Source organism: Castanea sativa, chromosome 5, assembly GCF_040712315.1.
Source record: "Castanea sativa cultivar Marrone di Chiusa Pesio chromosome 5, ASM4071231v1".
NCBI classification, from domain to species: Eukaryota; Viridiplantae; Streptophyta; class Magnoliopsida; order Fagales; family Fagaceae; genus Castanea; species Castanea sativa.
In genome coordinates, this window is record NC_134017.1 from 13,044,060 (window position 1) to 13,104,361 (window position 60,302).

The window sequence follows — 60,302 nt, forward strand, 5'->3', positions numbered from 1 at the left end:
ATCATCAGCAATTTTGAAAGGGGAGGCTTTCACCTCAGTGCTTTCTTTATCATTTTTTAGAGTAATCAAAACAGTTTCAAGGGGTGGATGACTGGATTTAACAATAGTTTTATCATGTTTAACAAAAATAGATTTTTTTATTACGTTCAAGTAATTGGTATGAACCTCATTTCTTGAAACATAATAATTCTCAAGATAGTCAAAAAACAAAATATGTTTTTTTAACAAATTCATTTTTTCTCTCTATTTCCTTTTGATTCTGTCTTTTTCAGACTAAGCAAAAGTACTTTAGTAATACTTTCTTTTGTCACGGTTTGCTTTAAAAAAGAATTCATTACTTAAAGCAACCATATAAATTTGAAAAGCAGGGGTTTCAAAATCCATATCCATCAAATTTATCACATGCAGATGTTTGAAAGGAGGAGGAGGTTCAATAGGTGGAAAATCAGATCCAGAAGAAGCCTCAGATTTTGCATCTTCTTCTTCTTCTTGATCATTTTGAGAGAAGCGCAGCTCTAGGCTCTGATACCATAAAGGGGGAAGGACGGCAGCACAGAAGGTAGAAGCACAACAGATAACAAATATATGGAATAATTCAAAGTAAATGATAATTGAAAGTAAGGCAGTAGAACCAGCCAAGCAGTTGTATATCAAAATAATTCAAAGTATTGAAAACAGAAGTGTTTATTGAATGTACATCAAACACTTACAGTAGTAGTAGTAGTAGCAACAAGATTATAGTGATCAACAGGTTGGTTAAACAGTACAAGGCTTGAAAGCTAGTCCTGGTTCCTAGTTACAAGCTTTGTGTATCAGTGAGATATCTTAATCTAAGGAAGTCTTAGAGAGAGTTCTAAGGGAAATCCTAGGAAAGATTATGAGTTTTACAATAAGGGACAACCCCCCTTATATAAGTGAATAAAGCAGTAAATAGTACAAAGTGAATAGCGACATTTTACTATTCATATCAGGACCCGTGAGGGGCATTAGGAGCGCAATATCCGGAAGGAATCAAATTGGCTTTTGCGACCGAAAGTAGTTTGGCATGTTGTGTCCAAAGTATCAGCAATTATGAAAGTAGCAGGTAAATAGCTTTATCTTTGGAAAAAGCTTCATCTTGGAAAGTCAATAATAGAAGAAAGCTATAGCAATGTTGGAATGTAGTAGTGGTACCAAAATGTGGTCAACAAAGGAATCATGGAAGCAGCAGTAAAATGCTTTTACTCTTGAGTGAATATTATAGGCCAGAGGTGAATTAGGTAGAGTATTCTTCATCAGGTTCCCATTCAGGATAGGGGTCCCATTGTGGATTGTTATTGCATTCATGTTCATGATAAGTTGAATATTGGTTACAGAAACCACAATACATCAATGGTTTGTGAACAAGATCTCTTGTGAGAAATATTCTTGGATCATCATGTTTTGCCCATTGTAAATGTCGGACCGCAGAAGCATAAGGTTTATTAACAAAAACAGAAATTATGTCTGTACAACCAAAGAAATGGTAGTCTTTCCATAACTCTTCGGAGACATCAAGAATTCTATTATTAAAGTAACTTCTCCAGCATTCAGCAAGAGTATAAGGATGTCTATATGAAACATAAGCATTTCCTTCATACTACTGTCCTTGGTGAGTATATCCATTAATGAGAACAAGATGCTTGGAATGGTGAACATTCATCCAATTATTCTTTTCCCATTTGGGCAAAGTACTCCAACATCGGATGGAAACATAAGGAGTTATTGCAACATCCGCAACAGCTCTTTGGATTATATCAGGAAATTGGTTAATTTGATCATAACTCGTTAATTTGATGAGTCTTACAAAACCAAATTCGAACAATTGAGAAAGCTAGAAAGGATCATTATTAGAACCATCTTCATAATTAATCAAAAGGCCAGGGAAAGAATGGGTTTTTTCATGTACTTTGAGACTGCTCCTAAAGTATTTTCCCCATTTCTTTTTCATGTAGCCTTTATTGGGGCCATCAGGTTCAACAATGATAGGAGCAATTGAAACAAGGGCTTTGAAATGTTTTAACCAAAGATCAAGATCTTTAGTCATAACCTTGCTTTCAAAAATACAAGATTGTACTTCTGGAGGCAAGTTGGCAACAGCACTTTTAAGCAAAGATTGGTTTTTTAGACTTAATCTAGCAAAATTAGTACCAATTATAGTCTTTCTATCCATTGAATGGATTTCCTCTTTGCCAAAGAGTTGACTAATCAGGTTTGATTCATCATGATGGTTTTGAACGTTAACAAGGCAATTAAAAAGTTGGTCTGCAAAGGCTGTATTTTCAGTAGTAGGGTCAACAATTTGGGTAGTAAGGTTAACAAGGTGAATTTCAAGTGCTCTCATGGTTTCGTCGAATAGTTTGTGGTGGTTTGAAGAATGGGAATCTTGAAGGTTGTCAAGAATGAATTTAATGGAATCTGGTAATTCACTATAGACTCCATTATGGAATTGCAAATCTTTGTTCAATACTTCTTGTAAGGTTAATATGATATCACTACTGGAATATGTCACCTCTGCCGGGACAAATTCCTGAAGGGATGTTGCATTACTGGATTTTACTCCAGAAGATGCGCCTTCATGCATTACAAAAGGGTGTCCCACTGGGAACCTTTCGTCTTGAGGAAAGTCCTGTGTAGGTGCTTTCCCCTTGTCCCTCTTCTCTGCCGAAGAAGTCATAATATTCCACTTAGTAGTGGTAGTATTAAATCTTACTTTGTCCTGCCAAGTAAGGGAGAGGATGTTAAGCTAGTTGGTTATCGCTAATAGTATAATGATAGAATGTTTTTTGAAAAAATGGGAGTAAATAATATCAATAAAATTCTTTTGAAAAGTACGTTTCAAAAGCCAAAGTATAATAGTAATATATATTAGTTGTGCAGGACAATAAGTTCTAGGATGACAATGATTAGTTTTGGGAATATTGGGGTAGGAGGAAGACATGTTACGGACAAATTTGGACCAAAGCAAAGACTTGGTCAAAAGCCTAGTGCAAAGAATCCTTTTTTGAATTTTAGCATCCAAAGGACATTCTTTTGTGAAGATATGCTTTTCACTAGAGTTTTTGTCATCATGCAAGTCAACAAGAAAGATATTAATATTGTCGGTGAAGATATGCTTTTCACTAAAGTTTTTGTCATCATGCAAGTCAACAAGAAAGATATCAATATTGTCGGTGGAGAAATGCTTTTCACTAGAGTTTTTGTCATCATGCAAGTCAAAAAAAAAAGATATCAATATTGTCGGGGTAACTATCATTCATCAAGACTACTTTGTGACAAGTAGCAATTGTTGTTGGCAACAAATGAGCAGAGAGTTGTCTACCAGTCTTCGTAGAGCTATCTTTTTGTTTAATGAATCTAAGATGTTTATTAGCATTATCAATATGAGTTTCACACTTTGAACAAAATTTGAATTTTACTTTCTGTCCAAAAGGATCAGTAGTAATTCCATCATCTTCACTAAGAAAAGGATACAAAGAATTAATAAAAGGCAAACCAATAATCACTTTATCAGTCATGTTTTCAACAAGTACAAAGCGGATCTTAAAGCAAACATTATCATGGCAAACATGAGTATTGTTTAATTCATACTTGATTTTCATTTTCGTTCCATTAGCAGAAACTAATCTTTTAGTAGATTTTTCAAAATATTTAGAAGAAATCAGTCCTTCTTGAATACAATTAACATCAGCACCAGAATCAATCATAACAACAACATTAAAAGCATAATCATGAGCAACAACTATTTTGACTTTAATGTACCATTTGGGCATCATATGTTTAACAAGAGACAATTGATTATCAATCAAATTAATCAAGGTACAATCAGAAATATTACCAGAAGGAGAAGCTTGTTAATCGGATTCATCTCCGTCTTTTTGCTCATTATCATCAGATTGGTGTTTATCCATAGTTTTATCAATATTTAGAATTAACAATTCTTGTTTAAGATGATCATTATAATGTTTAATAGTTTTAACATCATTTTTTAATTGGATTATTTCTTGTTTAATAGTTTTTATTTCATGTTGAAGATCATTAACAGTTACTTCTTTTGATTTATTTTTTATTTTTAAATCTTTTTAGAGTTTCTTCAAAACTTATCGTAGAATTAGGTCTTTTAACCTTATCTTTTTTTGTTAAGTTTTTCAAAAACTTATCAAGATAATCTTTCTGTAAATTAGGGTCTTCAATTTTACTTATCATTATTAAAAGTAGGTCCTCTTTCTCTTTACTTTTGGTTAACATTTTCACAGATTTAATCACATTACAACAAGAATCTCTACAGCCAAGTTTAATATTAGGAGATTTAGAAACATCACTATGGGAGTGATAATCAGAATTAGATGAGGAGGAAAAATCCTCTTCAAAGGAATCAGTTGAAGCAGCAAACTCAAGAATCTGAAATAACTCATGTTGATCATTATTATTAATGTTTAACATGTGTAGAGAGGGAAAATTCCCGACCTATCACAAGCTGACACATCATACTACCAAAGTCCACAAAATACAACCAATTACAAAGCGCCACGTACTGCTGCTAGGTTTTGCCATCGCTATTCAGAAACCAATAGAAATTTGCCAAGTGTCATTGAAATAAAGGCATGAAACTGCATCAGCAGGTGTAAGCAATGACACAAGCAGCTCCGCACATGTAAGCGATGACACAGGCAGCCTCGCACGTGTAAGCAGTGACACAAGCACTCAGCACATGTAAGCGATGACACAGGCAGCCTCGCACGTGTAAGTAGTGACACAGGCACTCAGCACGTGTAAGCGATGACATAAGCGGACCAATCAAACTCCGCCACGTGTCGCTCACCTACCCCTAAACTCCTATAAATAGAAGCCTTCCTAAAACATTTAGGAGGACATAGAACAGAGAGAAGGAAGAAGATAGCTTGAGTTCAGAAACCCAGAAGCTCTGCCAGGATCAAACCTCAAAGCCTCCAAGAAATTCAAGAACTTCAACCTCGAATACAAACAACATTCGAAGCAAAATCATCCAAACTACTCGTCCAGATCTCAAAGTTCACTGGAATCAAGCTCAAAAGCCTCCAGAAATCTCAACAAACCATAAATCAACGGAGCTCTACGGAATCAAGCCTCTAAAGCACCGAAGAACTTCCACCACAAACCTTCAAACACGAAGAACACACGAAGAACACGAAGAACACGAAGAACAAAGAATTTCTAACGAGCTCATAGCCAGAGATTCATTGTAATTCCGTTGCAAAGATCTTCGATCCATTCCTCAGCCAAATTGAAGAATATCAAAATCACATTACCACAATTCCAATCAATAAATCTTTCAAGGAGATCGAATCAGAGGATCACTCTTTTGTAATTACAGAGAATTGTACCACACATTTATCAATACAAATTCGTATTTGTGAAACTATTTTACTTGTTTGATTTATTTCGAACTAAGAAATTTAGTCGTCTACAAATTCTGGCACGCCCAGTGGGACATCTCTGCCTCTCATCTCTTTCTCCTTCAAAAGAAAAGAAATTCGATCTGCTACTAGCTTCGATGGCTTCTAATAAAAATGCTCAAAAATCGGTGATGGATGCTTCCGTTGCGGATGATTATGTCGGCCCAATCACTCGTAGTCGATCCAAAGCTCTTGATCAACCGCAACCCCAATCAACCAAGGAAAGCAAGCTTCATAATATCATCTCTCTAGACTTTCTTGCAAAAAGGAAAGCCACCGCTAAGGATTCATCTGTCTCGAAGGATTTTGAGATCAATGATGAATCATCCTCAACAAAGACCTTTTCTATCAACTCTTCGCCTGTGATGAGAAGCCTAAGGAACAAAATGCCTTTGACTCATCCTGTCTCATCGTTTTCTCCATCATATCTAGAGGTCATGCCAGTAATGATGACCAACACCTCTACTGTGGAAGAAAAGATGGCTGAAATGGAACAAAGGGTCACCCTTCTCACAAAAGCACTTGAAGATAAGGACGTCCAAATTGCAACTCTGATGAACAAACTGGAAGTACAAGATTCGGGTGAATCAAATCCAGACCTTGAGCACCCTCCTGGCTTTACCTTGAAGGGAGAAAACGCTAAGGGTGATAAGGGAAAAGGAGGTGAAGGCACTTCTCAACAAGGACATTCCACCTCAATGGCCTCGATATCTGTCCAACAACTGCAGGACATGATAACAAACACCATACGAGCACAATATGGAGGTTCTTCTACACATTCTCTCATATATTCAAAACCTTATACGAAGCGCATTGACGATATGAGAATGCCAAATGGGTATCAACCCCCTAAGTTCTTGCAATTCGATGGCAAGGGAAACCCTAAGCAACACGTTGCGCACTTTGTAGAAATCTGTGAGAACGCAGGGACTCAAGGAGGCCTATTTGTAAAGCAGTTTGTTCGTTCTCTGAAAGGGAATGCCTTTGATTGGTATACAGATTTGGAACCTGAGTCAATTGATAGTTGGGATCAGTTGGAAAGGGAGTTCCTTAACCGGTTTTACAGCACGCGCCGTACGGTAAGCATGATGGATCTTACCAATACTAAGCAGTGGAAAGACGAACCCGTTGTTGACTACATCAGTCGGTGGCGTTCTTTGAGTTTAGATTGTAAGGATAGACTGTCTGAAATATCTGCTATAGAAATGTGCATCCAAGGCATGCATTGGGGACTTCTGTACATCCTACAAGGGGTAAAGCCCCAAACATTCGAAGAATTGGCAACTCGTGCGCATGACATGGAATTAAGTATCTCTTGCCATGAAAATATGAAACCTCCCATACCTGAAGAAAAGAAAGAAAGGCGAGAAATAAGGAGAAATGACAGGAATACAAAAAGTAATGTCAAACACTCCATGAATGTCAACCCTGCCCCAGTCAAAATTTCAACAGGAAATGTAAAGGCTAACGAGAAGAGGCCTGAGGGAAGCCAACGACGCGAGACGCGTCGCTCATCACTCAAGGAATGGGAGCAAAAGGTGTATCCTTTCCTTGACACTGATATACCCGAAATGCTAGAACAACTGCTCAACTTGAAATTAATTGAATTGCCAGAATGCAAACGACCGGAAGAAGCAGGAAAGGTTGATGACCCGAACTATTGTAAGTATCATCGCATCATAAGTCATCCGATCCAAAAATGCTTTGTTCTTAAAGAACTCATCATGAAGCTAGCCAAGGAAAGGAAAATCGACTTAGATGTTGGTGATGTTGCTCAGTCAAACCTTGTAACATTTGCTTGCGAGTCGCCTAGTTGCATGTCTCCAACTCTAAGCAGAGGGTGAATACCATGTTCATCCGATTTGGTTCTTTGGAACCTGTTCAAGTTCAACTCTCACAAAAAGCATCTGATTATAATTCAAATGATGATAAAAAGTCAACAATGGATGAGGAAGAGGGTTGGACGTTGGTTACTCGTAAGAGATGGAAGAAGAGACGAGTATTCCCTCTTCATTTGATCACCCAAGAGTCCAGAAGAGCACAAAATCAAATTCAGCCGCAGTCAAGAAGAAAGAATGATAAAAGGAAAGAAAGACTAAGAACGGAAATGTGCGATGATTCGGCACAAACCCAAAAATTTCGAAGTCTTGTCACATTGGAAGAATTTTTCCCCATAAAATTCTTTCAAAACAAGTCAGCGGAGGCTGTTCACACGGTCTCTCGTTGTGAGGTTGATGAAAAACAGAAAGGTGTTGACCATGGTAGTTCAAATGAGACTTTGTCGCCTTTAGAACAACTCAAAACTCAGGTTGATAAAGTGGAACCCTCACAATCCTCCACCTCACCGAAAGAAGGGATCACCCAAGCTCTTGAAAAGCCAAAAATTTACACTCCTTGTGCCAATACACTTCAACAAACACAGGAATGTTTCGCTTGCTCTCCAGACTTGACTTTCACTGACGAGGATCTATTGTTAGGCCCTAAGCCTCACAATCGTCCACTTTATGTCTCTGGTTATGCTCGTGAACAAAAGATTGATCGCATTCTCATTGATGGAGGTTCAACTATTAATATACTACCAAAAATGACAATGAGACGACTTGGTCTTGCTATGGAGGAATTATCACACAGTCGCTTGGTCATACAAGGTTTTAACCAAGGAGGACAACGCGCCATTGGCATGATACACTTGGAGTTAATTATTGGAGAATTGACAAGCAATGTTTTGTTCCATGTCATTGATGCCAAGACAACCTACAACATGTTGTTAGGACGTCCATGGATCCATGGGAACGGAATAGTGCCGTCAACTTTGCACCAATGTTTCAAGTATCTTCAAGGTGGAATAAAATAAGTAGATGCCGACTTGAAGCCTTTTTCTGAAACTGAAGCTCACTTTGCTGACGCGAAGTTTTATGTAGAAGATGATATCCCTAATGAAGTTCTCCCAGTTGAAGTCCCGTCCATGAAAAGCAAGCAGGGTGAAAAGAAGCATGTTAAATTCATCACTAGAATGGATGTTCCTTCCTCAAAGGAAGATCCACGACATGGGAATAACCAGTCTAGTGAGTCTACTAGCAATTCAGAGAAAGCAGATGAAAGATCTACGCCTTCCAATAACCCTCCATTCCTCCGTTATGTACCATTGTCACGCCGCAAAAACGGACAATCACCATTCACGGAATGCCTTCAATCTACAATGGATATGCGAAGACCTCCTACAAAGCTCACGATGAAGGATGTAGCCATGTTGAAAGAAAATCATGTAATGCCTTTAACCTCATCCACAAATCCTTTGCCCTCAAGGCCACTAAATGGATTCGTGAAATCTTCACAAAGTCCGACAGAGCATGGTATTCTACCAAGTGAGCGGACGAAAGAATGGTTTGACCCAAAGGCATATAGGCTATTAGCCAAAGCAGGCTATGATTTCTCAAAACAAAGCGGCCTAGGGAAACTAATTCCAGAAGCCACTGGAGAAAAGATGCACGGCCTTAGTAAAATGCAAGGAAAAATGCGACTTGAAGGGCATGAAATTCCTATCCCAAAGACCGGAATAGGTTATACTCCAGAACCACCAGCTCAAATATGGATCAATAAAAGAAACAATGCTTCAAGTTCCCAATACATAACAGCAGAGGTTGATGAAAGTCCGAATCAGAGAAAAGATCACTCTTCATCACGCATCTCAGTATTCGATCGCATTAAGGCTTCATCGTCACGAGTTACAGTGTTCGACAGGTTGAATACGGCTTGTTTAACGCAAAGTCGGGACACTTTTGCGTGTGGATCAGTCTTTAATCGATTGGGGGCAACAAAAAGGCCCATTGATACTTGCTCTCCAAGCTCAATAAACTTTGAGGACCAAAAGGAGGAGAAAGCTAATGATGAGATGCGTAGTAGTATTCCTTCACGCATGAAGCGTAACTTTATCTTGGATATCAGCACTGAAGGAGCTCTCAAAGTCAAAAGGCGGACGATTGTACACACAAGTCAGTCACTCGTCCACAATGAGCAAAATAAAGAAGTATCATCCTCGTTTCACATTACAGTAGAAGAAGATATACTGTCAGATGATGAAGCCGCAAAGAATGAGGTCGATGAAGCTCCCCTAGCCTTGGAAGATGGAGTACAGGCTACAGTTGATGAACTTAAAGAGATCAATTTAGGAACTACTGAAGAACCTCGACCAACTTTCATCAGTGCCCTTCTCACGCCTGCAGAAGAAGAAAGATACCTCCAGCTCCTGGTAGAATATAAAGATGTGTTTGCTTGGACTTACAAAGAAATGCCTGAGCTCAATCCAAGTATTGCTTTACACCATTTGGCAGTAAAGAAAGGCGTGCACCCAGTAAAACAAGCTCAAAGACGCTTTCGGCCGGAGCTTATCCCTCAAATAGAAACTGAGTTCTTGGATCATCAAACCGCCACCCATTAATACAACACCGACATTATTTGATTCCAAATTCAGAGCAATGCCTATTGTACCCTCTTCAAATTCTACTAATTCACCCGCCATTACTTCATCAAGACCATAAATACGGGCAATGCCGTCGCCTACTTGAAGTACGGTACCGGTATTTACAACCTTTACTTCTCTATTATATTGCTCAATACGTTCCCGAATAATATTACTAATTTCATCCGCTCGAAGGGTTACCATGAGTATTTCTTAATTATTTTTTGGAAAAAAAAAAATAATGCCTACAGTAGACAGTAGAAGGACTAATCGATTATTTATGTCAGCGTCCCAAACATGCCAATATTAGCATTGATGGTACGTAAATGTAACTCGTTGTTCAGTCAATAAGCTAATTGAGGCAGGCTTCATCCGTGAAGTACAGTATCCGGAGTGGATCGCTAATATCGTCCCTGTCAAAAAGAAGAATGGACAAATCCGGGTGTGCGTTGACTTCCGTGATCTGAACAATGCATGTCCCAAGGATGATTTTCCGTTGCCTATCACTGAGATCATGGTTGACGCCACTACTGGTCATGAAGCCTTATCTTTCATGGATGGCTCTTCTGGTTACAACCAAATTCGAATGAATCCTAAGGATGAAGAGTTCACAGCTTTTCGTACCCCTAAAGGTATTTACTGTTACAAAGTGATGCCTTTTGGATTAAAGAACGCTGGTGCTACTTATCAACGAGCCATGCAAAAGATCTTTGATAATGTACTTCATAAGTACGTGGAGTGTTATGTCGATGATCTGGTGGTTAAATCAAAAAGGAGGGAAGACCATCTGGTAGATTTGCGATCCGTGTTCAACCGCTTAAGAAAGTATCAGCTTAAAATGAACCCTCGCAAATGCGCTTTCGGTGTAACATCCGGGAAATTTCTTGGTTTCGTTGTTAGGCACCGCGGTATTGAAATTGACCAATCCAAAATTGAAGCCATCCAGAAAATGCCAGAGCCTAAGAACCTGCGAGAACTTAGAGGCTTGCAAGGAAAACTAGCTTACATACGACGATTCATTTCAAACTTGGTAGGTCGATGTCAACCTTTCAATAGATTAATGAAAAAGGATGCACACTTTCAATGGGATGAGGCTTGCAGCAATGCTTTTGCGCGCATCAAAAGATACTTGCTTAATCCTCCAGTTTTAGGTGCTCCTATCCCGGGAAAGCCTTTGGTGTTGTACATCGCGGCACAAGAAAGGTCTCTAGGTGCTCTTATGGCACAAGAAAATAAAGAAGGGAAAGAAAGAGCCCTTTATTATTTGAGTCGGACTCTCAATGGAGCTGAATTAAATTATTCTCCTATTGAAAAGATGTGCCTCGCTCTTTTCTTTGCCGTAGACAAACTGGAACATTACATGCAAGCACATACGGTCCGTTTGATAGCAAAAGTGGATCCGGTTAAATATGTCCTCTCCAGGCCAGTGGTTTCGGGTCGCATAGCTCGATGGGCAGTCTTGCTGCAACAATACGACCTTACATATGTTCCGCAAAAAGCCATCAAAGGACAAGTATTGGCAGATTTCTTAGCTGATCACCCAGTTCCATCTGATTGGGAATTCTCTGATGATTTCCCAGACGAGGATGTGTTTTACATTGAAGTAATGCCACCATGGATGATGTTTTTCGATGGGGCTGCACGTCAAGAAGGAGCGGGGGCAGGTGTAGTGTTTGTTTCTCCACAACGACAAATACTTCTATATTCGTTCTCATTAAGTGAACTTTGCTCCAACAATGTAGCCGAATATCAAGCATTGATCATTGGTCTACAAATGGCCATTGAAATTGGCATATCGCATCTCGAAGTCTTTGGGGATTCCAAATTAATTATCAACCAAACCTTGGAGCAGTATGATGTCAAGAAAGAGGACCTTGTCCCTTATTGCAAATATGCGAAGAAATTGCTCACAAATTTTGAGGCAATTACATTGGAGCATATACCGAGGAAGGAGAATAGACAGGCTGATGCTTTAGCTAATCTGGCTACCACCTTAGCATTATCCCAAGAAGAGACTGCCAAAGTTGCTGTTTCCCAAAGGTGGGTGGTGCCTTCCGTGATTGAAGAAGAAAAAAAAGAAAATCAGGCCAACGTCATTTCTGTATGCCTTGTCGAAAAGGAAGATTGGCGACAAACGCTCATTGAGTACCTTCAACATGGAAGACTCCCAGATGATGTACGCCATAAGACTGAAGTTCGGCGAAGGGCTGCTCGATTTATTTACTATAAAGAAACTCTCTTCCGCCGTTCATTTGATGGTTTGTTTCTCCGTTGCTTAGGAGAGGAAGAGGCTAAACAAGCCTTAGAAGAAGCTCATTCTGGAATATGTGGTGCACACCAATCAGGTCCTAAGTTACACTACAGGATCAAGCGAATGGGTTACTATTGGCCTACGATGGTGCAAGATTCCATGGAGTATGCTAAGAAGTGCGAAGCTTGTCAATATCATGCAAACTTCATCCATCAACCACCAGAACCTCTACACCCAACTGTAGCTTCTTGGCCTTTTGATGCATGGGGGCTTGACGCAATAGGACCATTACCAAAATCATCTGGCGGACATTTGTATATCTTGGCTGCAACTGATTACTTCTCGAAATGGGCAGAAGCTGTGCCTCTTAGGGAAGTAAAGAAAGAGACGGTGGTCAATTTTATCCGAACTCACTTGATCTATCGGTATGGTGTCCCTCGATATATCATAACCGATAATGGCAAACCGTTTCAGAATAGGTTGATGACAGAGTTGTGCGAGAAATTTGCATTCAAACAGTACAATTCTTCTATGTACAATGCCCCAGCAAATGGATTAGCTGAAGCTTTTAACAAAACTCTTGGCAGTTTGTTAAAGAAAGTGGTATCCAAAACTAAGCGAGACTGGCATGAAAGAATTGGAGAAGCATTATGGGCATATCGAACAACATTTCGAACGCCTACTCAAGCAACCCCGTATTCTCTCGTTTATGGAGTAGAAGCTATCCTTCCCTTAGAACGCCAGATCCCATCACTACGGATCGCCATTCAAGAAGGATTAACTGAAGAGGAAAATGCCAAGCTTAGGTTGCAAGAGTTGGAGGCACTGGATGAGAAAAGGCTCGAGGCCCAACAACGCCTTGAGTGCTATCAAGCTCGTTTGTCAAGCGCATTCAATAAAAAAGTTAAACCACGATCATTCCAAGTTGGTGACTTAGTCCTCGCTGTTCGAAGACCTATCATCATGACTCATCGTACAGGCGGTAAGTTCACCTCGAAATGGGATGGACCTTATGTTGTACAAGAAGTCTACACTAATGGAGCTTACAAGTTGATTGACCAAGAGGGTATAAGGATCGGCCCCATCAATGGGAAGTTCCTCAAACGCTTCTATGCTTGAAAATCAAGAATTGCTCCTCGGTAAGAGTTTAAACTACCCACTGCAGCACTACAAGGGTACATGATGTTTTCCCATTACCTTTGAAAGTGCACAAATAAGGAGAAATTAATCCCACTCTATGTCACCACTTGTGAGTGTGGCGTAGTGGTTGGATGTCCATGTCACCCTTGAGGCCAAGGTCTCGGGTTCGATTAGAGATGATACCCACTATTGCACAATTGGTACCCATGAAATGCCGTGGGGTGTAGGGCAAGGATTACACACGTGAGCCCTCCCTTTTTGTAAAAAAGAAAAACAAAAAAAAAACAAAAACAAAAAAAAAACAAAAAAAACAAAAAAAAAAAAACAAAACAAAAGAAAAAAAAAATCATCAAAAACAAAACAAAAGAAAAAAAATCATCAAAAACAAAGCAAAAGAAAAATTTTTAAAAAAAATTTGGTTGAACTACGTAAATGACTTGATCCCTCTCTAGGGTACGTAGGCAGCTTAGTACTTTTCACTAAGTTCAGTCACATAAAAAGAAGAAGGATTGTCAGTCTAGGCTATATTGTCTCTCTTCTAGGATGCGTCACTTCACAACTCTGAAATTTGAACCACATCATCTCCCTTCTGAGTGGTGTTGTTTCACATCATGTCTCTAAAATCTGGACAATGTCACCTTCCTCCAACATCTGAAGTTGATGTTGCATCATCGCTCCTCTAAGGGCATGTTCGTGCAATGTCAAAATCATGGCGGCATTCTTCTCACATCTTCAAGGTTTTATTGGCATCTCTTTGCATCCTCAAAGTCTTGATGGGAGCTTCTTGAAACTTCAAACTTCATTATAAAGGCCAATATTAGTATAGCTTCTGTGCAAATGGAGTGTTGACACGATTTCATGGCAAAGATGAATGTTGGCATAACTTCTGTGCAAATGAAGTGTTGACGTAGCTTCATGGCAAAGATGAATGTTGGCATAGCTTCTGTGCAAATGAAGTGTTGACGTAGTTTCATGGCAAAGATGAATGTTGGCATAGCTTCTGTGCAAATGGAGTGTTGACGTAGCTTCATGGCAAAGATGAATGTTGGCATAGCTTCTGTGCAAATGGAGTGTTGACGTAGCTTCATGGCAAAAATGAATGTTGGCATAGCTTCTGTGCAAATGGAGTGTTGACGTAGCTTCATGGCAAAGATGAATGTTGGCATAGCTTCTGTGCAAATAAAGTGTTGACGTAGCTTCATGGCAAAGATGAATGTTGGCATAGCTTCTGTGCAAATGAAGTGTTGACGTAGCTTCATGGCAAAGATGAATGTTGGCATGATTTCTGTGCAAATGAAGTGTTGACGTAGCTTTATGGGCGATAGCATTATTGTCTAGCTGAATATCCTTATGGAAACGTCGTTGCAAAGACGAATATCACTAAAAGATTGTTGATGCAAGAAAAGAATGTAACAACATGAAGGCATACGTTCTTGCAACGTTGCTATCAATGAAATACAAAGTCACCAAATGAAGGCGAACACTTCTATGAGAACGTCAACGCGAAGTTTGATATCAAAACCCAAAGATCAAGGAAACTGAGCTGCAAAACAAAAACAAGCAACAACAAAAAAAGCAAAGTCAGAAGAAAATCTCATTGCATGGCTAAACAAAGGATAAAAGAAAAAAAAAAATCTTAAAAGCTGGAGAAGAAGACTGAAGGCTGGTTCTTGCATCCTTGAAATAAAGCATCATGATTCCCTAAAAAAAAAAAAAAAAAATCAGTGAAAATTTTAATAATAATAAACAAATAAATAATGAATAAAAAAAAAAAAAAAAAAAAAAGATCTCTACACTTTTATTCAGAAGATTACACTTTGAATAAATGTATGTATGCCCGTATGGCTTTATATAGAAAATATTTCTGGGATAAACAGACAAAAAAAAAGAGGAGGAGTCCAACAATGCTGCTTCTCTTCCAAATTTTCAAAGTTCTCTGACAAAGATGACCCAAAGAATCAACATTCAGCGGCCACCATAATGTCTTCATCCTGTCAGGGCGGCCACCACAAAATTAGACCAGAGAAAAAGAAAGCTATAAGTCCAACAAAGACTCACGACTTTCTCGTCCAAATTTGTGAAAATTCAGACCTTATTTCACAAATCTGACACCACAGGAGTCTTCTACAATCTTCGATCCGCCAAACCTGAAAGTTTCAGGCCCAGATACCAAGCCACGCGCATCCACGCGCCTCCACAAGCTACAAAGGGGTCGCAGCCTACACCTCCATATTTATACAAACCCAGACTTAATTTCAGGAAAGCAGCATTACCATTCGATCCAGCGGCCCCAGATCGACAAAACCCAAAAATCTCAAGTCCAAAAAATGACGCACGCGCTGCCACGCGCCGCCAGAAAGTCCGGCAAGTCCAGCGTCAGTTGCACGCGCTTCCACGCGCCGCTGGATAAATTCACGCTCAGCCACGCGCCGGCTTCATCTCACGCGCTCGCACGCGCCACGCGTGACACGCGCTCCTCATCGATGACGTCACGGATGATGTCATCCTCCTGGCCCGGTTCGACTCGCTTAGACCCGGTTCAACCCGGAAAATCCGACCCGGATCCGGACCGCCTGAAAAAAAAAAAAAAAAAAAAAAACTTTGACAAATTAAGACTTTGACCAAAAAAAGTCAAAATTTTTAAGATTGACCTATCTGGCTCAATTTTTCGTGTACTTTCCAATTTTGGAGTCTGTTTCTTCAACCGAGATTCGAAAATTGCACAACAGTCCAATTTCTAAAAAATTTGACTTTTGCACAAATTTTGACCAAAAGTCAAAATTTTTAAGATTGACCTGTCTTGCTCAATTTTTCGTGTTTCCAATTTTTGGTTCTATTTATTCATTTGAGAATCCAAAAATTGCTCAAATAGTGTGATTCTACAGCTATTGGCTTTGATGTAAACTCTGACCGAAAATCAAGATGTTCAAGCAAAACTTGTCCTATCAAGTTTTCGCAAAGATTTTAATTTTGAAATCTAGGTATTTGTTTTGGACTTAGAGACTACATCCGCTTCTCCAAAGTACTAGCGGTATCCAAAATTTAAGCTCTCAAGATCATAATTTGAGATCCATCCATTTGGTCCGGATTCCCTCAAAATTATCCTCCAGACTTGATCGAGGCTCCCCTTTCAAAAACAGACGAACTCTCACAAGTATGTCTCAAAATTGAAATTACATTGGGTCACTGCTTCAACCTATTATTTTCGTCGGTGCCTACCAGTCTCCAACCTAACGTTCCCATTCGGCGTCTACCATTCTCATCCACCATTCCGACCGAGAAGTCTCATCCGCCATTCTTAACTACCCAGCTACCATTCTTCATCTCTTCGCTATAAATAGAAGGGCCAGATCCGCTAAGTCCATCAAGAAAAAAAAAACACATATACTGAGTTATGAAATGAAAATTTGCTTCTTTCAAATTTTCAAATCCTCCTTCTCACAGTCAGTTCTCACTATGGTCTCGTCATTCTCAATACCGAGCAACCAAGATCACTTCATGATCAGTTTGAAATCAACCCCTTCATGGTTCAGTAGCAACCCGTCTCACAACATCATCACTGTTTTAGGATTCAAACAAATTTTGTTTCCTCACATAATGACCACGTTTGTTCATAGAGTTATTCATAACAAGGTCGGCATCGTTGTTCCATGCTTTCTTGGATTTGGTTCACCAGGAAATCCAAGTCCAGCAGAGACACCCGTTCCTAAGACCAGGGCTTCCGTAGTCTCTCTTCAACTGTTTGGTCTCCCAATAGAAGCGGTGGTTCGGAACAAACAGCAGCTGGGCTGGTTTCTAAAACCAGGATCACAAGTTAGTTCCATCTTTCATTTGTTATGCTTTCCCAATAAAGTTGCATCAAGTGAAGATGGTAAGAAGTGTTGGGGTATCCTACAAATTGTCTCCCATCCAACGCTTGTGATGACCTCCAGAGTACCAGCTCATCAGAAATTAGCCTTTGGTGTAGGTGAAGGGTTACCAAAGCCTCATCCCATGTTTCCGCCACCATGGGGTCCAAAGGTCATCATTGCTGGTACCACAAAACACACTTTCTGGAATTACTCCAACTTAAGATCAGCTTGAAGAATTTCAGAAAATATACTTCGAAATTACTTCAACTTAATGTCCGTCGGTATGGTCCAGGTCACACAGGCACATTCAACGACTTGCCGTCGGACATCATTCAAGCATGCAGCCGGCCCCACATCCGAAGGTGTACGTCCCGCAGACATCTACTCCAGAGTCCTCAACATGCAGGCGAGCCATGATGTCATATATCCCACCCATCCACTTGGCTTCATCACCATCTTTTTCACCATCAACAACAACAATCCCAAAATACTCTTCTGAAATTACCTCAACTTAACCAGAATGATGCAATAACGCAAGCACATTCAACCATACTCCCACATGTTCTCTCTGTGATCCGAGGTATACCCTTCAGCTATAACTTCACCAGAAGTCCTTAAAAATAAGAGGCTAGCTCCAGAGCTCTGCATGTTGTATGCCAACATTCTCACCTCTTCTCCATCTTCAACACCCTGTGATCGCCACCAACAATCCAAAATACTCTTCTGAAATTACCTCAGCTTAACATCTACCGAAATGTTTCAATCTTGCAAGTACATCCAATTTCTTGCAAATAACTTTCAGCCCCACCAACCCACTCCAAGTACCATTGAATACTCTTCTGAAATTACTTTGACTTAACCTTTGCTCAGAAAGCTCGATCACACGAGCACATTCAAATACGGGCAGACCCCTTCTCAGTCTCATCAAAACCTTTCATATGGGTGGGTCTACTCTTCTGCAATTACTTCATCCTGCTAAAAGCTCCACCACCTTCAGCTATTTCACTAGAAGAGTCAAGTATAAAAAGGAATCCACTTTCTTTCAAGACTCATTCATTCACCACACTCTAAAAACTGTGTGCATGAACGAGTCTCGAGGGGGCATTTGTAGAGAGGGAAAATTCCCGACCTATCACAAGCTGACACATCATACTACCAAAGTCCACAAAATACAACCAATTACAAAGCGCCACGTACTGCTGCTAGGTTTTGCCATCGCTATTCAGAAACCAATAGAAATTTGCCAAGTGTCATTGAAATAAAGGCATTAAACTGCATCAGCAGGTGTAAGCAATGACACAAGCAGCTCTGCACATGTAAGCGATGACACAGGCAGCCTCGCACGTGTAAGCAGTGACACAAGCACTCAGCACATGTAAGCGATGACACAAGCAGCCTCGCACGTGTAAGTAGTGACACAGGCACTCAGCACGTGTAAGCGATGACATAAGCGGACCAATCAAACTCCGCCACGTGTCACTCACCTACCCCTAAACTCCTATAAATAGAAGCCTTCCTAAAACATTTAGGAGGACACAGAACAGAGAGAAGGAAGAAGATAGCTTGAGTTCAGAAACCCAGAAGCTCTGCCAGGATCAAACCTCAAAGCCTCCAAGAAATTCAAGAACTTCAACCTCGAATACAAACAACATTCGAAGCAAAATCATCCAAACTACTCGTCCAGATCTCAAAGTTCACTGGAATCAAGCTCAAAAGCCTCCAGAAATCTCAACAAACCATAAATCAACGGAGCTCTACGGAATCAAGCCTCTAAAGCACCGAAGAACTTCCACCACAAACCTTCAAACACGAAGAACACACGAAGAACACGAAGAACACGAAGAACACGAAGAACAAAGAATTTCTAACGAGCTCATAGCCAGAGATTCATTGTAATTCCGTTGCAAAGATCTTCGATCCATTCCTTAGCCAAATTGAAGAATATCAAAATCACATTACCACAATTCCAATCAATAAATCTTTCAAGGAGATCGAATCAGAGGATCACTCTTTTGTAATTACAGAGAATTGTACCACACATTTATCAATACAAATTCGTATTTGTGAAACTATTTTACTTGTTTGATTTATTTCGAACTAAGAAATTTAGTCGTCTACAACATGTTCAACTTATTTTTCAACTTACTAGGCTTTTGGTTACAGTCTTTACTAAAATGGCCAAATTTGCCACAATTAAAACATTTACCTTTACTTGATCTCTGTTTATTATGTTTTCGGAAAGCAGATTTATTTTTAGCATAAAAATCATTAGGTTTAAAAAAGTGGGTTCTGTATCTTTTATGCTTTTTATGGGAATAACTTTTGTAAACCTTATCATGTTTACTTTTTCCTTTTTGCCTAGAAGGGGCAATAGGAGGTAAACCATATTATTTATAGAAATTACCCATTTCATATTTAGCTTTCTTTTTATCTTTTAACTGTTGTTTTAACCATTTTTCATCATTGCACATATTAATTCCAAGTTTTTTAATAGTGCTGAAAATATCACCATAAGTTAAATTAGCAAAATCAATAGAATCATTTTTACCAATTAATTCATTTTTTACCTTATGAGCAAAGATAGGAGGTAGTCCGTCAATAAACCTCTCTTTCCAATAAGACTTCGTAGAGTCTTTTCTGAGCATGACTCTGGAAGTAAATACATCTTGGTACCATCTGTAATCAGATATAGTAGGACATCTCAAATTATTCAAATAATCAAAAATTCGAGACGAAATATTTGATGGAGTACCAACAAAATGTTTAAGAATGGTGTAAACCAAAGTATTGACACCATCAGGAACACCACGGTTAATATTTTCATAAAAAATGGGCATACCATCAGTATCTCTTTTAATAGCATGTTTAATAGATTCTCTGGATTCTTCTGTGAGAAGTGAATCCCACCATCCTCGGAGACAACCAGTAAAACCAGATGCAAGCAAATCAACAATATCAAGATCATCATGATTGTCATGATTATTTATGTATGCAATACCAACCATAGGCATGTGAGCGATTTTGTTAATAATTTCTTGTTCAAACAAACCATCAATATTTCATTCATAAAGTTTATCAGCAAAAACAGAAAATTGAGTTTGAGAAGATCTTTCTTCAAACTGTACATCAAGAGGAGTGGGTTTAGAATACCAATTTTTTGTAAAAGACGTGGGATTGGGTTTTCCAACAAATATTTTAATTTCTGGTAAACTTATACCATCATCAAAAATATTTTTCAAAGAATCAGAAGATAATGAGTCAGAATTTGTGTCGTCATCAGAAACAATTTCTTTCTCATTTCTTGAAATAGCACAAGCAGCGCTTCTAGAAGTAGAAGTTTGCTCGGTTTTAGCTTTTAAATCAGCAAGCATTTTTTCAATCTTTTCAACATTTGATCCTTGGGAATTAACTAAATCAAAAGTCTTACTCTGAGAAGTTTTAAAATCAATATTTTTTCTTTGACTGGGTAAATCAATCAAAGGTTTCTCAAGCTTTGAAACAACAGGTTTTTCAACAATTTTTTCTTCCATATAGTGAAGCTATTGACCAATAATATGCAAAGATTCATTAGTAAAATTATTTTGTTCAATAATGGCAAAAATAGGAGTTTTATCATTAGCAATTTTGAAAGGGGAGGTTTTCACCTCAATGCTTTCTTTATCATTTTTTCAAGTAATCAAAACAGTTTCAAGTGGTGGATGACTGGATTTAACAACAGTTTTATCATGTTTAACAAAAACAGATTTTTTTTTATTACGTTCAAGTAATTGGTATGAACCTCATTTCTTAAAACATAATAATTCTCAAGATAGTCAAAAAACAAAATATGTTGTTTTAACAAATTCATTTTTTCTCTCCATTTCCTTTTGATTCTGTCTTTTTCAGACTAAGCAAAAGTACTTTGGTAATACTTTGTTTTATCACGATTTGCTTTAGAAAAGAATTCATTACTTAAAGCAACCATATCAATTTGAAAAGCAGGGGTTTCAAAATCCATATCCATCAAATTTATTACACGCAGATGTTTGAAAGGAGGAGGAGGTTCAATAGGTGAAAAATCAGATCCAGAAGAAGCCTCAGATTTTGCATCTTCTTCTTCTTCTTGATCATCTTTTGAGAGAAACTCAGGTTTAGTTGAATAATAAGTATTGCTAACCTGGGAATTGTTGCTAGCAACTCCTTTTAGCTTTAAATCAAGTGGTTCAAAATTCTTTTTCAAAAATTCATCAATATCAGAATTTCTTTTAACAAAACTTTCAGATCCAGCAAAGGACTTTCTTCCTTCATTGATCCTTAAAGGTTTGTTAGTAGGAAAACATTTGGTATCATCAAAATATATTTTAACAGTTCCATCAGTATATTGTGCAATCTTAGTAAGATCAAGTTTATCAAAAATAGGTTTAACAGGTGGTGTTACTTGTTCCAAAGTCCATTCTTTGGGAAGAGTAATATCTTGCCATTGAATCATTTTAAGGACTTGGATCTTAGCATCAAGGGTGGAACATTGAATCAACATAGTTTTTTCAGCAGGATCACGTCCTCTAGACCGAGGAGTTAGCTGGGAATCAAGCAATCTATAAAAAATTCGATAAATAAGACCACAGCGCAGAATACACACACTTCACAACCAATTAGACCACAGCAGACACTACTAACTCAACCTAGTTTTGTACTAGCAAAGTGTCAACACAGAATACATCACTCTCAAGGTGCTAGGAGAGCTGAATAACACTTGCACCCTTCCTAGTCACAAACCCAATCTTAAAAGGCAAAGGTAAAATAAAATATAGCATTAGAAAAGCTTCATCACAAGGAAAGCTCTCTAAGCAGCCAATGAGCTTGTCACATTTGGCACTTCCGCGATGAGAATGGGGTGGAGGGTGAGACTATGGGTTCAACAACCACTAGGTGCGTTTGTAACTAGCCAATAATGAAAAAGAAGGAAAGGTTTCTCATATTCTTTCATAATTGATAATATTCCCCCCAAAGATCCAAACATGTCTTATTGATAGCCTAGCAATAACAGTTTGACCTTCAAAGTTTGTTAAACTTTCTAGCCTCATGTTATTTAGTTATGGCTATCACAAATTGAGTTACCAAGTTTCACTTAAAAATGAACTTCAACTTGGACATCAAAGATCAAACTGCGTAGTAATTGAAGCATTCAACACAAGAAGACACAAAGATGTAATGATACATCTCCGTTGTACTGCCACAAACTTGGAGACAATTTCATCGAAAAGGATGTCAGTCCTCTTGATTCATCCTTTGTTTTTTTTCATTTTGTCTTGAGCAACCCCTTCTAGAGTGTTCAACTTGTCTTATCCTTCAAGCAAACCCAAAAGTCAAGTTCTAAACATATTTGAATATTTATCACTAACACAACTTGATGACTCCAAAAAAAAAAAAAAAAAAAATCCTAAAACTTTGAATACCTAACCCTAATGCAAGCAATGCAAAAAATAGTAGGAGTAACTAGTTGAATTAAATTTTGGCTTGTATAAATTTGTCTTAATATTTGTTAAGCAAACCCAAAATTCAAGTTCTTAACATATTGGTTATTTATCCCCAAAACAACTTGATCTTTCACAATAGAAAATCTTTCTAGAACTTGAGTGCCCAACCCTAATTAATGCCAGTGTATTTAACCAGTAGTCACTTTGTTGATTTAAAACAAGATTAAGATAAAATTATTTGTCTTAATTGGGATCTGCAAAGACGGCAAGAAGTTGAACAATCTATATATTATATGATCTTAGACTGTGCACATGTGAAATACACTATCTAAATCTCATAATAAATATCCCAAAAAAAAAAAAAAATTTGTGGCTACTGTGACTTGTTACAGCCCCAATGACTCCAAAACCACACAATCATAGAAAAGTGACACCACACCCACAGAGCCTAGTTGCTTCTACGAATCTACTTAGTTTTCTGGTTTTTGATACACTAGATTCAAATTCTTATCATCACAACCTCACCCATTTCTGTTCTCCTCCAATCACTTCACTTCACCCATATCTTTGTTGTTCGTCGTTGTCATTGTCGTTGTCGCTGGTGAGAGGTGAGTTAAGGAAGGAGTCGAGGTCGAGTTCCATAGCTACAAGTAATGTTTTGGAGGTACTGCTGAGATTCTTGGTCATGTCGTTTTGTTGGTTTTACTTTTGAATTTGTTGCTTTCTGCTTCAGGAATTAGTTTCAACTCCATCAGATTATCACCGATGTCCGTCAACCATGCGACTGTGTTGTAGCATTGCAACAACTCGAGAGTCACGAACCAACTAAATAACATCTTGAAGTTCGGTTCAAAGTGGTTCAATTACACCCACATCAGATGAGAGATGACAGAGGAGAGAGGAAAAAATATAAAATAATAAATAAAAAAGTTATAGTAACCGTGTATATATGCACGGTTACTGTAGTAATTATATATAAATGTATATTTTTACACTCACTAATATTGATATTTTTTTGTTCAAAATGTGTAAAATGAACAATTTTTTTTATTTTGTAAGGTTTTACACGTGCTGATGTTAATACTAGACTTGGAAACTCTACTCATTAAAAAAAAAAAAAATTTCTCGATTAACGTAAATCATTTCAATTTTTTTTATAGGTTCAAATTTTCTTTTCTTTCTTTTGCCCAAAAGTATTTCAATCTATCAATTCTATCCTTTAGTCTTTAAATATTTATAAGCTTTTAATATATCAATTATTAAGGAAGAGAGAGGAGTGAGTTAAGGAGAATAAAAGAGGACTAAAAAAAAAGATATTAACAAGGTAGAAGAGATATGAGTAAAAAAATATATTAATATTTGTTTTAGTTACTTATTATAATTTTTGAAATATATATGTAGTGGTAACTCCGAAACAGTACACCGGTATTAACTGATACCAAAATATTACATTTCCCTAACTAAATCGGTACAACTTCAGTACAAAATTGACTCCCTTGTATGTATATATACTAATGTGTAAATAAGTTTTACCCATCCTTGAATGCCTATATATACCAATCATTCAATTAAATATCTAGTACGTGAAGAAAACAAATAAGAGTTCAGTTCACTTAGCCCTAATATTATGGCCTTTCTAAAAAATATCCCATCCAAGAAATCTTGATAATGATCAAAGCGAAGAAAAGAGTTTCTCCTGTGCCATGCAACTCTTGACCTTCATTGTGCTGCCCATGGTCTTGCACTCGGCCATTGAGCTTGGGGTTCTTGATATCTTAGCCAAAGCGGGTCTTGGAGCCAAGCTCTCTCCCTCGCAGATCATAGCTCAGATGCCCACCAAGAACCTCGATGCAGCCATGATGCTGGACCGCATTCTCAAGCTGCTGGTCAGCCACTCTGTGCTTGGTTGCACCGTGGTTGCTGATGAGGACTTTGGGTCTTTCCAGAGGCTCTACAGTCTTACTCCTGTGTCTAAGTACTTTGTGACTAATGAAGATGGCGTGTCATTAGGTCCCTTCATGGCCTTGGCTCAAGACCAAGTCTTCATAAAAAGCTGTTTCGTTTCTTATTATTATTATTATTACTATTATTATTATTTTCCTTCCTTATTTTGAATTTGAAAATGGCTAGAATTATAAATTATTTATAACATTTTTTACATATTGCTGATATATAATGATATGATAAATAGTTATTGATAAGTAAAAAAGTGATATTAGTGGTAAACCCAGATAAAACTAATAAGAATTGGTCATATTAATACTTTATAAAAATGTTATAAAATAATTTGTAATTATAAAATTTCATTTTTTATTTTCCCTTTACTTGGTCTTCATTGATTGTTTGATTTATTTTTACTTATTACCTTTGGTAATTGGTTACAAATGTGAGAAGTAAGAGAAAATCTATACCATTTTTTTTTTGTGCTGTAACCTTATTATTATTATTATTATTATTATTATTATTATTATTATTATTATTATTATTATTATATAATTTGATAATTAGGGTAGAGATGATTTGAATCCTCCTGAATGTGTTTATTTAAAATACCAGGAGGTGACAACTAGTGAAATTACAAAATTCTCAAAACATTATTACAATTTTAAACTATAAAAATGGTGGTTAATATAATTAAAAATTGAATTAAATTTTAAATATAGATCAAACTCTACCATCTGCTATATGCATATATGTAATTGCGCCTATATTTTACTATTTTTATTATGATAGGCTTTATGGCCTTTTTAACAACTTCGTTTCTTGCTTAATTTGGGTAAAATAATTACATTTGATATCAACAAAACTTGGTATCGAAAAAAATTGGGTCAAATAATTGATGGGCAAAAGCAAAAAAAAGTTTTGTTTAGTTGTATGGGAAAGCCGTGTAGATATAGAAGATTTGCAACTTTGGCTTTTCTTGAAAGTTAATCATTATTCTTTTAATAGTAAAGAAAGTTAATTATTTTTTATTAGTGTAAAGAACTAAATTAAAGCCAAAATTATTTTTTTTGAAAGATAATTACAACATGCTACTAACTCAGTAACTTGAATCCTTTCTTCCCTAGACCTCCAAGCACTTTGTGCATGGAACTGTGCCAATTCAGTTATAAGGCATTTGGCTTAAAACCAAAATTAAATTTCACAAAATGGAGATAGATATATCATATGGTCATTTATCGAGAGAAAAAAATATCTTATAAGATGTCGCTTTCATAACATGTACGTTCTATGCGTATGGGTTCTATATAGAGAGAGAATGGTCTCATGAAACCATCTCATAAGATTTGGTAGTTCCGCTTATGTGGTCTAGTACCACCTCAAAAGCATATCCTGTTCCCCAATCTAGATAAATGAAAGATATGGTATCTAACCAAAGCTCTTCATAGGTCCCAACTGAACGATGCAATTCTTGAGGGAGGAATTCCATTCAATAGGACTTATGGCACGCATGCCTTCAAGTATCCAGACTTGGACCCCAGATTTAATAAGGTGTTTAACGCAGCAATGTTCAACCACACTACTATTGTCATCAAGAAGATCCTTGAGTCTTACAAAGGTTTTGAGCAACTCAGGCAACTAGTTGATGTTGGTGGTGGTCTAGGAGTTACCCTTAACCTAATCACTACTAGATACCCCAATATCAAGGGCATTAATTTTGACTTGCCTCATGTTATACAACATGCTCCACCTTATCCTGGTATTATTTCAATTCATAATTTTCATTTTTCAGGTGTCGTCTTGTTTCACCAAGTTAAAACATGATTGATTCCCCCCCCCCCCCCCCCCCCGAAAAAAAAAAAAAAGAAGAAGAAGAAGAAGAAGAAGAATAAGTTAAAAGTTAAAATTTGATCAAACGTTTTAATGTTTTTGAGGAATAATAATTTTGGATCACAAGTTTGAAAACCTTAATAGCCTAAGGTGTATTTATACGCAATATATGTAGATAAGGTTTTAATTTATGTTACAGGTGTGGAACATGTAGAAGGAGATATGTTTGAGAACGTTCCTGAAGGGCAGGCCATTTTTATGAAGGTTAGTTTCATATTTAAAAGGTATTATGTTTTGATTCACATGTTCCCTTGACTTAAACCCAAATACATTACAAACTGATTTGTGTTGCATAGGAAATGCTTTTCTTCTTTTTTGATTGTCTCAATTATTCCCCATCCAATTGATTTGGTAATGGCACAAAATATTATAAGAAACTAATTATTTATAAGGTAGAAATGATATATATATATACACACACACATAATTTATACTAAATAAATAATATATGGTATAATTTTCCAAGACAAATGATGCCATAATTGGATGACTTTTCAGTGGATACTTCATGATTGGAGTGACGAAAACTGCTTGAAGCTGTTAAAAAAGTGCTACAAAGCTATCCCAAATGATGGAAAGGTAATTGTTGCGGAGGCAGTTATTCCAACTATGCCCAATATTAGCACTTCTATGAAGAGCACCTATCAATTGGATATGTTTATGATGACTCAATACACAGGAGGAAAGGAAAGGACCCAAGAAGAAATCATGGCCTTGGCAACCATGGCTGGATTTAGTGGCATCAAATTTGAATGTTCTGTCTGTAATTTTTGGGTTATGGAGTTTTTCAAGTAAATGACTTGCTTGAAATATTTACTATTTAGAGACGCCCCCTTTCTTTCTTTGAACTTTTATGTTGTGTCCTAACAAGGGATTTTGGTGTGAAATTTATTCAAAGCTGTAATTTGAAATTTTCTAATGTTGATTTCCTTTGTTTGGGTTAATAAGAGAGTTGTTTCAAAGAGTATGTGAAACATTAATCTCCGTATTTTTAAGCATCAAAATCCCAAGTATAAATTTTAAGGAGAATTGTGTCAGTGTACGAATTCTATCAATAAAACCATTCTCTTTTTTTTTTTTTTTTTGGTAAACTAATAAAACCATTCTCATACCATTATCAGGACTCTTTACATGGTTGATGTTACCATTACCACTATTGTTGCCAATATCATCCCATATATCTACTACCTCTTTTTTTTTTTAACAGTGTTTTCTCAACTAGAAATTAATCACTGTTCGTAACGAGTAGACCTATAACAAAATAAATCATTAGCCCTTTCAAAATACTAGTAACTGGATTTGAATTAGAGAGTTCCTAATCAACCCCATTGGGTTACCATATATCTACTACCACTGCCATCATAATCATTGTTGTTGTCACTATCGTTATCGTCACTGTCACTGTTGCTGTCACTGTCACTAATTGCCAATAATACCTGGACGTACGTTACTTATAATATACCTGGTGACATCTTTATTGCTTTCATGGTAATAGCAGTCTTTCCTGGTCTACCACGTTAGCTGTCTTCTTTTTTTTGTGTCACCACGTTAGCTGTCTTGGCCTCTACTGTATTGCATTTTGGCTCTACTAACATAATGAAAGCAAGTCTATTATTTACAAATTTTCTAAAAAAATTCACATGTAATGAAAGCAAGTCTAGTAAAGGCATGAAAACCAATCATTTGGTTAAGAACTTTATAATTCAATTAGTTCCTCTTGGTAATTCTAATAGAAACATTTAAAATTTAGACCCTGCTCCCAATTATCAAATTATCAAAAAAAAAATCAGTTGTTTATTTTTTATTTAAGAACTCATTATAAAAAATAATAAATAAAAAAAGGCGATAGAGGCATAGAGGCTAGAGCTAAGCTTTTAGCTTAGGCAAACAAGACATTCAAAACATAAGCATGAAACATATGATTTATTGACTTCACAAAAAGAAACATATAAATGATTCAACAAAAATTAAATAATATAATTAATAACATAAAGTAATCATAAAACAAGTGCTTTACTGTCATACAAAATATAATAGGTAATTTACATCTTGATCAAGGTAGTAAGTTTCATACCGTACCGGTCGTTATCGCCGATATTTTCTGTTACGGTGCCTGAAACGGTACAAAAACATCCTCATTTCGTACCGGTTTAAATACCGGCAGTACCGGGTGCATTTCGGCTGTATCGGCAAAAATATCAGATTTCGGCCGGAAAATAGATACCAGCCCGAAACAAAAACCCAGATTTATTTGTAGTTTTTTACTCACCTAAGATATTTTCTTAACAAATTTCACAATCTAATGCATCTCTCTTGTACCTCGATCTCTTTTCTGCTTAGCTTTCCATTTTTCTCCGTGGTCTCTGCCTCTGTGTTCGTCTAATCTTCTTCTTCTTCTTCATTTTTTTTATTTCTTAAGTATTTCTTAGAGAGTCTTGCTTTGGGTGCCCACGTGATGATTGACCAAAGGTAAGCAGCTTGTTGAAATTTGAAATGTGACAAGACTTAGTGGAGGTAAACATGTGGAGGAGATAAAATTAAGAAAAAATAAAGAAAGATAAATTGTAAAAGTAAAAGAGAATGAGTGGAGGTGAAAAAAAGTGAGATATTAAAAAAAAATTGTTGGCAGAGGATAGTAGAAAATTGAGATACGTGTATCCAAAAAAATAAATCTTTACAGTATTTTTACAACAATTTCACAACAAGTTTTAAGTTTTAAGTTTTAAGTTGTTATGGGTTTTTATTGGTGAGGCAAAAAAGTTATTTTAGTGGTAGGTTCAAATTAAAACCATTAAAAAATAGCCACATATGATTTGTTGTAAAAGTGTTGAGAAAATATTGTGAACGTAGCACATTTATAATATATATATTTGAAATATATAAAATAGTGGTAAATCTGAAATGGTACACCGGTATTGACCGGTACCGAAATATATCGTTCCGCTTGCCAAACCAGTACAAGATTGACTTCCTTGATCTTGATACATGCTCGTTTAGGATTTAATTGAGATTGCGAAGATTCCTCATGATCTCAAGACATTAATGGGCAATTGCAACATTATTTGTTTATATATTATAATTCAATAGGTTGGGAGGAGAATTTGAACCTTAAACTATGAAATTTTTGGAAATATTAAGAAGTGCAAATAATATTAATAAATATTTTAATATACAACTTTATTAATTTACCAATTAAGAATTTTAAACAAGTAGAAGCTGATAAAAGAAATTCCTTATCAATTAAGTGCACTCCCATGTACACAAATTCACATTGGGTTGAATGTTTTTTACTCTTTTTTTTTTTTTTTTTTGGTTAGCATATATTAACCCAAATTAAATAATAAAATCTCTCAGGAACTTCATCTTAATCCTCTAGATTTATTTTATTTGCTATCATTTTCTATTGAAGTTTTACAAAAAAAAAAAAAAAAAAAAAATCTCTGGTCCAGTGAATAAGGTAGTGTTTGATTAGGGGTGGCAATTCGTGTTCACGTGTCGGGTTCGTGTCGTGTCAAGTCATGAGTATTCGACTACATAGGTCAACACTAACCCGACATGTTTATTAAACGGGTCAAGATTCCTCAACCCTAACACAACCCATTTATTAAACGGGTCAGTCATGTCGACCTATTTATCAGATTTTATCAAAATGAAAAATAAAAATTAATGAAAAAACAAAAAAATAAATATTTTTAATATAAAATTCAGAACTAACGAGTAACTGCATCACAAATAATCATTCAAAATTAAAGCATATCCCAATATCACAAGTAATCAATCACAATATGTCAAAAAAATAAATCACAACAACTAATAAGTTTATATACCTAGAGTTTGAAGGGTATATTGGTAAAATATCATTTAATTAAACGGGTCAGACGGGTCAAATGGGTTCTATGTGTTCAACACTAACCCAACCCATTTATTAAACGGGTTAGTCGTATCAACCCGAATATGACACGAACCCGTTAAGCCTCAACCCATAACCTGCTAATTTCGTGTCGTGTCGTGTCGGGTTCGCGGGTCGTGTCAAATTTTGCCACCCCTATGTTTGATACTCTACTAGCAGATAATACACTATAGTACAATGCTGTCAATGCCTTCCGACAAAATCTCTCACGTTCTAATTTGTTGTCATTTTTCTCACACTCTCCCTCGTCCCTCGTCCCTCGTCCCTCGTCCCTCGTCCTTCCTCTTCCTCCTTTTTTTAGGCCCCTCCTTTCATATTGGGTTGTTGCAGTGGTCGTCGTGGCTAGAGTGTAGGTTGTCGGTGTTAATGTTGGTGAGTTTAATTTTGATGGCAGCAGCTCTGTTTGGTTTTGGGTCTTGGTGGCAGTGCTTTTGATAGCTTCCGTGGCTGGGGTGAGTTCTCAGTGTCGATGGTTGTTACTTAGTTGGTGTGGATTGTTGGCTTGTTGCTAGGTTGGGGTGGGTTTGAGTTGCAGTGGCAGGTTTGGTTTTGGGTTCAATTACTGTTATGTTGTTGGTGGGGGGTTTAATAGATTATTTTAATGAGATGAATTGTAAAATAAATAATGAGATGTATGATATGTATGATATGTTGTTAAAAAAAACTTAAAATAGATATGTAAAATTATATAAAGTGGCTTTTGGTGAAATAAATATAACATTATTTTAAACATATATAAATATTTCAAAGTAAAAATAATAGAGGTAATTCTTCTTCTTTTTAATTAAATAGTTTTATACAAAAGAAATTAAGAAATTCTTTTAATGAAAAGCAATATACCCATAAAAAATTTCCAAAAATTATTTTAAAAAATTCAACCAAATTCTACCATTTCTATACCAATTTTCTACAATTCCCACAATGAGAACATCTATAATAAAAAATAAAAAATAAAAATCAATTTCCCAAAAAAAAAATCAAATAAAATTAAAAAATTTCCAAATCCAACTAAATTGGCGACACGAATCTATCAGTACCCCAAAACATCAAAGATAAACACCAAACCACCACATTCAACCATAGACTAGCCCTTACAAGGCCTACACAACAACCCAATACCACACATATCCGAAACCATCACCATCAAGTCGTCATAAACCCGACCTTCAAACCATATAATTGGGTTTTGGCAACGACAAAACCAACCATCACTACCAATGACAAAATCTAAACACCCAAACCATCAAATCCCGCCATGAGCACAGTTAATCAATCACCGCAATCAATCTAAAACCCCAGACCACCATCAAGACTCAAAAACCAATCAATTATGTGAGCTTCAAATAGGGCTGACTCAAAAAAATTTGGGGCCCATATAAGACAATAATTTTAACTGAGATTTTTAAATTTCTAAATTCAAATTAAAGAATTTTTATTTAACTTTCTATAAAACGTGATGGGACTGACGAAGTTGAATACAAACAATCCCACCTCCATAGACGAACCTGACTAATCGTCCGCGGCACTGACGGGAACATTAAGGCCATTCAATGCTGCCAATAATGTCCCGAACCATTACAGGACCAGCTGGGCGAACCCGTGGGAGCGCATTAAAACCCATTACTCCGCCAAAGACGTTACCAGGTGAGACATTAATGCCCCAACGGCTACAATCCGCAAAGATATATAAAGCCCTCACAACACCAATACGAGGTACACACAACATCGCAACCTATACTAGGTTGTTCTTGATATTTTGATTACGACCTTCTTTCACACTGACTTTGGCATCGGAGGCGTTGTGGCAAGCACCACACCGATGACCATTCGAATAAGTTCTTGAATCCATAGGTTCGTCAGAGTACTACCAGGAACCATCTGGACGGATCTCAGAGAAACCGACGAGATTCTACTTCATCAGTTTGGCGCCGTCTGTGGGGACAATTTTCTCATACAATGAAAACGCGGTTCCTACCAGCTCCAGATGGAATCCAACCAGGACTCAGCGGCCTTGGCACAGCAAGTTCGAAATCTCGCGGCCATCGTCGAAGAACTCACCAGACAGAATCAGGAGATGAGACAAAGGTTGCAGCAGGAGGGGAACCGGTCAAGAGCTGTCCAAGAGGACGAGGGGGACAGCCACGGAAGGAGTGACCGACGGAGAACCGTTACTTCAGAAGAAAAACATTCCGACATCCTCCAAGAAATGAGAAATGAGATGGAAGAATTAAGAAATGCCATTAAAGAAAAGACGGATCGAAGCCTAGATAGAATGGTCAGAGCGACAGACTCCCCTTTTACCATGGCGGTCTTAGAACGACCAGTACCAGCAAAATTTCGGCTGCCTCAGCTCGAGCCTTTTGATGGGCTCAAGGATCCCCAAGATCACCTTAATACCTTCAAGACGACCCTAGGCCTTCAATAGCCCCCTGATGAGATCATGTGTCGTTCCTTCCCTACTACGTTGAAGGGAGCTGGAAGAGAGTGGTTCACGAGATTTCCCACTTCGTCCATCAACAACTTCGAGCAGTTAAGTAGTGCCTTCCTGCGCCATTTTGCTGGGGGGCAACGCCCCAAGAGACCTACGGATCACCTGCTCACTATTAAGCAAGGAGAGAGGGAGACCCTACGGTCATACGTAAAACGCTTCACTCGAGAGACCCTAGAGGTGGACGACGCGGACGACAAGGTCCAGCTGACAACATTTAACGCAGGGCTTAAGTCTAGAGAGTTCGTCGTCTCACTGGCAAAAAATCCGCCCCAAACAATGGCGAAAATGCTACTAAAAGCCCAAAAGTACATGAATGCTGAGGACGCGCTAGCGGCCATCGTAGACAAGGAAAGGCCGAAGAAGGAAGGAAGGAAGGAAGACGAACGCAGGGGACAAAAGAGGGAGCGCCTAAGTCGCCGAGGAGGTGACATTGACAAACAAAAGGATGAGAAAGCTCCACAACCGGTAAAATTCACATCTCTAATTATGCATGTTGACAAGATTTTGACGCAGATCCAGGATCAACACCACCTAAAATGGCCGAGACCCTTACATTCGTCACCAAACATGTGCGACAAAAACAAATACTGTCGGTTCCACAAGGATCGCGGTCATTACACGGAGGATTGCCGAGACCTGAAAGGGCAGATAGAAGAGTTGATACAAAAAGGAAAGCTTTAGAAGTATGTGAAAAAGGGAGAACCCAGCAGGTTCAGGGAGGTCGACAAGAGCCAACGCAAATCCTCGTCCAAGAATGAGATTCGTCCGTCCTAACCACAACAAGACGTGATCGGGGAAATAAGCACAATCGCAGGGGGGCCATTCAATGGGGGGTCATACAAGTCACTCAAGAAAGCATGCCAGAGGCAAGTAAACAGTGTCCATACGGAACCCCTGCTGAAGCAGAGACGGACGAGCCAGGACATATTCTTTAGCAAAGAGGATGCTCGGGGAGTAAGGCAGCCCCATAACGACCCCTTGGTTATAACACTCACAATCGAAGGATTTAACACTAAAAGGATCCTCGTTGACAACGGCAGTTCCACAGAGATCATGTACTTACCGGCCTTCCAACAATTGAAACTAAATCCTGATAGGCTGCGCTCATTTGATTCCCCCCTCGTCAGCTTCAGCGAAGACAAAGTATATCCCAAGGGCATCGTAATGCTAAAAGTCACAATAGGCACCTACCCGAAGCAGCAGACCCGTCAGCTAGATTTCCTGGTGGTAGATTGCTCCTTCTCATATAATGTGATCATTGGGAGACCCACGCTTAACAAGTGGAGAGCAGCCACGTCCACCTACTGCCTAAAGATAAAATTCTCAACCGAAAACGGAGTTAGCGAAGTAAAAGGAGACCAAGTTTTGGCCAGAGAATGCTACCACGCCGTGCTAGCTAGAGGGGAAAACCACACGTGGACGATCGAGGGGGAAAAAGAAGACAACATGGAAGCCTTGGAAACAGTAGAACTCGTCGAGGGGGAAGCTTCAAAGGTAACGAGGATAGGAACAACCTTAAGCCTCGAAATGAGAAATAAACTCGTCCACTTCCTTAAGGGAAACTTAGACATATTTGCATGGAGTCACGAGGATATGCCCGGTATACCACGCCAAATAATCCAGCACGAGTTAAGGACAGACCCCGAGAAAAAGCCCGTCCAACAGCGACGACGGGTCTTTGCCCCCGAACGGAACTGAGCAATCACAGAAGAAGTTAACAAGTTGTTGCAGGCAGACTTCATCCGAGAGGTTTACTATCCCGAGTGGCTGGCCAACATCGTGCTGGTAAAAAATGCAAATGGAAAGTGGAGAATGTGCGTGGACTTTACGGACCTGAACAAGGCCTGCCCGAAGGATAGTTTTCCCCTGTCAAGGATAGATCAATTGGTAGATTCTACGGCTGGACATAAGTTACTAACATTCATGAATGCATTTTCAGGGTACAACCAAATAAAAATGGCTGAGGAAGATCAGGAAAAAACTGCTTTCATCACAAGTCAAGGACTCTACAATTATAAGGTGATGCCCTTCGGACTGAAGAACGCAAGAGCAATATACCAAAGACTGGTAAATAAGATGTTCAGCAAACAGATTGGTAGAAATATGGAGGTATATGTGGACGATATGCTCGTCAAGAGCAAAGAAGAACTGACTCACCTGGACGACCTGGGAGAGACATTTGATACCCTCTGGAAATACCAGATGAAGTTGAATCCTAGTAAGTGTGTGTTCGGGGTGGCTTCAGGAAAGTTCTTAGGATTCATGGTATCCTAAAGGGGAATAGAAGCAAATTCGGAGAAGGTGCAAGCAATACTCAGCATGGCGTCACCCAAGACTGTCAAAGAAGTCCAAAAGCTCACGGGGAGGATAGCTGCACTCAATAGGTTCGTCTCTAAAGCAACGAACAAATGTCTCCCCTTTTTCAAAACATTGAAGCAAGCTTTCTCCTGGACTGACGAATGTGAGGCAGCCTTTCAAGAGCTCAAGCGTTACCTCGGTAGCCCGCCCATCTTGAGTCCTTCAAAAGTGGGGGAAAACCTTTATTTATACCTGACAACATCAGCCACAGCCGTCAGTGAGGCCTTAGTTCGAGAGGAAGATAAGAAGTAGCTTCCAGTTTACTATGTCAGTCAAGCCTTCCAGGGAGCAGAGGCCAGGTATCCTAGGATTGAGAAGATCGTTTTCGCCCTAATAGTGGCTTCACGAAAGCTACGACCGTACTTCAAAGCACACCCTATCCTTGTAATGACGGACCAATCTATCAAAAAATCCATGAACAAACCTGAAGCAGCTAGGAGAATGGTCCAGTGGGCAATCGAACTCAGCCAGTTCGACATCAAATACCATCCCAGAACGGCCATCAAGGCGCAAGCTCTAGCAGACTTCATTGCCGAGTTCACCCTTCTAGAAGATGACGACGGCAAAGACGAGGTGGAACAATGGACGATTCAGACTGACGGATCGTCTGCCCAAAAGAGGGGAGAAGTAGGGGTCATTATAAACACCCCCAATGGGGAAAAACTCCAATATGGAGTCCAATTAAAATTCCCGGCAACCAACAATGAAGCCGAGTACGAAGGGATACTGACGGGACTAAGACTCAGGAAAGCCCTTGGGATTAAAAACCTGCTTATTTAGAGTGACTCGAAGCTGGTAATAGGGTAGATCAGGGAAGAGTATGAGGCGAAAGAAGAGAGAATGCAGAAGTACCTCAAGCTGATTAAACATTTAGCCCGTGGGTTCAATAAGTTGGATTTCGTCTAGATCCCGAGAAACTAAAATGCGGCGGCAGATGGGGTCGCTAAAATGGCCTCATCTAAAGAAGAACCAACGAAGAGTGAAATTCTCATGGAGATTCAAAAATACCCTAGCATCGAAGAAGCCCCAGTATTCTCCATCCAGAGCATAGGTGGTTGGATGGCACCAATTGTCTCATACCTTCAAGACGGGCATCTCCCTTGTGACTCAATGAAAGCCAAGAAGATTAAAGCAAGAGCGGCCAGATTTACAATTTTGAATAATACCTTATACAAAAGAGGGTTCTCCCTGCCTTATCTGAAGTGTATCGACAAGGAAGAATCCAAGTACGTCCTTCACGAAATCTACGAAGGGATTTGCGGAGACTACGCCGGGCCTATATCCCTGGTAAGCAAAGTGGTTAGAGCAGGATATTTCTGACCGACTATGCAGGCAGACGCTATGGAGCTCGTCAAGAGGTGCGATAAGTGCCAAAGGTTCGAGAACGTCTAGAGGCTGCCAGTAAAAAAGATGACAATGATTACCTCCCCATGGCCATTCACACAATGGGGGATTGATATCGTCAGCCCATTACCCCAAGGAAGAGGATAGGTAAGGTTCTTGCCCGTCGTTATCGACTATTTCACTAAATGGGTCGAAGCAGAAGCAATAGCAACGATCATAAAGGCGAGAATCCATAGCTTCGTGTGGAGAAATATAATTTGCAGGTTTGGGATTCCGAGAACAATTATTTCGAATAATGGTCGACAGTTTGACAGATAGGGATTTAGAGACTTTTGCTCAGGACTAGGTATTAGGAACAAGTTCTCATCACCGGGACACCCACAGTCAAACGGGCAAACGGAAGTAACTAATCGAACACTGCTCAGAATCATCAAAGCCCGGCTAGACGAGGCTAAGGGCGCATGGCCGGAAGAATTGCCCAATGTCTTATGGGCCTACAGAACAACAGCAAGAACCCCAACGGGAGAGACGCCTTTCAGGCTCACTTATGGCACTGAGGCGGTAATCCCAGTCGAGGTGGGTATGGCCAGCACCAGGCGAGAGGTATTCCGCGAGGAGAACAATGACGAACAACTTCGAATCAATTTGGATTGCTTAGATGAGGTAAGAGACAAGGCCTCGAACATAACGATGAAGTACCAACAGAAGATGACTGAATACTATAACAAAAGGGTCAAGCTCAGAAGACTAGGAATTGGCAACCTCGTCCTACGCAAGGTGACTACTGTAACTAAAAACTTCGCCCACGGGAAGCTTGGTCCCACATGGGAAGGACCTTACAGAGTCGTGCACTACTCTCGGCAAGGCAGCTATCATTTGGAGACCTTAGACGGGCAAAAGCTCCCGCGACCCTGGAACATTGAACACTTGAAGAAGTACCACCAACAGATGTAACCCAAGAATGTACCCATTCCTCAAAATTAATGAAATAATGGTTCAAATAGTATGTTCATACAGGTACCGTCAGTAGAAAATCCTGGAGACTCACTACGGCATAGACGGATGTACATTACTGACGGATGACAAAAAAAAAAAACGCCTAAGTAATAAGATTCCGCATAGACGGATGTACATTATTGACGAAGGCAAAAAAAAAAAAAAAAAAAAACGCCTAAGTAATAAGATTCCGCATAGACGGATGTACATTACTGACGAAGGCAAAAACAAAAAAAAAATGCCTAAGTAATAAGATTCCGCATAGACGAATGTACATTACTGACGAAGGCAAAAAGCAAAAAAAAAAAAAACGCCTAAGTAATAAGATTCCGCATAGACAGATGTACATTACTGACGAAGGCAAAAAAAAAAAAAAAAAAAGCCTAAGTAATAAGATTTCGCGTAGACGGATGTACATTACTGACGAAGGCAAAAAAAAAAAAGAAGCCTAAGTAATAAGATTCCGCATAGACGGATGTACATTACTGACGGATGACAAAAAAAAAACGCCTAAGTAATAAGATTCCGTACATTACCGACAAAGGCAAAAAGAAAAAAAAAAAAAAACACCCAAGTAATAAGACCCCGCATGGACGAATGTACATTACTGACGGGTACGAAGAAATTGACACACAGAAGAACAACATGTGTAAGTAAATACAATATTATAAAAGCCTAGAAACCAAAGGCAACCATCATTGTTTTTACATTTAGAAACCCATAAACACTAGGCCAAATATATGCTTAACAAAAATTTTTAAAGATGTTTTGGAATGAGGCACCATAAAAAAAAAATTTTTAAAAAAAAAAAAAAAGAAGAATTTTCTTTTTTCCTGAATAGGTGATGGGTCAAACATCCGGAGTAGCGTCGTCCTCGGCAGGGGCATCAAGGGCCGGGGCTTCGACTACAGGAACGTCAGGAATATCTCCAGGAGCCTCAGCTGCGGCGGCTTGGGCAGCTTCGTCAGCAGAGATCTCCCTGTCCACCTCCTCCATGTCCAGCGCCTCCAAGTCTACCCCGGAAGGGTGCTTGATGCAATACCTCCTCAAGAGCTTGAACCCTTTAAAATACCAGCTAAAGAGCACAGAGTTGTACTCCTCGGTCTGCTGAAAGCCCTCGATGGCCCTGGAGGCGACGACCTTAATCTTTTCCTTCGCGACCGCGAGCTGCTCGTCCTTTTCCATAACCAGCTGCTGCTCAACCTTAAGGTCGTCACCCAGCTTCTTGACCTTTTCCCTGGAGTGGTGAACATCCTCCATCGCGGCTATCAGATCCCTCTTCAGCTTCGAGTTCTCCATCTCCAGGACCTTGATCCGAGAAAGCGAGGACTCGACCTTGGCTTCCTGAGCCAGATACTCAGTTGAAAGATGAACATTCTCCCCCAACACCTATTAAAAAAAAAAAAAAGGGAGAGAGAAAGGACACGCGAAGGGATAAATAAATAAAGCATATATATATACGTCACCTAAAACAAGCAGGTTACCTGGACGAGCTTATGGAGGTGAGGACTCATCAACTCATTTGGGATCGAACCCGAGAACACCTTTAGGTCTTCTACAGTTACGACTCCATGAGCCCGTTCCGTCGCCAACTTCTCATCGTCCCAAATGGTGGACAAGCAAGCAGCTTCCTTCCCTCTGTCCAATGTACGAGGCCTCTTTGAAGCAGGTGTCGAGATCTCTTCAACCGAGGTGGCCGGAGAAGCCATCCTCGTCGTCTCAGCGCCCGAAATCACGGGTATGGCCGAAGCCGTCGGAGTGACGGAAGAGACTTTCCCTTTAACACGGACCACCTTCTTCCCGAGTTTGGACAAAGGTTCGTCCTTCTTAGACTGCATCTTCTCGTACATACCCTTATTGAATTTCGTCGTCATCTTTGCGAAAGAGGAAAATTTTATAAAAAAGAAAAAGAAAAGAGCAAGTCAAATAAGTACAGCTATAGGATCGAGTCCGACGAACTCAGAGGCTTACTCTTCTTTCCCTCAATATCAAGGCTCCGCAAGACGTAGGGAGACGGATCGGGGCCGAGGTTGTAAAAAGCAAGTGTCCGCGGATCTACTAAGTCGTCCCAGTTTCGATGGTCTGGGAATATGCGATGGTTGCCTCAACGCGCTCCTTGTACCTGCTTTTCAACTTTGGCCTTTGTTTAACTGCACAGGAACGAAAGAAGTTAGTAACGGTAACATCAGGTACGACAAAAAAAAAAAAAAAACGAGAAAGGAGATTGACGCACCTAAGGTCGGGGTTCCCCACCGACGAAGCAACCTGGGGTTCTCACCCCAGTCCTGGCTAGAGGGGGTCTCAAAATCGTCCCCAGACACAAACACAAATCTGGACTTCCAGTACTTGAAGGACGAAGGCAAGCCCTTAACGATCCTGGTTCTTCTCTCCCAAGCCAACCATATTTCCATACAGTTGACCACTATTCTCCACGAATTGGGCATAAGCTGCCCAGGGGCAATCCCCAAATATGCCAGGAGCTCCATCACAAACGGGTGGACAGGAAACCTAAGTCCATAAGTAAAAGCGGCCTCATAGAAGCACACTTCACCTGGGAAAAACTGACAAGCCCTATCCTTGTCAGTAGGCCGACGAACACGAACCCGCTCTGGAAACTGAAACCTATCCCTAAACCTACCAACGGCGTCAGAATCTAACCCACACGGCTCCACGAGAGCATGAAAAGCCCTAACCTCTTTAAAGGTCGACACGGCTGTGTCCCCCTCCATAAGGTCACCGCTAGACGACAACCCAGTGTCGAGGTCAATAAACCTAACTTCAAACATCGACTGTGGCTCTTTCACCAAACCTTCGAACCAATCGACCAACTCTCGGAGCAATGGAAACAAGTCACCTAAAACAACGCTTAAGCTACTACCCTCAAAAACAAAACCCCTCAAATTGGGAAAAGTGCCTAAAGACCCCCCTAAGCGAGCAAAGAGAAAGGAAATCGAAGGACAAGCTTCCTTAACCTCTAAATTACTGACCATGAACTCCCAGGCTAACAGGAAAGTACTAAAATTCCCACAAAAAAAGATGGGGAGAAACAAACAAAAACACAAAGAGAACCAAGAAACAAAAACCGAAAAGAAATCAGATATTTGCAAAAGGGAAAAAGAAGAAGGAAGAAGAAGAAAAAACTTACCTCAAAGAAGAGAAGCGAGAAGCCCAGCAACCAAGCAAACACCAACTCGGAAAGAAGTGAAGAAATATACGAAGAAGGTGCTCAGAGGGGATGAACTGAAATTTGAAAGAAAATGAAAGGTAAAGTAGAAAGAGAGGAGTTTAAGAACCAAAAGGAAGAAACAACCGAAAATCGGCAAGAAAACCAAAGGTCATAAGCACATAGGCCTTCTCCAACCACATCATGACACGTGGCCGTAACCCACGTAACGCTGCCACTACGCATTCAATGCGGCACGAAATCCCAAAGGTCAAAAAAAAAAAAGGGAAGGAAAAACTTTTCGTCTCCCACGGCCGTCAGAAAACTCACTGACGACCATGGAACTCGGGGGGCAGCTGATGGGACTGACGAAGTTGAATACAAACGATCCCACCTCCATAGACGAACCCGACCAATCGTCCGCAGCATTGACGAGAACATTAAGGCCATTCAGTGCTGCCAATAATGTCCCGAACCGTTACAGGACCAGCTGGACGAACCCGTGGAAATGCATTAAAACTCATTACTCCGCCAAAGACGTTACTAGGTGAGACATTAATGCCCCAACAGCTATAATCCGCAAAGATATATAAAGCCCTCGCAACACCAATACGAGGTATGCACAATATCACATTTTATACTAGGTTGTTCTTGATATTTTGATTACGACCTTCTTTTACACTGACTTTGGCATCGGAGGCGTTGTGGCAAGCACCACACCGGTGACCATTCGAATAAGTTCTTAAATCCATAGGTTCGTCAGAGTACTACCAGGAACCATCTGGACGAATCTTAGAGAAACCGACGAGATTCTGCTTCATCAGTTTGGCGCCGTCTGTGGGGACAATTTTTTCATACAATGAAAACGCGGTTCCTACCAGCTCCAGATGGAATCCAACCAGGACTCAGCGGCCTTGGCACAGCAAGTTCGAAATCTCGCGGCCATCGTCGAAGAACTCACCAGACAGAATCAGGAGATGAGACAAAGGTTGCAGCAGGAGGAGAACCGGTCAAGAGTTGTCCAAGAGGACGAAGGGGATAGCCACGGAAGGAGTGACCGACAGAGAACCGTTACTTCAGAAGAACAACATTCCGACATCCTCCAAGAAATGAGAAAGGAGATAGACGAATTAAGAAATGCCATCAAAGAGAAGACGAATGAAGCCTAGATAGAATGGTCAGAGCGACGGACTCCCCTTTTACCATGGCGGTCTTAGAACGACCAGTACTAGCAAAATTTCAGCTGCCTCAGCTTGAGCCTTTTGATGGGCTCAAGGATCCCCAAAATCACCTTAATACCTTCAAGACGACCCTAGGCCTTCAACAGCCCCCTGATGAGATCATGTGTCATTCCTTCCCTACTACGTTGAAGGGAGCTGGACGAGAGTGGTTCACGAGGTTGCCAACTTCGTCCATCGACAACTTCGAGCAGTTAAGTAGTGCCTTTCTGTGCCATTTTGTCGGGGGGCAACGCCCCAAGAGACCAGCAGATCACCTACTCACTATTAAGCAAGGAGAAAAGGAGACCTTGCGGTCATACGTAAAACACTTCACTCGAGAGACCCTAGAGGTGGACGACACGGACGACAAGGTACAACTGACAACATTTAAAGTAGGGCTTAAGTCTAGAGAATTTGTCATTTCACTGGCGAAAAATCCATCCCGAACAATGGTAAAGATGCTACTGAAAGCCTAAAAGTACATGAATGCTGAGGACGCGCTGGCGGCCATCGTAGACGAGGAAAGGCCGAAGAAGGAAGGAAGGAAGGAAGACGAACGCAGGGGACAAAAGAAGGAGCGCCCAAGCCACTGAGGAGGTGACATTGACAGACGAAGGGACAAGAAAGCTCCACGACCGGTAAAATTCACACCTCTAATTATGCTTGTCGACAAGTGTTTTATCTTATTTTGAGGGTTAAGAGACCCCTTAAATAACCTTATTTATCAAGGGTTGTAAATGTAAATCTTTTAAACCTTGGTAAAAGGTTGTTTAAGGGTCTCTTAACCCTCAAAATAAAATAAAACACTTGTTTTGAGGGCCACAAATACCTTCAAAATTTCGTTTTCGACGGTATAAGTTTTGAAAGTTATCAAGGGTCAATTGGACTCTTAAAATAATTTTTTTCAAGGTTTTTTAATACATTTTTCAAGGGTGTTAGAGAACTGAACACAGTGCAAACTAAGATTAATCACATGCATTAATATCCTTTCTACAAATATTGATGGTGTTTCATTCAAGACAATTTATTACTTCTAATTGGGTCTAGTCAGATTCATGTTCTTTGGGATGCTACTCTTCAAATTTGCTTCATTTCTCATCCGATTTGATACCCTTTGCTTGACAAAAATATTTCCAGTTAAAGTTATCAAAGCTGATGTGAGTAGGGGACATTTTTTCCATATTTCCTTCACTGCTTCCAGCTTTATTTAGCTCAGCAAGGCGCTTTTGCTCGGCCTCATTTTCAATCTGCCTCTGGTCCTCCAAAGGCTCTTGAAGCATTCTTTGCTCTCTCTCCTCCTCGGGCGTAAGTGTCTGTCTTTCTTGCCCCAGTTCATTAGTGATTACAGTGCCAACAATTTTTGGATTAGGAGGATTATCTCCGCCATGTTCAGCAGGGAGGGAACTGAAGCACAAAACAGGTGAAAAATCATTGTAGCTTTATTTAAGTCTAGGTATTGGGAGCACATATGGCCAACAATTGACAGATTTTCGCATATTTTAGTCAATGGAAATGTTTAAGTAGGAAAAAACACGATGGCTTACATTTGTTCCACATTTTCCTGTCGCTCTTTGCTACTTCCCGTTGCCTACAATAAGCAATAATTGAAATTAGTTAATAGAAAAATAGAAAGCAATAAAAAAGTAGTTCTTCTCACCTAAGGATCTGTTTGGTTGGAAGGATGGAAAAGTGAGAAGATAGAAAGGTTTTCAGTTTTCCTCAGTTGTGTTTGGTTGAGATGGTGGAAAAGTAGAGAGATGAAAATTTTTTTGGTTTAGTTAAAAATAAGGTTTATATAAATTTATCATCACGTCCCTTTTAAATAAAATAAAAAGTGATACATTATACTTTTAAAGTGCTTTCTTAAAAAAATAAAAAAATAAATCAATCATCAATCATCAATATCTAATACTATATATAAAAGTAAAAGCCTTTAAGAAGATGCTGCCACGTTAGGAAAAAAAGCCACTTAAAATGCTGTCATGAATACAATTTATTATTTATATATATAAATGCAAAGACTTCATGCGGGAAAGTATGAGATTCTGTCAAATTACGTTCTAATTTTGCATTTAGTATTTTTTACCTCTTTCATTTACTGTTACCCAAAAGTTCTCAATAATTTATTTATTGTTATATTATTAATTGTCTAAGTTTACACCACACATTTCTCTATTCTTCATGTTTTTTAGTATACATACATTTTAGTATTTTTAAAAAGCAAAAGAATAATAATAATTAGGGACTAATAGTAATAACTAACCACATAAAGCCTTGAAGAGAGATAGAGAGACACAAAAATGTTGTAGATTGTTAAATAAAATGTATTGTTTCACTATATATTACTAAAATAAAAAACCTGAAATTGACAAAACATTTGAAAGAGAGAGAAAGATGAATTTGAGAGGTCACCACCTCTATTATACTGGCCTCCCACCACCATCAGGATGCCAAAACCTCCATGGGTGTTTTTTTTTTTTTTCTTTTTTTCTTTTTTAAATTAGGGGATTAAATATGATTTAGGTTTGGGTAATTTGGTTTGATAGTTTTGTTTTGGGTATATAAGTAGAGAGAATATTTGGTACGCAATATAAAGTCATATTCTACCATAGTTTAATTTTAAACTAACTATAAGACACATGAATACACACTTACCCACATCATGTCTTAATGTCACACTATCAATGAGTAGAAGACGGTGAGAGAGTTGGGCATACTTTCAATTCATGTTATGAAATATGTGAACGCAACACAAATTAGTTGATTTTCATGGTCCCGTTATTCTTCTGCATTTATCTTTGGTTTCATGATTTTTTTTAAAATAATAATAATAATCTTATCTTGAGAAGGCTACAAATATGTAGTGAAGCTACTAAACTAATTTTAATATCTCAAAATGTATATGTTTCTTTACTCTAATTTAGTTTACTTTTTCTTTATAATATATATACAACATTATCTAAAACCATCTTAAATAAAATATCACAAAATTATCCGTGCATCGCACGGATAACTTACTAGTTTAATTAATAGTAATTGAATTTCTTGTATATAAAACCAAAAAAAAAAAATCCATAAATTAAAAGTATATAGATCTTCCAGGCTACCACAATTAAGGTAATTTCAAAAATAATTAAATAAACCTACATCAAGATAAAAAGAAAGTGAAAATTGTATTGCAACGTAAATGTAAAAGTTTACATATTAATTACCTGATATACGCATTTTAATGTTGCCATAAATGAGGAAATAATCTGCACAATCAATTAAGAACACTTCAATAAGTTAGACAATTAGTTAATAGTAATATGGAGACACAATAAAAAATAATAATAATAATAATAATACTACAAACACAAACTATTTTACAAAAAATGTAATGTTAATGATGGGCTCATATTAGAACTAGTAAGAATTTGCCACATCAGCAATTTGTAAAAAATATTGTAAAATAGATTATGCCTATAACATTACTCTAAATAAAAAAGTACTTCTTGTCACCGAAAAGCTAAAATTTTCCTTACGTGGTACTTCACTTAATTTTAGTATTTTTATTGATTGAAATAGAGTTGTAGTTGAGTTTTAGTTTAACTCAATTTCTATTAGATTCAAACTTAGATGCTTATTTAATTCTAATCTATGTTTTCTTATGTGGATTATCAAAACAAAATAATTGTTTTTGTTTGTGATACAAAGATGATTAAAAAAAAAATTCAATCTTATTTGATTTGCACTTCTAAAAAGTTGATAAAGATAAAAAGGGTGGTATCAAAAAATTAATTATAAAATTATTAGATGAAGAATTTGAATTACAATCAAATTAATATTTTATTTCCTTAAAAATAATAAGAGAAGAAGATAAGAACAAAAAAAATAATATCTATTTATTTAAATCTCTCTCTCTCTCTCTCTCTCTCTCTCTCTCTCTCTCTCTCTCTCTCTCTCTCTCTCTCTCTCTCTCTATATATATATATATATATATATATATATATATATATATATATATATATATATATATATATATATATATCTAGTCTTTGAATGACTGTTAAATTATCGTTAAAGATGACCATCTTATGCTCAAGTTTAAAGTAATTGATGTCAGATCTACGCATATTGCACATGGTTTATTCATAGCCCAATAAGGCAATAACATATTATATATAGCAAACTCATTATACCTCTCTTGATGAAAAATAAAAAGTTAAAAGAAATAAAAGAAAGAGGAAGAAGAATTTCAATGCCTAGGAGTAGAGCCAAAAAAAATTTTTTGGGAGGCTAAGTTTTGCAACACTAATATATTTATCAAGACAACCCCTCACAAATATATACACACACATTTTTTTTTAATTATATACACACAGAAACACTTTTTTATTCAATAAGTTATATATAATTATATATGTACACACCTAACAAAAAAAAAACTTAGTATTTTCATTGAAAATTATGTTTGATGACAATCTTTCCTAAAATAAAATTTATTTTTACCTTTTTTATAGTGAAATTATTAAAAATATTTCATTTTCAATACAAGTTATCAAATGTTATACTAAAGTAAGTAAAAAATTTTATAATTGAACTAATGAAATTTCTAAAAACATGAATCATCCGAAATTGGAGAAATAAGTTATGCTCTAAACATATTTGAATTTTGCTCTAACCCTTTTTTTTTTTTTTGATGAGATGCTCTAACCCATGTTGTGGCATTTAAAGAGACATTTCATGTATAGTTTTGATAAGATTTTTTTAATGAGTTAATGACTTGATATCACAACATAACAAGTTGAAAAAGATATATATATCCAAACATGTTTGGTGCCAAACTTTATCAAATACTAATTGAAGTCTCGTGCTTGCACGGTTTTGGTAATAAATTTTTCTATATAGTAATTTTTTGAGAAACAATAACTAAACAAATCATTATTCCTTAATTTTAGTATTCTCATATATATACACTCATATAACCAAATGAATGATTATTGTTATAATAACTTGTAATGAATTGCTTCTAAAATGCTTAATTTTATATATTATTCCTTTCATTTTATTTATTCTAATGATTAGTAAAAAGTTCCTATTTTATATATATTTATAATAACAAATAATTACAATTGAAAATAGTTAGCAAAGAGAGACTCACATTAAATTTGAACAGGAATTGAAAATAAAGCTAATAGTAAAATCCAAAAGTTAAAAATAACATTATTATTAACAAAAGTACATGTGTCTATATAAACAAACCAAAACATCAAAATAATATTAACATATAACAAAATAAGATATCTATAAGTAGATTAATATCTAAGCAGTAAATTAGTATCAACATAAAATTACCAAAGCAATCGCCATAGCATATAAAGAGCACCAAATTTACAAATTAATTATAAGCTATCCTAATTTATAAGCATTTAAAAATAAATATTGTTGTCAATTTTTCTAGTTTATTAATAATTATATATACTTTTGGATCTTTATCAAATATTCTAAATTTTTAGCATTGAAGTTGCGTGGAAAAAAACCCTACAAACCACTCATTAGTGCACCCATACCTTCCAATATGCCAATATGAACCAACAGAAAAATCAAAGCTGACATATACTAAATTTGCAAGACATTGAAGTTTTAGATTCTAACTTAATGAGGAATTCAAATCCATGTGAGTTTTAATACTTATTAAAATAAAGTTGTTGCCCTCTTAATAAGCTATATATACACACACACACATATAGTAGAACATAAATTTTTTTTTTTTTATCAAACATGAATCATTCAAGATATTCATTGTTAGGAATGCTCAATTTAATTGATTTGATTCTATTGAAGATAACAATACCGTAGATTTGACATACATTACATTTCTTTTCTGACCAATAAGCAAATCGAAGAAATAAAAAAAAAAAAAAAAAAAAAGATGAAGAGAAGGAGAAATACATACCTTGCTTTGGGGATTAAGGGAGCAGAGCAACAATATCAATGAGAAGTATTTTAAGTGCCTAACCGAGAGTCTATAATTCAATTTTATATGTGTTGTAGGAAAGCGCCTCACAAATTTTTTTTTTAAAAAAAAACTAGAGAAAACCTTTAAATAACCTGCTATGAATACTAGTCCGAGAGCAATTAGGAGATAGCGTTGCAATTGAAATAGTAAATAGATTTAGCCATGAATACTAGTCGGAAAGCAATTAGGAGATAGTGTTGCAATGGAAATAGGAAATAGATTTCCAGGACTTGCGCGCCACACCAAAACAAAATCATGGCTTAGGATAAGTTAAAGCCACGACTTTCACAATATGAATTATTATTAAATGAAATTGTTTCAAACACAGATTGCCTTTGTTACACGGTGTTTATCTAAAAACTTATCGATACAAGTTTTTAGATAAACACGGTTCAAAGTGCTTATAATTATCCATTGAATTGCAAGGCTTTATCACTATCTTGTATCTGTCTCATTCTGTTAAAGATTCCCAACATCCATTACAAGGTTCTCTTTAATGTCAGATGCCAGTCGCATGGGTGTTAGAGAACTGAACACAGTGCAAACTAAGATTGAAAGGGGAAAAATCCAACTAAGACTAAGATTAATCACATGCATCAAGATCCTTTCTACAAATATTGATGGTTTTCATTCATGACAATTTATTACTTCTAATTGGGTCTAGTCAGATTCAAGTTCTACTCCTAATCTTCAAATTTGCTTCATTTCTCTCCCAATTTGACACCCTGAGCTTGATAAAAGTACTTCCAGTTAAAGTCATCAAAGTTGATGCGCCTAAGGCCTTTTTTTCCTGTATTTCCTGCACTGCTTCCAGCTTTATTTAGCTCCGCAAGGCGCTCTTGTTTGGCCTCATTCTCAATCTGCCTCTGGTACTTCAAATGCTCTTCAAGCATTCTTTGCTCTTTCTCCTCCTCAGGCGTAAGTTTCGGTTTGTCTTGCCCCAGTTCATCAGTGATTACAGGACCAACAATCTCTGGATTAGGAGGGTTATCTCTGCTATGTTCAGCTGGGAAGGAACTGAAGAACAAAACAGGTGAAAAATCATCTATTCATATGGCAAAAAAATTTACAGATTTTCACATATTTTAGTAATTGGAAATGTTAAAATAGGAACAAAAACAAAGACTTACATTTGCTCCACATTTTCCTGTTGCTCTTTGCTACCTCCAGTTGCCTACAATAAGCAAATTGTATATTTTTGGGACATTAGATTGCAAAATAGATTCTCCAAGTTTTTGTGCACTAGGAAGTCTATGCAGATCTTATATCTTTCTTTCTTTCTGAGAAATTGCAAAGTATATATCCAATTAGCTAGCTTCCGTGATAATCTGTTTCAGTAAGTGCGAGTGTTTAATATCTTTTATATGTCATATGTATAGATAGCTCATTTTTTTTTTGTTCTTTCAGAGTTCAGATCCTTAAATACTACTATTCTAGTAAACTTGAGCCACATTTTCCTAACTTAGATACCTCTGAAATAACCATTTCATTTACACTAACTTGGTACCTCTATATCTTAAGCCTTTGGCATCCAATTCAAGTATATTTGTCCAAAATTCAGCTATCTTACGTTAATATTTAACTTGTTAGATGCTCTTATTGTCACACATTTAGTTCCTCCCCCTTTTCCATTTTTTTTTCTGGTGAATTTATACATGTGTAGCTTTAGACAACTGAAACAACCATAAAAAATAAACAAAACAATAACTAGTATACAAGACCTGTAATTCCTTTTGCTTTCTTTTATCCTTTTTCTTCATTTTTTCCTTGGATTTTCCCTTCCCTTGTCTTGCATCACCATATCCTTTGTCAGTGGTGTTCTTCTTGTCATCAAGGTCAGGTTCTGATAACAATGCTTTTGCTGCAGCCTTAGACTTCTCTTCCGCATCTTTTTTAGCCAGTTCATCCAGGCGTTCCTATAAAAGGGGAATAGTTTACCAAAAACATCAGATCATAGACGGGCAAGATAACTATATGAGAACCTTCAATAAAACAGCACGGAGAACCAACACAAACCAGAATGAATGACTTCAGCAGGGGCACCATAATTGATCGGTAGTCATAAGCAGTTACCACTTCGATTTTCTTTCCCGTCTGCTGCATAGCAATAGTAGTTGTCCTGATTATACCATCAAATTTGTAAAGCTGCAACAATAAACATACTGAAATTCAATCATCCTATGGAATGAAACAGTTCATCAAGCAACATATCTAATATCAAACACAACACTACACCTATGGACATTGGATTTCACTTCAAGCATGAAATTTATCGTGTTCATAAATTTGACTATATCATACCTTTTCATTTATCTCACTAAGATGCTTCTTGATCTCTAATTTTATTTCATTGTCCTCGTGATTTTCTTCCAAAATATACCATATGATATCCAACTCAAAATTCTCACCATTTGTGTTCTTAATCTGCCTCTCCCGTTCTGACAAGAGAGACTCGTAACTCGATGGTTTGTGCCCAAACTCTTCCCTTCTTTTATCTTCTTCAACGCATATATTATCCAAATTCTGAAATACCTTAATGTATCTCAAATACAGTATTTTTTTCTCAAAAATGTTCTGCATCCGGTGAAATTCAGCCTCATAGATCTTGAAAAAATCTTTCCCTTGACTTCTACTTGTTTCTCTCAAATTTGCCCACTGCTTCAATTGCTCCCCAATATTAATATTAGTACCTCCCTTCAATAACCAATCGACAATAGCATCTTTACACTCATCATCATTTAATACGATTTCATCACTAGCACTAGAAGTAACAGCAGCTCCATCATTCGGCACAAGAAGCTCTCCATGCAACATTCTCTTGTCAAAAACTACACAAGAGAAATCCTCATTGAATACAATCTTCTCATGATAAGCAACACAAGACTCACCTCTAACCTTATCCTTTGCAAGACTGGTGCAGAGCCCGAATAACCCACAAACATGAGCGAGATCATCCAAGAACTTGAACACACGATTAAGCTCTGAGATGTCAAGAAAGCATGCTGAGAGCAGAGTGCGGTTCATCCAATGTTCCTTAAGCAGCTGTTCCGGGATTCGCTTCTTAAGCATTTCCATTATCAAGTCCATGAACACTAAAAGATGACTTGAAACAAAAAATCTAACCCTCAAGAACAGGCGTAACCTTGCTCGAATTTCACTAATGACCTTGTCACGCCTCCTATCTTTGCAATAAGGCCATTCTTTCTGGTTCATGAAAACTGTAGACTCATTTAGGCCTTCATCTCCACGCTTGTTTCTTAACAAATCTTCCATCATTTTCTTAGCGGCGACCACGTCCACAGGTCCCCACTTTCTTGATTCAACGGTGTCATGGACTGAATCAAATTCAATTTCCGGCATGACTGATTGTGATTCATTGGAGAAAGTCCCTATATGCACACTCTTGATATGCTCCCTATTCAATTCGACGTCAAAAAACCTCTCACTGCAACAACAACACGTCCAAAACTTCCAATTCTTCGCCACCTTCACATACTCCACCGCCTGCATCAACACCGCCACTGCCGCCGGTGAATTATTCTTAGCAAAATGCAGTTTAAGGTCTTCGATTCCAATCCTCAACAAATCCTTCTTTTGCTCCATACTCATCCCGTGATTCCAATAGGCCTTGACTTGTGTCGCCGCCGTGTCAACATCAGCCGCAATTTTCTTTACGTTCTTGAGCTTTCTTTTGTTATCACACGCCAAAACAGCTCTCAGTTCGACCTCTTCCTTTCTGTCTTGTAGTTCTTGAATCTCATTCTTTATGCTTCCCAAATATTTAGTGTCTATGAGATACATGCTTCTCAATTTGAAGAGTCTGAGGTTCTTTCTGAGTAAATCAATTTCGTCCTCCCCGTGAACAGTGGGGTTTTCGATGGATAAACTGGTATCACACGCTTGGATCACAGCTTCGAAGCCAGCATTGGCGTCGTTGTAGGCTAATTTGACGAGTGCAATGACGTATGTATACCAGAAGGAGAGAGACACGGGGCATAACTCGACTGCTCGCTTGGAAGAGTTGACGGAACTCTCGGCATTTTTGAGCTTTTCGTGGTCGGGAGTGGCAGTAGAGTCGAGGCTTTTGTCGAGAAGGTAGCTGAGTGTGTTATGAGCAAGCGCGGAGTTTGGGTGGCGGGATAGGATGTCCTTGACAAGACTCAAGGCTTCGGTGGGGTTCCCATTGTAGAGTTCGATGGCGTGATCGACTTCTTCGGTGATGTTGGGTGATTGATCATCAACATCATCGGACGGTGGAGGTTGAGAGGGAGATGGGGTTGAGTTGCGTTTCATGCTGCTCATTTTGGAAGGAAATGGAGAATAGAGAAAGGGGTGGTTTGAATTTGATTACTTTTATGAAGAAAAGTTGAAATGTGTGAGAAACCGAAAAACGGAAAAAAAGGATTTTGTATGATTAAGCATACGGAATTATTGAGTAATATCTCAATAAGATAATGATTCTTGTGAAATTGTTGTGGATATATCATTTTTCAAATATAAACTCTAAATTTGGGACAATAGACAACCTCTTACTTCAACCATTGCCATTTTAATTATCTACAACAACAATCAAGTCTTAATTAGTTTTAAAATTTTGAAGTTAACTTTGGGTCAACCACATTTATGTATTCATTTCTATTTTATTCTATTCAAAGTTATATTCTTTTTTATCTTCTTAATTGACCCGTTCATTTTTTTACTACTACTAACAAAACTAGCTATCTCGTCCCTCATTCTTGTAGAGCATTTCAAGATCCTGTTTCATAATGAACAGAGGTTCTATGCTTGTTTTATTCAAAATCGGTAAATATTTGGGCGTCCTATTGTTAAGATTCATGGTATGGGTCCTATTCTATTCGGAGTCCTATTTGGGCGTCCTATAATCACTTTCTTCTCTTATAAGAGCATGGTGAGGTCGTGGGTTTCTTCATAAATAAAGTAAGTAGAAAATATGCCACCATAGCCAGATTTGCCTTGTTTAAGAACAAAAGGGGGTTAAAGGACTTTGGGAGGCTTTGAACACTGTGGTGGTCAGTTTTAACAAGAAGATGAAAAAACTAAAAATGTCTTAAGCTCAGGCTAAATTAAAATATAAAAATAAAAATTATGATGAAAATGGGCTACAGGATTCTGAAGGTTAGATTCCTATACTCTAAATTGATGGGGAAGCTCAATTATAGAATGCAAGAATTACATGGTTATTGTTCTCTAGATTAACTTAAGGGGCTCTATTGTGATTTTCTTTTTAAATTTTTACTGACATAGCTAATTTTCATTTTTTTTAATTGGTTGTATCAACTGTTAGTTGAATTATTTTTTGCCGAGATATAGAGCTATGGAATTATGTAACATTTTAAACATTGATGAAATGAAAGAGAGGGTTTATGAGCCCTAGCCCTGTAAGCCCACACCTGTGTAGAGTAGATCGTTCAACACCTGCGGCACAAACCCATTTTTTACCTATTGGTCCTAGTATCATAGGTGACCGAACGGCCGCCTCCTAATTACTAGACCAACCTGCTATAAGAATTCCATAAACACCTAGCGAAGATATGGCAAACAAATAAAGTAGCCGCGTAACAGCCCAGCCCATTAAACCAAAAAAAAAAAGGGGGGGGGGGGGGGGGGGGGGGCAGATTTTAAGGGGTCAAATGATAAATCTTTCAGGTTTTAAAAAGGTGTTTTAATAGCTCAGCAACAAGGATGCCTTGAACCGCTGCATCATTTAGCTCACCCGCTCTTTCAAACTCTGCCCCAACACCACTCAAGCTCTGTATACTCTAGTGATAAATTGATAATAAACAATTCTGAGGAAAAAATTTAAAAAAAAAATGAGAAGAACAGGAGAAGAAGAAAAATGTTTATTGCTACCAAAAAAATTAACACTACAAAAAAACTATTTTTTAAAGGTATATTGCTACAATTACACTTTCTTCAATCTCTAAACTCAAACCTACAAATTAATCACCTATGATGTGTATCAATTTCAATATTGTGATTACTTACTAAAAAAAGAGATTCAATATTGAAATCGAGGATACAAACAGTTACGAGAAGTAATTCTTGAAGGTGTATTGAAATGAAATCTAAAATGAGTCTTTCATCACTGCCTACCATTTGAATATAATTAAGAGGGGAAACACCATTTGTAGTACCTACCGATAAACAACAAAACCTTGTTCACAACAGTTGAAAGCACTAACGTACTAATTATGCACCCATTAGGCCAAACTAATGTATGTAAGAATCGATAGAAGATATCAGGATGCATGGGAGCGCTGCGTTTTGTTGGAGTTGCTTAGCTGAATCTGTTGTAGTTGCTAGGCCAATTAATTAATCCTCGCCTAGAGAAAATCAAACAATGGTCATCAGGCTAGAGAAAATTTAGAAAGAATAGTATAGTTAATTTAAACATTGATCCAATCCAAATGACCAATGAAGGTAGACTAAATGCACAATTTTTTATGTATACAAAATTCTTTCAAAACCATTCCGTTGGTATGTTGCAAAAGAAGGGACCTAAAGTTAGCAGAATTATATCTAACCACAATATGGGAATCAAAACCTGAAACTATTGTGAGATTAAACAAAGATGAGCAATAAAGATAAAATTATTTGATAATTAAATATATAAGGGCAACGTGTCTCCTCATCCAAGCTCTTAGACAGCCCTTAAATTCCTTACACCCACTCCCAATATCCTCAAAATTAAACCCATAACAATCTAAAATATCAGCTCCTCCCTTCCCCATTGCCATGGCGTCCAAACTCCAAAGTCAAGCACCAAGTCACTGAAAGATCACCCACCCAATTCTCACCACAACCATAACCTTCAACTTTCATCCAAGCCAATATTACCCAAATGCAATTAACAAGTAAATGTCTGGGAAAGTGTAGATAACTCAAAAAAGTTTCAGATTTCCTATCCCATTAGAACTACTAATTTCACATTGGGAAATTCCTCATCCCATTCCCAATTCAATTATTTATAGTTTATTTAGACCCATCAATGTCATCCCTAGTACAAAGAGATAAATCATCATTTTCCCTTGCCTTTAAAGTTAAACCCATAAAGTTTTGGCCTTAGCAAATATTTCAAAGTACAAAATTTTCTTGTTCAAAACTCACCCACTTTAGGTTTATTCATTCAAAGAAAGAAAGTAAATTTTTGGCATAAACTAACTAGAAGCAACCTTAAAAATCAATAGTAAAAGATAAACATAAGCTAAATGAAAGACAGCAAACTCCTTTGAAAAAAGACAATATATAGATAACAAAAAAGTAAAAAGTTTTAAACTTGAAGGCATTTTTATCAAATACCTTACAGACAATATATATGAGAGCAGAAAGTAAAGTTTTAAACTTGAAGGCATTTCATCAAACCCTAACTAGCTTGAGTTGATCTTCATACCTTAGTGATCACTACTAGATTGAGCTGATTGCGAGGTGATATAACTCAACATTTGCATCATCATACTGTCATAATGTGCTCTTTGTTCTACCATTTGACTAGCTTGTTGTTCCTCAAAATGTCTTCTTTGTTCCGCCATTTAAATAGCTTGTTTTTTGAGCATGCTTTTTGAGGTGCTTTACTTCTTCTTTCAACTCTGCATCAGCCTCTATTCGTTTGTATTCAAATTCTAAGCATATTACTATATAAATGAAACATATACATAAATACACAATATAAAACAAATGAACATGAAACTGTTTAGATAACTCAAGAACAAATTTTATCCCCCATTGTTGTATGCTCAAATGAAAGATCATGGAAATCTTTAATTCCTTGTCTATACTCAGAGTTTTACCCAATTCCGTTCCATCTAAAGTTGGATTAAAAGTTATAAAAAATCTTCAATGAGGGACACACCTTAAGTTGTCCTCAACCGGAAAAGAGTATTAAATCCAGTGAAAAAGCCTGCATAAAATAATATTTCAATGTAGAGTTTGAGACATTATATAATACAATAGATAAAATACGCAAAATAGAACGAAGATGTAGCTTAACAACGTATAGATATATCATTGATTAAAGTTTATTTGAGCTGGGATTAAGGACATGGGATTAACCTTGGACATGACACAAACAACTTGAAAAGGTTGAATGATGTAGGGTACTACTTTTATGGGGAAAATGCCGTTGACAAAGATCAATTCAAAACAGAAATACTTGTGAGAATAAATTGATAAATTGCAACCTATATATAAATATTTAATAATAAACAGCAACAATTGCAACCTACATTTTTACTCTACGAGATTAAGCAAGTAATGTCCAAAGTGAGGGAGGAATAAAAGACCAAAAAAAAAAAAAATCATATCTAAAATACAAGAAACCAAAACAAATTTTGTCAAAATCCCAAATACATAAGATGCTAAGATAGATGTATCAATGACAACTGTGAAAAACAGGTTGAGAGAGAGAGAGAGAGAGAGAGCAGAAAATAAAACCAATGAGAGTAAATTGACAATTATAAAGAGCATACCTGTAACAGTGCAGCAATAGTACCAAAAGAATCCCACAACAATGGAGCCAAATCTTGAAATAACTCTCTCTTCTAAAATAGGGAAAAAAAAAAACAAAAACAAACAAACAAACAAAAAATAATTAGGCACACCTGTATAAGTGCAGCAATAGTACCAAAAGAGTTCCACAGGGAAGGAGGCCAAATCTTGAAATAATTCCTTGTTCTAAAAATGAAACAAAAGGCAGACAGAAGTTTATAATTACAGCATACAACAGCTAAATTGCATAACCATTCAAAGAAAAGAACATGGGCATATTTCATAGAGAGTCTTTAACAAAACTAGTCATTGCACAAATCCAAGTAGTTCAGTATCTATATTGTTTTTTTAGGCAATAAAGTCCAATTTTTTTCTTTTATGATAAAGAAATGTGAAATCTTCTTGTACAACCACAAGTACACAGGTAATCTTAATATCAAAATCTCTTGCAGCGTACTATCAAACTACTAGGTAAATTTCTTCTAGTGATTATGGAAAATCACATGTGTCTAGGCATATTCAAGTTAAGGAGAAAATTTTAAATTTCAAGTTACAGGAGATAACAACGTCCTTTATCTTTTTCAGAATTGAGGGGTGGGGAGTAAATACCGAGTTCAATTACAACAGAGATGTGCAAGATAGTGTTTGAAAAATAAAACAAAGACACAGCATGACTTGAGGCATTTAATATGCAAGTGATGAGCATGACTTGCAGAAAACTAGTGATGCTATGATGGCAATAATGGATAACCTCCTCAGCATTAGCACAAAGAGCTGCTTGGATGTTGGAATCAACACCAAGCATAAAGGAACCCAAGAATCAGTACTTGGGCTTGCTTGGAATCAGAGCCCCAAGCATTAGAATAAGACCCCCAAATTTTATAAACCCATAATTAACCAGTTACAATAGCGAACTTGAGACCCTTTAAATAGTCCCAAAATTACATCTTATAGGGACAGAAAATAAAACCATAATTAGATAAAATACGCAAAAAAAAATAATAATAATAAAGATGTAGCTTAACAAGGTATAGATATCTCATTGATTAAAGTTTATTTGAGCTGGGATTAAGTACTTGGGATTAACCTTGGACATGACACAAGCAACTTGAAAAGGTTGAATGATGTAGGGTACTACTTCTGTGGGGAAAATGCCGTTGACAAAGATCAATTTAAAGCTGAAATACTTGTGAAGACAGAGCAAATAATAAAAATACAGCTGTGAATGCATGTATGCAAGGAAGCTCATGAATTTACTACCGACATCACTAGATGCATAAAATATGCAAAAAAAGAAATGAAGATAATTGATCTCATTGTTTTCTAATGGATGCTATGCAATTTGTAACTTTTCTAATAGTAGCCGGAGTGGATTGTACATGGTACAAAGGTATCCCACTTGCTTACAAATAGCTATACAATTGTTATTATACATAGAAGTTACCTCTGATGGTGATTGCTTATTGCCGCAAAAGCATATTGGACTACTTATTAAATTGATATCATTGCATGCTCAGGTGGCTTCTAACTGTAAAGAATGGCTCTGCTTGTCTTTGTATGCCAAGTTCAAATACTGAAGCGCATATGCTTGGTCATTGTACTAATCATGTAATTTCCTTTTTAACTTTGCTCTTGTTACGTAATTTTGATTTGATTGTTGTCTTTATACCGTGTGTAACTAACTTCATAGCATATATATGCAGTATGATCTCACTATTTGACAACATAGAACAGAGCAATCGTGGCCCTGTATACTCATTGCCCATTTCACAATTCAAATATATGGATTCTCCATCAGTGTCTTTCGCAATCAAAATATAAAAAATTGGATGACAGGTATTGCAGAGGATTTTATGATGTTTTCTTTTTGTGTGCACCACAAATGGTTTGCCTCAAAGGCTGCATTGCCAAGCAATCTTTAACATGCCTGCAATTGCCTTAGCTGAAACTCATTCCTATCTGCTAACAGGTAACTCAATAAGCCTTGAAGTACTCTTTTGCAAAACCATGAGAAGTTACAGAACTTCTTTCTATTTTTGTTAATTATGGTTGTAATTAACCCAACAAAAAAACCACAATTGCAATATCGCAGCGGTAGAAGTACTTATAGGTAGTGCTTCTACCGCGCTTAGATTGAGAGAGACAAAGAGACACAGACGAAGAAATCACGAACTTGAGCTTGAATGCCATGTGGTTTCCATGATTGCCGAGCTTAGATTTAGATTTGTATTTGGGGAAAATGAGACAGTTAGAGATCTTAGAGAGAAAGCTTGTGATATGTGAGAGACTGAAAAAATGTATGGAAATGTATGTAATGTTTGTTTAAAATGTAAAAATGTGGGTTTGAGATGGATACCAAGTCCTGAGAGTTTTTTTTTTTTTTGGGAGGGAAGAGTTTGAGAGTTGAATGAGAGCGTGATTTTTTTTTTTTTTAATTTTAATATTTTTTTTATAGAAAGGTTGGGTATTACATTTAGTATTTTTAGCTTCAGATTATCGTATAGCATATTCTTTTGTTTTTCTAAAAGGTAAATTGTAAATTACACTCTTGAAGTTTGGGGTTGATTATATTTTATACCCTAAAATTTCAAAAACTTGATTTTACATCCTAAAGTTTGGTTCTATTAGCAATTCACCTCCTATGGTTAATTTTTGTTGTTAAGGGACACATTATGATATATTTTATTTTTGACAAATTAGCCTCAAAACTACGTTTTAGTGATAATCAAGCAAAGAGCTAGTATGCATCAAAACTACGCAGTTTCAAGGCTAAACTTAAAACAAAAACCTCCCCCTAAATGGCACAATTTTAGCCAAAATCCTAAAATCTAAAAACAAAACCTCATATGACAAAAAACTCAATTCCCACAAACTAAAATCTCATGAGTCACAAACCAATCATCCCGGCAGCATCGGCGGAGAAGGCTCCAACGGTGGTGAACCCAGATCCAAACCTTTCTTACTCCGTTTCACCTGTGAAAAACATGAATTTTTTTTTATATTAATTAGTTTCTCAGCTATGAAACCGAGCCTAAGCTTGCCGAGCACATGGTGCTTAAATTGTATTCTTTTTTATTAAGTATAAATAATTACTATGACTATGACATAACAGGCTTGATCCAATTTGTTCCATAGGTAGAAGTCTCAACTTGGATTAATGGTATAGAAGACAGTGAGTATGTCAGTGTTGGTGCTCAATTTGGCACTACCCTGGAATCAAAGGAAAAGTGTGCCAATCATACTAAAGTTGTTTTGGTCGACCCTCCTGATTGTTGTAGCACACCCAAGAATAATGTATTCTTAGTTGAACTATCAACATCATGTTCCGCCATTTCATTCTATGGAGATTCACATCTGGAGATTCACTGCTCAGTCCAAGTTTGGGTTTGGGTTCACACGTGAAACGAAGCAAGAGAGGTTTAGGTCTTGGTTTACCACCGTTGGAGCCTTCCTTGCCAATGTTGCCGGGATGATTGGTTCGTGACTCGTGAGGTTTTAGTTTGTGGGAACTAAGTTTTTTCTCGTGTGAGATTTTGTTTTTAGATTTTAGGATTTTGGCTAAAACTGTCCCATTTAGGGGGAGGTTTTGGTTTTAAGTTTAGCCTTGAAACTACTTAGCTTTGATGCATATCAGCATAATGATGTGTCAAAAATAAAACATATCAGCATGATGACGTGTCACTTAACAACAAAAATTATCTGTGGGGGGTAAATTGCTAACAGAACCAAATTTCAAGGTGTAAAATCAAATTGTCGAAACTTTAAGGTGTAAAATTCAGTCACCCCAAACTTTAGGGGTGTAATTTTCAATTTACCATTTTCTAAATATTTTTTTGAAATTTTTTTCAAGGGTTGAAATTTTTTTTGGGTATT

At 37.4% G+C, this 60,302-nt stretch overlaps 2 protein-coding genes across 2 annotated transcripts; one reads left to right on the plus strand and one right to left on the minus strand.

The window, feature by feature from the left end:
- The first annotated feature begins 11,686 nt into the window (after positions 1-11,686).
- On the plus strand, positions 11,687-27,402 carry LOC142634764 (caffeic acid 3-O-methyltransferase-like). Its single transcript, XM_075809029.1, has 5 exons — positions 11,687-12,088; positions 24,260-24,665; positions 25,999-26,310; positions 26,581-26,645; positions 26,940-27,402. The coding sequence occupies exons 1-5, from the start codon at positions 11,687-11,689 to the stop codon at positions 27,234-27,236; spliced, it is 1,482 nt and encodes a 493-aa protein (XP_075665144.1). The 3' UTR covers positions 27,237-27,402.
- Positions 27,403-48,625: 21,223 nt separating this feature from the next.
- Positions 48,626-52,226, minus strand: LOC142634765 (uncharacterized). Its single transcript, XM_075809031.1, has 5 exons — positions 50,226-52,226; positions 49,941-50,069; positions 49,718-49,840; positions 49,055-49,098; positions 48,626-48,941 (listed from the first exon to the last, which is right to left on the minus strand). The coding sequence occupies exons 1-5, from the start codon at positions 52,224-52,226 to the stop codon at positions 48,626-48,628; spliced, it is 2,613 nt and encodes an 870-aa protein (XP_075665146.1).
- Positions 52,227-60,302: the final 8,076 nt, after the last annotated feature.

Coding starts and splice junctions, on each gene's coding strand:
- LOC142634764 (XM_075809029.1), top strand. CDS start 11,687: ATGGCCATTGAAATTGGCATATCGCATCTCGAAGTCTTTGGGGATTCC. Junction 24,666..25,998: donor CCAAGTCTTCATAAAAAGCT/GTTTCGTTTCTT, acceptor AAGCTCTTCATA/GGTCCCAACTGAACGATGCA. Junction 26,311..26,580: donor ACATGCTCCACCTTATCCTG/GTATTATTTCAA, acceptor TTTATGTTACAG/GTGTGGAACATGTAGAAGGA.
- LOC142634765 (XM_075809031.1), bottom strand. CDS start 52,226: ATGAGCAGCATGAAACGCAACTCAACCCCATCTCCCTCTCAACCTCCA. Junction 49,099..49,717: donor CTGACAAAGGATATGGTGAT/GCAAGACAAGGG, acceptor TGCTTATTGTAG/GCAACTGGAGGTAGCAAAGA. Junction 48,942..49,054: donor CAGGAAAATGTGGAGCAAAT/GTAAGTCTTTGT, acceptor TTTGTTCTTCAG/TTCCTTCCCAGCTGAACATA.